This window comes from Malania oleifera, chromosome 1, assembly GCF_029873635.1.
Source record: "Malania oleifera isolate guangnan ecotype guangnan chromosome 1, ASM2987363v1, whole genome shotgun sequence".
Taxonomy (NCBI): Eukaryota; Viridiplantae; Streptophyta; class Magnoliopsida; order Santalales; family Ximeniaceae; genus Malania; species Malania oleifera.
The window spans coordinates 20,519,473-20,591,561 of NC_080417.1; the positions used below are offsets into that span (position 1 = coordinate 20,519,473).

At 36.8% G+C, this 72,089-nt stretch overlaps 1 protein-coding gene across 1 annotated transcript; it reads left to right on the forward strand.

Annotated features, from left to right (window-relative positions):
• Window positions 1-22,024: 22,024 nt before the first annotated feature.
• Window positions 22,025-41,732, forward strand: LOC131157935 (uncharacterized). Its single transcript, XM_058112405.1, has 6 exons — window positions 22,025-22,335; window positions 23,124-23,359; window positions 23,439-23,697; window positions 40,399-40,578; window positions 40,652-40,807; window positions 41,111-41,732. The coding sequence occupies exons 1-6, from the start codon at window positions 22,306-22,308 to the stop codon at window positions 41,276-41,278; spliced, it is 1,029 nt and encodes a 342-aa protein (XP_057968388.1). The 5' UTR covers window positions 22,025-22,305; the 3' UTR covers window positions 41,279-41,732.
• The last annotated feature ends 30,357 nt before the right edge of the window (window positions 41,733-72,089 follow it).

The window sequence follows — 72,089 nt, forward strand, 5'->3', positions numbered from 1 at the left end:
AAAGGAAATTTTGTCCCAATGAAAATGTTTTAAAATGTAGAGTTTCCTAATTTGGAAATGAAATGAATGATCATGACTTGATTTTAATGCATATCATTTTTAGTGTCATGCGTATTTTAAATTGTGTCTTAATTACATATGTTTTTGAAAAGATCATATCTTGTTCTAAGTGTTAACGAAATTTGGGTACCATAAGAGGTATGGAGAAACCGAGAGAGAGGAGAACACCACTCAAAATGAGTCAAGCTTAAAAGATTAAGAAGGAGTAAAATGAAAAGGTATATTTCATTCACCTTCTACTTCATTGAATAATTCATGCAATGATTCATGTTGTATATATTGTGTTAATTTTTTTTTAATGAATTATATAATGAATCTAGTATTGAAAGCATGCCATCTTATGAGCATCGTCTCAAAGTAATTTTATTAATACTCATAAGAATTTTGGATATATTATAAAGAGGGGTAATATTTTTTTGTAATGATTGGTTAATTGTCAATGCTTAAAAGTCAAATCTTAGTATGCTCTGTTGTTATACTAAGAATATTAGAAAAGCAAGCCAATATAAGATTTTAGTGATAAATCCAATCTATTCGCTTAACGTACATATCATTGAGATTGGTTAAAGTATGAATATATTGGCTATAGTATGCTTAAATGAATCCACTTCAAATGGACAAGGATGGTTATTATTAGTTGAATGATTCTTATTGCTATATATGCTTAAGTATAGATATTTTAAATATAGCATATTTTTTGTCCATCACACAGTTTGAGTTTAGGAAAATTAATCGTTTACTATGAATTGGATAACCCTATACGAAGCTTAAAAGATTAATCATATTCAAATCCCTATATTAGAAATTATTGATTAAATCTAATCTAAGCATATAAAGCCAAATAAAAATAACTGAACATTTAGTATCTTTTGCTAAGGGATTAAGTACAAAAAAGGTGAAAAATAGGCTTAAAATTCAAAATTTATAAAGCCCAGTCAACCAGACCATATAGTCCAATTGACTAGATCCTCCTAGGGCTAGGTATAACACAGCCCCCAGTCGACTGGACCAAATGCTCTGATCGACCGGAGCTCTCTGTGTGCTCTATTAAGCCTACCCGGTTGCTCCCTAGCCAACCGGACCAAAAACCCGATGTTTTTATGTGCATGCCAGTCGACCAGACCCATTTCCCCAACTGACGGACCTTTGTAAAATGGTCCATTTTTCCCTAGAATTCAAAACCAAAGTTAATTTATAGAAAATTTAGAGCCTTGGCTAAGTCTTTTGAGCATAAAAGATGAATATTGAAAGCATAAGATCATAATGATTAGGTTGTATAATTGAGGGGGAGCAGCATTGTAAAATTCATCCAATAAATACTTTATTGTATTGTGCTTATTTTAGAAATATCTTATTGTTTGTGTTTATATTGGATGATTTGTGAAAGCTGAATGCTACTATCCATTCCTTGCTGATTGTTTAAGTTCGTTTAATGGATAGTTAATTATAATTATTGCACTAAACTCCTTCTATCCATTCTGCGCTTAAAGTTTAATCATATTTGATGAATGAATTATACTGTTATTGACTATACTGAGTTGCATGCTTGAAATGGAACGTCGTCTACATGGCTGATGTAGATTTGTGCATTATTGCATGCTGGTAGTTGACTAGGTCATTGGATGATGAATTAAGTAATCATATATGGACATTTATGCTAGCTAGTTGACTGGAATCATGACTTCATAAGACTTATCTTAAATTCTAAATATTTTCACAAGTTTTATGTAGTATCTGAATAGTGACCATGTTGAACTTTATGCTTTGATCTTAAATGGCCACTTATTCTATTTCATGCACATTGTCATTATTAAATATCTATAGCTTATGCATGTTAAAGAAATCATTTGCATGCTAATTTAATGGTAAGTATAAGTTGTTGCATGCTAAATGATCATTATTTGAATTTTTTTGCATGCTGATTGATTTTAGGAATATCTTTATAGAAAATGCATATAAATATAATTAAATAGGTTGGTACATGTTGAATTCTAAATGCTATATGCTAAATTGAAAACATGTACAGTGTTAAAATACTTTGAATTTTCCTAGAATGATCAAAATCATACACACATTCTATGCTTTTAGGAAAATCTAGTTAATGGACACCATTTGGTCCAAATCTAGGATTTTGAACTTCATTCAGGACCCAAATGGTTAATCATGTTGTTTTAAAATCAATATCACTTGCCATGATTAAAGTCTATGTAACTATGAGAAATAACATGACATCGGGGAAGCTTTTATTTGTCACACACTCATTGAGTCTTTTGAGTTGCGTTATCTTCTTGAACCCCAATTGCACAGTTATTGCATACTATTTGTGTATAGCTCTGATGGCTATCATATGTTAAATGAAATGCAATATGTCATGCTTGTGTGCTAAATGTTTAATATTTGATGCATGCTAAAATTTTTCATAAGGATGGATGTATGATGAATGCATGGATTGATAAATTAATTTCATCCTTGTCTAAAAATGCAAGTATGTGTGCATGCAAATATACAGGGGAGCATAAGCCCCATCCTTAGAGAAAAAGGATTAAAACCATATGCCCTTCGGACTCATATTATCATTGTTTTTGTTTTTGAGTCCTAAAGCTTTTCTGGATTCCTTGAACATCATATCCTGTTTTTTATGGAATCATATTTTGATATGGAATGTTCTTGGATTTATGAACACACTACACACGACTTATTATTAGTTTTATAATGAGTGTGTGTTCTATAGAAAAGACATTACGTGTTGGATAAAATGCCAAATCAATATCCAGTAAATTTTTTTAAAGACTTAAATTGATGCTTATACTGTTGTAATGAATTTTTCACAATCAATGTCAGTATAAGTAGTTTATTGCATCTAGCATTCAAATCAAAAGGAGCAGAGTTTGAAACTAAATCTATATCTTCTTGTGCTCACCCTACTCTAGGCTTAGGTTAGAAGCTTATTGTGGCTTGTATGTTTAAATATGATGATTTTCTTGAAAAATATTAATGAAAATATATTGCTTAGCCACAATGTCTTTGGATTTACCATATGATCCTACTTGAAATCATCTGAATCATTTTGGATCTGTATGGTTAATTTTTCTGGTTATATTTTGTTATGTGCTTAAATGTTCACCAGAAAAATGTAGGCTTGCCTAATGTTAAGTTTCTTTTTCAGCAAACTTTGGTAAAAGTCCCTAGTATTTATTAATGATTTCAAAAGGGGACATAATTTTTTAAAATGAAAATTCTTATGGCAAGAAATGATTTTATAAAAGATATAACTTGACTCTTGCTTGTAAGCATAAAAGCACTCATGACATGTACTATTTGGTATCAAGAATTCACTTTCTGTCATGGAGTTTCAAATATTAAGGGCTCCAATTGTTTTAAAACGATCCTCTTATGAAAGGGGAGCTTCTTTTTTTTTAGCCCTTTTGCTGATTACAAAAGGGGGAGAAGGTTTAGGAGAAAAATTCTAATTCATAACTATGTTCTCCTGTCTTTTGTTATTCCCAAATAGGAAAACGATAATGATAATTGAGTATCTTTTCTAAAGTAAGCTTCAACGTAAACTACACATTAAACCAAATTTTACTTAAATTTCTCAACTTGAAAAATTTCTGAAGTCGTCATATTTGAATATGAATTGTGTTGAATATCGTTTTAATTTATGCATATTGTTAGGGGGAGCCTTTTTAGGTGAACCCAATTTTGCTCCTGTGTTTATCATCATCAAAAAAGGGGAGATTGTTGACTTTTTGTTGACTTTTTGAATCTGATCCCTGTTTCGATGTTGACAAAGCACAAGTTACTTATGTGTGTATTTAGTGATTGAACATGTTATAATTCAACACACAGTTAAGGGGATTGGAAATGGAAACCATATTAGACTCAAAGAATACATCATTTGGCGCATTCCATGGAGAGCAAAAGATCAAAAGAAGAAGAAGAAGAAGAAGAAGAAGAAGAAGAAGGAGAAGAAGACAAATATTTTCATTTGTGTAATAATGCATGTAACTGCATTATATGGATTGAATGCTCAAATGACCATAGATTGACCTTAGGGGACCAAACCTTTCAAAGACAAACCTTTTTCATAAAATCCAAAATCTTACAAAAGGTTTTAAAATATTTTAAGGTAAAAAATAGGGCTTAAACTTAGTTTTTAACTAGGCCTGGTCGACGGACATATTCATGTTACAACATCGTTGGAAAAAAGTAAAATGTTTGACTAAGCCTCGGCCGACCGACCCTAAAATAAACACAGCGTCCACGGTCGACGGACCAAAGAAATTGACTTTTCCACCTTTCTCGCCCAACCGTCCTTTTAGTTTAAAATCAGCCTTAGCTGACCGGCCTTCAAGGCTCGGCCGACTGGCCATTTAGCCAGTCGACCAAATCCATGAAGAAAGAGAAATTGCCTTCTGCTCGGCTGACTGGCCCTTTGCTCGGCCAACGAAACCCTTTAGAAATTCAAATATCCTATGTGAGGTCAACCGACCGATGCCTTGGTCCGATTGATTAAACCTCTCAAATTTCTATAATTACCTGCGGTAAAACGTAATTAATTTTTTATTTAACAAATTTCAAAATACCGAGTGTATCCCCAACGGTCATAATTTTTAGAAATTCTATAAATACCCCTTCATAAGTTTTAATTAGTAACTTTGATTAGCATTAAAATTCTCTCAAATATTTTTTAATCAAAGTTCCCCCAAACAACTTTTTATTGCAAAATCTCTTCTTTGGGGCACAATTTTGACTCTCTTTCCTTCTGTTCATTTGAAAAACTTTTGAAAGAGAGCATTTGTATTTTAGGGCATTTATTTTTGCATCCATGCTTCTATAGATAAATTTTTATGTTGCAAAAATCATTTGAAAAACCAAAGCCCTAGGTTCTCCTACTTCATATTGAAAAATATTTTTTGGAGATAATTTCTTATTAGGGTAAAATCTTTGTAGCACTTATTATATATATATTATTTTTCAAAGATTGAAAATACTATTTTGAAAATAACACCCTTACTCTCTGAGCTTACTTCATATCATTAGAGAGTACAATGTAAAGCTTTCATGTTGTACATCTCTGCTTTCTGAGAAGCATTTATTTTGTACAATATATTTTATTATTAGAACGGTTGGGTTCATCCCGTTAATTGAACTGGAGAGTCTTTTCCCCGTAAGGGAGACCGATTGGGTTCAACCTATAAATTGAACTGGGGAGTCTCCGCCCCCGTAAGGGAGACCAGTTGAACTCAGCTTGGTAATTGAATTGAGCTTTGGCACCGCCCGTAAAGTGTGGCTAGGTTATACCTCCGTTTAGTAAGAGTAGCTAGGGTTTACCTTGCCCTGTAAGGAAAGGTTGTAAACAACTTCTGCTCTGCCTGTTTAAGTGAGCAGGAATAGTGGAATTCTTGGGGGGTATGCCCAAGGTGGGGATGTAGGCTGGTTTGGCTGAACCTCGATAACAAATCGTCTCTCTCTCTCTCTCTCTCTCTCTCCCTATCTCATTTAATTTTCGCACTTTAAATTCAGTTTGTGTACGCTTGTTCATTTATAGTTATAATCATTTGCATGCACACATTTAAATTTAAATGAGATATGTCAGACATTTATGTTTGTATTTATTGCTCAACCATTATACATACACACTTTAAAATCTAAATGGGATATGATGTGTTTGTTGTATGCAAATATCTAATTGGTAGAGAATGCCATATGTGTTTTAAATATTTACATACTTGAATTATTGGGGGAATTGAGACTGCTTAGAAAGACCCTAGGTTGCGAATTTTTCTCTGAGATCTTAAATTGGCCTAGAAAGTTTTAAATTTCCAATTCACCCCCCTCTTGGGACCACACCAATTACATCACTTTTTGAGTCTGATCCCTATTTCAATTACCACAAACCACAACATCTCATTAGTTTGCTTAGTGTATGAACATGTTCATCCTTTCGAAAGCACAAATGATGAGGCAAAATGAAAGTCGTAAAAGCACTTAGACGATCGTATCTCGGCGTATTCCGTGGAATTGCAAAAGAGTAAAGCATAAAGATTTTGTTTATTTTTTAGTTGCAATTGTAATTAGGGTTTAATTGTGCATGCATGATCATGATTTAAATTGAAGCTAAACGACGACCTTATATTGACCTTAGGGAACTCCAAGTAACATTAAAAACCTATTATTAAAATTGTTAAACTTTTACAGAAGGTTTGAAGAGGTTTTGAACTTAAAAGAAATTAAGCAAAAATCATTTTTATTAACGACCCAGTCGACTGGCCTAATAGGCCCAGTCGATCGGAGTGTGCACAAGGCTAGATTTGCTAAAGCCCAGCCGATCGATCTCTTTATAAAGGCCCACCCGACCGGCCACGTTAAAATGTATAAGCCCAGTCGACTGGATCTTGAGCCCAGTAGATCGTTTCTGGTGAAATTAGAAATTGCCTTAGTGCCAGTCAACCCAACCTTGTCCTTGTTGACCGGACCTCTCAGGATTTTGAATTTTTGGGCATATAACGACTATAAAATTTAAATTAAATTATTTTAATAATGCCCAACGGTCATATAATAGTCATAAATTATTTTGGCCTATAAATACCAACCCCATTCACTTGGAGAAGGTTGGAGAATCCCTTTGATAATTTATTTAATCATTATTTGATTCTCCCTTATTTTTATACCCCTTTATGCATTAAATTCTCATTTTCTCCTACTCTTCTTGAAAATCATTTTTGACAAAATCTTTTTGGGGGTTTATTTTGAAAAGGCTTAAGCATATATTCAAGTTTATATAGATTGCTTGATAGCCTTTTATGTCTTTCAAAGATCATATTTCTCCCCAACTTTTATTTAGAAAATATCTTTGGAGAAATTTCTTTTGAGTTTTTGTTAAAGGCTTGATCTTCTCTCAAATATATTGCTTGAAAGAATTTTATTTTTTATGATCTTTTGAAAGACAAAATTTCTCCCATACTCTTCAATGTGCAAAGTATTTTTGGAGAAATTTTTTTTGAGTTATTCAAGTAAGGCTTGAGCATATATTTCATATTCAAATATATGTATTGTTTGACAGCCTTCCTGCAATGTCATAAGGTCAATCATATTGAAAAAGAAAACCCTTGTTTCTCCTTTTCTTTTATTTGGTATATTTCGGATAAAATCTTTTGGGTTATACAAGATAACTTTGAGCATACATTCATTAATATATATTGGCTTGAAAGGCTTCTTGAGAAAGGCTAAAGCATTGATTTACATTCATATACTTTGCACGAAAGTCTTATTGAATTTGATTTTTAAAAGTTCATTCTTGAACAAAATCATTTTCCATACTCTCATTGTTTTACTGGAAAAATATTTTTGAGATGTAAATCCAATACTCTACTAAGCTTCATTTTAATATCATATAAAAGTGCATTTAGATTTTAAATGTGTACAAACCAGCTTTTAAGAAGCATTTTCTTTGTACGAAAAATGTATTTCGAAATAGCCCTTCCCAGTTTGGGTTGTGAACTGTGGACCAAGTGAGGGTACATCACTTGGAGAGGGTGGTTCCGCCCTATTGAAAGAGTGGTTGCAGTGTAATCCGCACTAAGCAAGGGTATATCGCTCAGAGAGGTAGCTATGCCTAAAAGTAGCGAACCAAGCGTGGGGTATCACTTGAAAAGGAGGGCTCCATCCTGTAAGAAGTGTGTAAAGGGGGGCTCCATCCTGTAAGGAGTGTAAATGGTTTGGCTTCGCCCAATTAAGGGAACTAGTTAGTTAAATCCTTGGGGGTTTTGCTCAAGGCGATGACGTAGACAGGATTGGCTAAACCTCCTTAAAAACTTGTGTCATTCTCTCTCTCTCTCTCTCTCTCTCTCTCTCTCTCTCTCTCTCTCTCTCTCTTATTTGATTTATATTTCCACAAGTGTATGTTTGCATTTATGGTTATAATTATTTTACATACATGCATTATATTCTGATTGGGATATGTTTCGGTGAATCAGTTAAATTAATCCGCAAAAGTTTTTAAAACTCAATTCATCCCCCCTCTTGGGATCACGCCATTCCCCTTAAGGTTGAAAAATTTCAAGCATTGTGTAGAGATAGAAAAAGTAGAATGTATAAAGATGTTATGCCTAGATGTTAGCATTTGATGGAATTCTACTTATATGATGCTAGACACAACTTAAAGATATAAAAATAGCTTTTGATTGGTTCTTTGTATATTACAAGTAATACCTTTTTTGATGAAATTAGAGGGATTAATTGTCTTCTAAATGAATGAGAAAGTAGTGATGACTTGGAATTGTGTTTAATGAGTATGAAAATGAAGGAAAAATACAACAAGTACTTGGGAAACATTGAGAAAATAAATATGTTGATTTTTTTTGCATCTATTCTTGACTCTCAACGTAAGTTGGAATTTATGCAATATGCTCTTTCTACGATGTATGAAGGTGAAAAAGGTTTATTGATGGGGGGAAATGTTAAGGATACCATATTTGAATTGTTTTGTGACTATAAGAAGTTGTCACAATCTAAACATGAAGAATCAAGCAGAAGTGAAACTTCTAGCTCCACTGGTGAACGGGAAGCACAACAAAATTTCAAAGTTTTGTATCAAAAATTCAAGACTCTCATTGGAGGTGGAGATAACAAATCAAACTTGGATAGGTATTTGGGAGAGGATTGTTAAAAAGAAGTGGAGGGCTTTGATATATTGGAGTGGTGGAAGTTAAATAGTCTGAGGTTTCCCATCTTTTCATATATGAATCGTGACATCTTAGCAGTACTCATGTACATAGTTGTTTCAAAGTTTGCTTTGAGCACTGGGGGGCATGTTCTTTATGCCTTTAGGAGTTCTTTGACTCCTATAATTGTGCAAGCTTTTATATGTATGCAAGATTGGATCTGGGGCTCATCTAGTCCAATTAAGGTTGAAGAAAACTTAGATGAGCTTAGAAATCTAAAAAAGGTAATATATATATATATATATATATATATATTATATTGTACAAAGTTTTCATTTGTTCATTGAATGATTAGTTATTATTACTAACAAGTCCTTCTATACAATTTTTTAAAGTTGTCAAAGGTTGCATTGGAGTCCACAATTAGTGAATAAGCCAATCAAAGAAAGATAAAAGGTTAGTTTCACATTAAGATTATGCTCAAGTAAGAGTTTTGTCATGGAGATTACATGGTATCAATTATTATTATTGACAATATATAATTTATTATTTTGGCTTCTTGTTGAAAACTTGGAATTTTAATGGTTTTTTATTTTCAAATATTTACAATACAGGAGCTGAGGAGTGAGGGTTTGTGAGATAAGAAGCCATGAAGTGGTAGTTGATGTTTGAAGCCATTTCAATTTTTCTTCCAATTTTTGTTTTAATTTTGCACAAACAATTTAGATTTCATGTTGTTTTTTGTTTTAATTTTGAAAAAATAATTTAAATTTCGTGTTTGGTTTGTGATATAATGGTAAGGACTTTGAACTCTCGAGAGTTGAGCATAGTATATATGGACGTTAGACCCTCAAGAATCAAGCACATTATGGACTCTAGGCTCTTGAGAGTCGAGCATAGTATAGACTCTGGACCCTCAAATTTTATGGATTTATGCTGACAATGCTTGAAATAGGAATATGGATTTATTATAAAATTTATATTTATATGCTCAAAGTCAAGCATACAACAAACTAGCAACTCAACAATTTTTTTCAAAGTGAATTTAAGTGTTTGAAGACTTATATGCTAAGGAGAATTTGAATATGAGTGAATTTTGTTTGATTTTTTTAAAATGTTAAAGACTTACATGAGTTGCATCTTGGTATCTTGCAGTTTTTACCATGTATTAATAATTGATTGATATAATAAAAGTAACAATAAATTTTATGAAAAGATAACATGGATGCAATCGAAATGATTCCTAAAAATCAATAAGTTGGATTTTGAAAGCACATAAAGCATTTTCCCCCCCATAATTAATTGTAATTTGGTTCGGCTAAATTCCGTTAACTAAATTAACCGAAAATTTGGTTCAGTCAGGCAAGGATTGGGTAAGAAGGCTAATTCGGTTAGTTCGGTTATGACATATAGTTAATAGATTTTTTTTTTTTTATTAATCTGGTTAATTGACCAAATTGGCCGAACCAGCCGATTGTACACCCCTATACATGAGTGACCACTAACTTGACCCAAAATTTTAAGCCTATAAAGTCTTAGGCCAAACCAACGTATATAAGCATCCATCTTCCACTTTATTTTTCTAATATGGAATAAAATCACAAGTGGAAAAGTGGAATTCTCAACAATCTTCCCTTCATTTATGAGTTCTAACTGCTTTCTCTTTAATGGAAGTCATTACTTGTCATGCAACCAACTAGGAGTGATTACTTAACCATGGGAAATCACACAAAACCATCGGAGTTCACTTGTTATCACTCCTTGTCACATGTCTACATTTGTAAAAACATATGCATGAACACTTGAATTCAATTTGAACTCCTCCCCAGCCTTGAATATTAGAAGTCATTTTCCTCATGAGAGCAAGCTTAATTCTCCAACAGTTGCTCAAGTGCGTCTTATTTCCATGTCTTACATGCCTCACATTGCATTTCACATGCCTCCAAACTAATCCTACCTATCACATTTTGACCTTATTTGAATTTATCTACCAAAACAATATGATCATTATAGGTATGGCCACACACTTGGAGGTTTAAAAATTGGAGGTTTGCGGGTGAGCACCCTCTTTGCCCTTGGATCCATTCTCGAGCCCTTACATCTATGTGATTAGGAGAAATTATTAAAGGCAATGCTTTTGAATCATAGAGAATTGAGAGGGTTCCATTATATACGTAGGATTACATGCAAACATAAATAATTATTACAAGTGGATGTAGGAGTCAAGGGTGGATCCAATGACTGAGGAGGATGGTCATTTGCAAACTTCTAGTTTTTCATTAATGTTAATATATTTTCATTAATTTTTAACTTTCAAAAAATTACTTTAATTAAATTTTTTTAGTATTATATATTTACTCTCTTAACTAATATTTGAGAGTATGAATTTATCTTAGGGGATGTATGTTTGCACTGAAGTAGTTTTTAATTAAAAGACAATCCACTAGTTCCCACAACACTCATTTTATTGTTGAAAGACATTCAAGGGCATTTCCTCCAATAATTAAGATTGCCTTATCCAATCCCATTAGCTCACCTCGTCGATCCTCTCCATCAGACCCATATTCTGACCACCACCATTGGCGATCACTACTTCGCTCGTTGCCATCCACAACAACCATAGCGACCGACCACCCATTATCTCTACCACAGTTTTGAATAACCATCATTAGATCTGGAACAGACAAGATCATTGTAGCTACTCATTGTCTCCACTAGCACTATGTCTATGTGTGGAGGAGAAGAATTGATCATTGATGAAAGAAAGAGAGATCAAATAGTGCAAGGTCTAAAATTTCTCTTCTTATCTAGAATAGGAGGATACATGATGGCCATCATTTTGATCCCACTTCACCATTGCTCGCCTTTACCCCCTCCTATGAAAAGAAATGAATTTTTTTTTAACTAATTCAATAAGCTGTAATTTTAGGAGATGATTGATGCACTAAATTTTGTGCAAATATAAGAAATCAATTTCTTATTTATTTATTTATTAGCATTGGGAGAGTCCATGAGTAGACCTAATATAAACAAGTGAGCACCAACTTGACCTAAAAGTTTAAGTCTACTGAGTCTATTGTGTTTTTGTGGCTCATAAACTTGATGGATTGCATAAATAGGGAAGAAGACATAGTAGAAAATCACATAGGCTGAGTAGCAGCAGGGAAACTATCGACTGTTTGGCTGAAACAATTGACGGTTTGACTCCAAAATTCAGACAATTTACATTTTTTTCTAAAACAATTGACGGTTTGGCCCAATCAGTCGATGGTTTAGCTCGGGAACCCAGCGCAAGTTTTCAAAATTTGAATGTTAACGTTAAGTTGATTGGGTGTTTGGAGGAAAACCTCCAAAGTGTTTATAAATATACCATTCTGGGTATATTTTGAGAGAGGAAGATCATTGTATATTGTATTGTATTGTGTTCTTTGACATTTACATAGTGAAAACCTTTGTCGATTGCTCTCGTGGATGTAGGCACTGCCAAACCATGTAAATCTGCGCGTTGTTGTTCTTGCTTTCAAATATATTGCATGTGTGTGTTCCATATTTGTTTTTCATTAGTTGCTGCATTTAATTTCCACTATGCAATTCTGAGTTCATTCACAACAATTGGTATTAGAGCATTTTTGTTATGGCATCAGGCACTTCATCTGCAAAATTTGATGTTGTCAAATTTTATGGAACCGAAAACTTTGATTTGTGGCAGAGGAGAGTGAAAGGTTTGCTTGTACAGTAAGGGATGGTGAAGGCCTTGTATGGTGTTCAATTAGAAGGTATGAATGAGGTTAATTAGAAAGAATTAGAGACCAAGGTTGTTGCTACAATATGATTATGTTTGGCTGACGAAATGCTTTATTATGTCATGGAGGAAAATTCTACTATGGTTGTTTGGAAAAGCTTGAAAGTCGGTACATGTCCAAATCCCTTACTAACAAATTATTTCTTAAGCAACATCTTTATTAGCTTAAGATTGTGGATGTTCAAACTTGAATCAACACATTTAATCAAATCATAAGTGATTTAATATGAGTTGATGTGAAATTTGAAGAGGATGATAAGGCGTTGGTGCTACTGAATTCCTTACCAGCGACTCACACATATGAGAACTTAATTACTACTCTTACATGAGGGAAAGAAACCCTAAACTTAGAAGAGGTGACAAGTGCCTTGTTGGGGTTTCATGAAAGGATGAAAGTTTGCGATGAAAATTCACACGGAGAAGAACTTGTGGTGAAAGGTAACTATGACCGTGGGAGAGGAAAATTCAGAAATGGATTGTTTACCTTATAGGTCACACTCGGTTTTGATAATGGCAAATACTTAGGTCTTTGATGGCTTTCAAGTGTTTGAGCAGGCTTAGATGAGCATCTCAAGGAATGACACTTGAAGCAAGACATGAAGACCCTAAAGACTCTTATTCATATTGTAAATTCAATTAATGTAATATGGGTATGTATTAATTAACTGCATATCATGCATATAGGATATATGGTAAGCTCAATAAGACCCTAGCATGACTCTAGGTCCCAACACTTATGCACATATTTCATACAAAATATAGGAGTGTTAAAAATGCACTTAATTGAATATTTTTAGGGAATTTGAGAGAGCTCGGGCGACCAAACCCCAGGAGTTCAAAACTCCTCAGGTGCCCGAACTATTGAGAAGTCAACAGCTGACTTAAGCTCTCTGGTGACCGAACAAATTTGTGCATACCATCCATGGGCGCTCGAACCACCTAAAGAGGACATTTCACCAACTCGAGCTACAGAGCGATTCAATTCAAATTAAGCTCTGGGCGATCAAACACATGAGTTCGGGCTACCGAACCTTTGACCGGGCACCCGAAAAATTGAAGAAATGTTTCTGACTTTGTTTCAGGCCACTGAACTGTAACTCAGGCTGCTGAACCAATTTAAAGACCTTTTATTATTGTGTCTGTTCGGGCGACCGAACCACAGTTCAGCCACCCAAACCTCATCGGGTTAAAATTATTTTAATTGTGGTAAATACGGGTTATTTTGGGTTAATTACATTTAAACACTTTGGAACTGTTATAAGAATTCCCAACAAGTCCCAAACGGTTATAATTTTACCCTTGCCTATAAATATAGGCTCATTTGTGAGGATTAGTAATTAATTAGCAATTTCATTAGCCAAAAATCTTCTCTTTTGAAAATACTCTCTTTATCCAAATACTCTCAAATTTCCATTCCCTTGATACATTTTGAGATTGCGAGAGCATATTTAGTGTGATTGTGATTACTAGGTTTTGCTAAAACTCCCATTTGCTTATTTGTTTGTGATATTATTTTTAGGGAGTTTGGCATAGTTTTATCCCACTGATTTCACATTATAAATCATTGTTGGGATAGACTAGCAAGCTTTGGGGTCTTTGTATAATTGTTGCAAGGCTTCCATAGCTTTGATTATTGTTGTGCAAAAATATTTTCAACAAGTAAAATGTTTTCAAACTAGTAGTGTGCTTATTTCATTGAAGAAAATCTTCTTGAACTAGTTTGAATATTTGATTCATATCTTTGGAATATTGATTTGCTATTGAAATGTGCTTTGCTTATATTCCAAGATATTGCTTATATTGAACACTTTTGAGCATTTCATTGATAATACCATATTGAGTGTTGTTAGCACAACCATTTGCATCACTGAGCTTACACTATATTCATATTATTGATGTATATGTGATTGCGCGTATTGGGTACATATATGTTTTACATGAAAGCATAATCACTGTACCAGTTGATTGAGAAAATATTGTTGTATTCCAAGTGTGGCCTGAGGGGGCGGTAATCTAGCTCGATAAGGATTGTGTAAAGGTTGAGGTCAGCCCTGTGCTAATTGACTTGGTTGTTTAGGTGTTGCTCCACCCATTTAAGTGAGCATTATGGTAATCCTTGTGCTTGTTAGTCAAGGCGGGGATGTATGCAATTTGCCGAACCTCGATAATACTTCTGGGTGTCACTTCTTTTTATTGCTTTCTAGTGCATGTTTAGTTGATTAAATTGATCTATTTAATTTTTAATATATATTGCAATTGATTTATTTTACTTGCACTATATTGACTTTAGGGTTGTGAAAATACTGCTGTTAGGATACTAACCTAGGGTATTAATTTTAAAAATACCAATTCACCCCCCCTCTTGGGATCATGATAAAGTTAACATGGATTGAGTCAAAAATCCCAAACTCAATATAAGAAGAAAAAGGATTCCCAGTGTTATAACAAAAAAGGGCACATCAAACCGAAGTGTTCGAATTGGAAGAAAGGAAATGCTGAAAAACATGAAGGGACTTCAAAATCAGCATTTAAGAATAAAATTCAGCTTGCAGTGATGGTGATGTACTTTTAGTTTTGTTGGGGTTGGATCACCTCACGGACTCATGGATCCTAGACTCGACGTGTTCTTACCATATAACTCCAAATAAGGAGTGGTTTAGCACTTATAGGTTGGTAAATTCATGTTCAATTCTTATGGGCAATGATGTCTCTTGTAAAATCATTGGCATTGGAAGTGTTAGAATTAAAATGTTTGATGGTGCTGTAAGAACCTTGAGCAGTGTGAGACACATACCCGACCAAAGGAAGAGTCTCATTTCACTTGACACTTTGGATTATAATGGATTCAATTACAAGTCTGAAAGTGGGATTATGAAGGTGTGCAAAGGTAATCTGACGGTGATGAAAGGGAAAAAGTTAGATGGAAATATTTATACACTGTAGGGAACTACTGTTGTAGGTGAAACTACAGTCGTAGATTTTGAATTTGATGAAACCGTTTTGTGTTATATGCAGTTTGGGCATATGGCTGAACATAGTATGAAAGAACTTCACAAAAGGAAGCTCTTGAAAGGTATGAAAACATGTAACCTAAATTTTTGCAAGTTTTATATTCTTAGGGAACAAAATAGGGCACAATTCAAATCAACTATTCACAAGACGGAAGGTATTCTTGATTATATACATTATGATGTTTGGGGGTCGGTTAGAGTAGCATCAAGAAGCGGACATGTTTACTTTGTGAGTTTTGTAGACGACTACTCACGGAAAGTCTATGTATACTTAATACGACACAATTTTGACACGTTTGCCAAGTTTAAGCTGTGGAAAACTGAAGTGACAAACCAAATGAGGAGGATAATTAAATGCCTCAAGTCAGACAATGGGAACGAGTACGCTGATTCTAGGTTCATGGAGTTTTGTGAGTAGCAGGGCATTAAGAAACATTTCACTGTTCACTAGACACCTCAGCAAAATGGTGTAACTGAAAGGATGAACCGAACTGTAGCTAAAAGAGCTCAGTGTCTTAGAATTAATGTAGGGCTACCAAAGAACTTCTGCGCTGAGGCAGTTAGTATGACTTGTTTTTTGGTAAACCGATCACCAAAGGCATCACTAGAAAGGAAAGTGACAGAAGAGGTATGGATGGGAAATGCAATAGACTATTTCGGATTGAAAGTATTCGGTTGTCTAGCCTATGTTCACATGTCTAGTAAGGAGAGATTGAAGTTTGACACAAAGTTTATATGCTACATCTTCTTGGGATATCAAAAGGGTGTGAAGGGCTTTAAGTAGTGGGATTTAATAGCAAACAAGGTCATGATCAGTACGGATGTAGTTTTAGATAAGAAATCTATGGTGAAGCGTACTCAAGAATTTGATGAAGAGAAACAGGAGACAGAAAACTAGAGCAGAGATGAACATGTTGTGTAGGTGGAGTTAGAAACTCAGGGCAATGATAATGATCTTGGTCCTCCAGTTGCAAGGAGTTCTAACTCGGGAAACCAGCAACTCGACAATATTACTATAAGGAGATCCAGACGCAGTATTAGACCACCGCAAAAGTATGGGTTTGAAGAGTTAATATATTATGCTTTCATTACAAGTTGCAATGATCCAACTACTTTTCAAGAGGTAGTGCACGACAAGGAGAAAAGTAGGTGGATGGATGCATTGATTGAGGAAATAGAATCGTTGCATAAAAATAAAACTTGGGAGTTGGTGAAGCTTCCAAATGGGAAGAGGAGAATAGGTTGCAAATGGGTATATAGGAAGAAGAAAGTAATTTCAGAAAAGGAATGACAGAAATTCAAGGCACTATTATTAGCAAAGGGGTACTTATAGAAAAAGGGAATAGATTATGATGACATCTTTTCACCTTTAGTTCGACACACTTCCATTAGGGTAGTGTTGGGGTTAGTAGCTCATTATGATCTACATTTGGAACAAATGGATGTGAAGAGGATATTTCTCCATGGTAACTTGGAGGAACATATTTATATGGTACAGTCAGAGGGATTCAGTGAACTAGGGCAAGAACACTTAATTTGCAAGTTGAAGAAGTCTCTTTACGGGCTTAAATAGTCTCCAAGGTAATGATACAAAAGATTTAATTCCTATATTATCAGGATAGGCTATAGAAGATGTAAGTATGATTGCTTCATGTATGTGAATAAACTTGATGATGGTTCTCTTATTTTCTCATGGTTGTATGTCGATGACATGTTAATAGCTGCGAATGATTTAATTGAGGTAAATCAGTTAAAGAATATGTTGCATAAAAAGTTTGACATGAAGGATTATGGTTAAGCCAAAAAGATACTTGAGATGGAGATTCACCAAGATAGAACTGGATAGAGGTTGTGGTTATCTCAAGGCAGTTATGTGGAGAGGGTGTTGGAAAGGTTCGGCATGGTTGATGCTAAATTGGTATGTACACCTCTAACGAGTCACTTTAAATTGTCTACTATTGAATGCCCAAGTATGGATGATGATATTAGGTGTGTACAATATCATACTTGGCATATGCAGTGAATGTGGTGAGTAAGTTTCTCTCTAATCCGGATAGACAGCACATGGAAGTTGTCAAATGGATTTTCAGATACTTACGAGGTACTTCTATTTATGACATCATGTTCGACAAGCAATGGGATAGTCCATCAATTGTTAGGGGGGGGGGTTTGATGCTGATTATGCAAGGGATATGGATAACAGAAGGTCTACAACGGATTATGTCTTTACCCTTGTGGGAGAACCTATATATTGGAGGTCCATGGTATAATCCTTGGTGGCATTGTCTACAACGAAATCTAAATACATGGCAATTGTCAAAGCTGCAAAGGAAGTCTTATGGCTTATGATTTGGTCAAAGAGTTGGGTATACAATAAAGTGAAGTTGTGCTACGTTGTGACAGTCAAACAGTATCTACTTTGCGAAGAATCAAGTGTATAAAACTAGAACCAAGCATATTGATGTAAGGTTCCATAGGATTTGGGAATTGTTTACTTCAAGTGAACTTGTACTGGATAAGGTTCAAATATCTTGAAAATGCAGTAGACATTTTGACAAAATCGGTTACTATTGAAAAGTTCAAGTATTACTTGGACTTATTTCATGTCTCCAAGGGATAGAAGGGAGACAGACCCAATCTAACATTCCAAGGTCAAGGTGGAGTAACAAATTATGTTTTTAGGTTCTCCTAAGGGGCATATTCTCGCTAAGGTAGAGATTTTTGTGTTTTTGTGGATCATATACTTGATGGATTGCATAAACAAGGAAGAAGACATAGTGGAAAATCACATGGGCTGAGCAGTAGCAGGGACACTGTCGACTGTTTGGCTGGAACAATCAACGGTTTGATTCCAAAATTCAAACAATTTACATTTTGTCTGAAACAGTTGATGGTTTGGCTCGGGAACCCAGTGCAGATTTTCAAATTTTGAATGTGAACATTAAGTTTTTTTGGGTGTTTGGAGGGAAACCTCCAAAGTGTTTATAAATATACCATTCTGGGTATATTCTGAGAGAAGAGATTATTGTATATTGTATTGTATTGTGTTTTTTGACATTTACATTGTGAAAACCTTTGTCAATTGCTCCTGTGGATGTAGGCATTGTTGAACCACGTAAGTCTATGCATTGTTGTTCTTGCTTTGAGATATGTTGCGCGTGCGCGTGTGTTTCATATTTGTTCTTCATTAGTTGTTGTGTTTAATTTCCACTGTGTAATTCCGAGTTCATTCACAACAAAGTCTTTGGTCCAACCATGTACATAGACATCCATATTCTATATTTTTCTAATATGGAATAAACTCACAAGTGGAAAAGTGGAATTCTCAACAATTTCCCCTTTACTTATGAGTACCACTTGCTCTCTCTTTAATGGAAGTCATTACTTGTCATGCAAACAATTAGGAGCCATTACTTAACCATGGGAAATGACACAAAACCATCATAGTTCACTTATCATCACTCATTTTCACATTTCTACATTTGTAAAAACATATGCATGAACACTTGAATCCAATTTGAATTCTTCCCATTGAATATTAGAAAATATTTTCCTTATGAGAGCAAGCTTAATTCTCCAACAGTTGCTCAAGTGGAGTTCTTATGTGCCTTACATGCCTTAGATTGTATTTCACGTGCCTCTAAATCAACCCTACCTTTTACGTTTTGACCCTATTTTGATTCATCGATCTACTAGAACTATATGATGGTCCTCCAACAATTAGCACATCAAGAGAATTAACTTCACACCTTGACTTCACCAATGTCCCTCTCCAAAAGTTATGAACCTTTGACTTTGATACCACTTGTTAGCGTCTGGAGAGTCCATAGGTGGGACTTGATATATAGGGATGATCACCAATTTGATTCAAAAGTTTAAGCCTATTGAGTCTTAAGTCCAACAATGTATATAAGCACTCAACTTCTATTTTATTTTTTCAATGTGAGACAAATCAACAAGTGAAGTTCTGAACATGATTTAATAAATTTGAATTGAAGCAAGTTTAAAGATAGCCAAAATGCTCCAATAGACTTGATTTTATATAGTTTTGAATGAATCAAAATACAAAATTATATTGTACTTCATTCAAATCCATTTAAGAACATCCTTCTCTATAAAAATAATTTTTTTCATTATTTTTGACAAAAACTAATGGTGTTATAACTTTTTATTATTTTATAAATCACAAAGTGATTCTTTGTCAAACTCTAGTAGATTTATGTAATTTTTTCAAAAGTATTTTAATTAGAATAAAAAGAGAGTGTCACTTTAACAGGGTTCTACCATCTAAATGCACATGGGATGTTATTTTTGAAGGAACATATGAAAAACGTTATTCAAGTTATTTTTCTCTTGAGATAATATTCAATTAATTTTTAAAAGAATGTCAAATATAATTGACAAAAATATTATCATTTTATTAGTTTATTTTGACTAGATTACCCTTGTATGGTACCTTAAATATATAAGATCATACTAGACAAAAATATAATCCTTTTTACAGTTGGTTTATATGCGCACTTCCGTAGATATACTCTAAACACAACATTTACTTTTAACAATTAACCTATACATACTTTTTAAAGTTATGTTAAAATAAAAGATCCACCATAGATAAAGTCTAATAGTTGACAAATATGGGCTGACTCTTTAAATTTTTTGCATGCAAAAATACTTTCATATTATCTATTTTATAAGATCATGTTATTGTTATTATTATGGCAAAAAGACACAAACCTTCCATGAAGTTTTGTAAAAAGACAATGACCTCCTTTAAGGTTTCAAAAATTTCACAAATCTCTCTTAAGATTTCAAGAATTTGAGAGACCTTCTTTTAGATTTGGCAAAAAGATTCAAATCATTTTTTATATTTTACAAAAAGACATGTTTTTTAAGAAAATGCTTATATCTTTTTGGTAAATCACAGGAGGTTGTAATATTTTTGAAACTTCAAGAGAGGTCTCTATCTTTTTATAAACCCTCAAGGAGTTGAATGTATTATTATTATTATTATTGCCTCATGATAAAATGAATTTCTATCCTACAATATAACCATGAATCGTTAAACAAAAAAGAAATAAAAGAAAGATTAACTGAGCAAAAGAAACCCAAATTTGAAGAAGATTATGATCTTACCAAGATAATCAAAAGATACAGTAAAAAAGAATCATTAGATAATATAAAAAATAATCAACCCACTATTCAAGATCTACAAAGAAAAGTAAACAATGCAAAGGAAGAAATTAATAAAATTAAAATCAAAATGCATAAATTACAAATGAAAGTTAATATGATAATTCATTTATCCAATTCCTATTTTATTTTCAAATAAAACTATGAATGTATTGTATATGAATGTGAAATATAATATTAAATAAAATTACATTTTTAAGAAAATAATTATATATAGTTATCGTACCTCAAATAATAGCTATTTGTCTATACACCTTTTTCTTCATTGACACGCATATGCACACATTTATATTATGAATTAAAAGTACTTGATAATTAATTATATTATAATATTAAATGCAATTAGATAATCTTAGAAAACATATATTTTAGACTTTAAATTTGAATTTTGTGAATTTATAAGAAACTCATTACAAATTTATATTATGTTTTGTCCACGTCACGTATATCCAAATTTAAAGTAAATTTCATACTTCCAAACACATGATTAGGTAATTTAGTCATTTTATGAACGATATAATCTTTATATATTATCCCAAAATCAATTACATATTTAAAGCATTATTTCAAAATTTTAATTTTGAGATAAATTATATACTGGACTACAGGTTAGAAATATTATTTTACATTTTTTTGTGAAGAAAATACAACATATATCTAAATTAATGTAGTAAATGACAGTATGATCTTGATTGTTGGCACTCTAATTTACAACAAAATTTATTACAACTACATAAACTTAAAAGAATGGAATAGAGTGATGCATGTTAAATGTACCAATAATGGTGTTCAATTATTTGAAATAGGATTTTCGAAAAATTGGTTAATAGATGGAATTCAAATAAAAATAACATCATAATTACAATTATCTAATAGCGTATTCATAAATATATTATTATCCATAAAAACATTAAATTTTGAGTACTATGTGAAAAAAATTTATTCCATCGCCATTGATTCCCAAACTAGGGAAATAAATTAATATGTTTAAATCATTCTATAATTTATTAATATTATTTATGTAAAAAAAAGTTAAATATAATTTACAATTCTTATTATATAATAAAGCGTAATAATTGTTCTATTTACAGCTAGCTGGGACTAATTCAATTAATTAGCCGGCCCAAAAAAATAATTTATCTTTTCTATTTATTTATTTAATCCCTTCATTAAGTTGAACAAAAGTCAAAGTCGTAAAGTTGAAGCATTCCCTTATCCTCACGCGCCGTTTGGCTTGGGTTACTGCATACAAGATTGTGGCCATTAATGTGCGAGGACGTGGATGCGCGCGTGGCAGTATTATATTCAATTAAACAAACGAGGAAATCCGAAATAGACCAACTGGGGCTGTATTTTTTTTTTTTCTTTTTTAAGGTTTAAATTCGGTGTAGGTGTTGGGATTTCGAGACCCATTTGCTCTTCGGGTTTTGATACTACTTTTCTCCCTCTCTTTCCTCTTTGAAGCAGTCGCCAGCTGAGCTTACAAGGGGGGCAATGCGATGAACGGCTCAATCTTTGAGCTCTGCGGCGGAGGAAGAAACCCTTTTGCTTCCTTCCATTTTCTGAAATAACAATGGTGGAGTTTATCTGTTTCATCAACAAGGTGCTCTGGTTTGCTGTTTTTTGTTTTTTTAATCTATACTTTCTTTAGCTCTGCCCCCTTTTAGTTTCACCTTTTGGTGGAAATGCAGTAATGGCTTGTTCTTTGATACCTTTTTTGTGTCTCATTTGGAAATTTTTAGCGATTGATTTTATGGGTATGGGATACATTCAATTCAAGTGCTATTGAAAACTATTTCCTTTTCGCCCCGTTTTCTTTTCTTTTTTTTTTTCCTGGATTTTTATCATCGGTTCTGAGGATGATATATGGCCATGGAAGCTGTATCTTGTTGGGTTTGAAAAAGAATGCCTTATCAAACAAAAGAAAGAAGATAGAATAAAGTTATAAAGGGGAAGAACGGTGTTAGATATTCCTCTGTTCGCGTTCTGATCTTGGTTCTTAACTTCAACAAATATTTTCTATTCTTAGTTTCTGGTCGATTATTTATTTATTTATTTATTTTTTATATTACAGAAAACTCACATTGCATTTATTTGTTGTTTATATGATTATTTATTTTTTTTTATTTTGGTTGTTCAGCTATACTCGAAAGAATCTTCATGCTTTATACTTTGTTGTTGTTCTTGTTCTTTTTTTCAGTACTACTAAATTTTTTCCTTTTCTGCGGAAAAATGGTTACTATCTTCTCCTTAATTGCCCTAGCTCAAACCAGACTGAAGTTCAGTCTCCTTATTGTATGTGTATAATTCTTCATAGCACTTCGTTTATAATTCTACACAGCTGGTATATTATTTTGTTTATATATTGGTTCCTTTCTTTTTGAATCACAGGAGACCCTCATCATAAAACCTCCTAGGAAATCCCCATTGTTATTGAGGACGGTAGTTCTTTTGTTTGCAATGGTTTGTGGGGTTTATATATGCTCAATCTGTCTAAGGCAGATAAACACCCACACCACTAAAATGCTAAACATCCAAGTCTTTGCGAGGCCTTTTTGTCATGGTCATGGCATCGAAGAGTCAGAAATTCCCTTCGTGCATTACCCGGAACCTATAACTTTTCAGAGGTAATTGAGAATCATAGCTTTTTGAGTTTGAATATGGTTACATTCAGATTTCTCAAGTTTATGTTTGGTGTATGACCAGGGCAGAATGTGCATGTAATCCTGTACGATACTTTGCCATCCTGTCAATGCAGAGATCAGGTAGTGGATGGTTTGAAACACTACTAAATAGTCATGTCAATGTAAGCTCCAATGGGGAGATATTCTCTGTCAAAGACAGAAGAAATAACATTTCGATGATTGTGAAGACTCTAGATATGGTATACAATTTGGACTGGTTTAGTAGTGCTTCCAAGAACCAATGTTCAGCTGCAGTTGGCTTCAAGTGGATGCTTAATCAGGTAACATCTGTAATTTTGGGCTATAAACACTAGTTTCTGTTAAATGTCTACTTTAGCATGGATTTCTTTGTTGACATTATTATTTGACAATCACCTACGGAATTCATTATTATACTCCACCTTGATAATTACTATGCATAGGCGAATGGAATTTCTTTCAGTTGTTGGTGCAAATGTTAGAACAGCTGTAGGTCTTCTCCATGCCCCTTGATTTTGTCACTAATTTGTAGTTTTTACCCGACCAAAGATGTGTGTTTCTTTTATAATTTAATGAGTTCATGGCCCACAAAAATCTTTTTGATATGAAGGTTACTACGTCTCAAGCTATTCAAAACTAAGTTATCCACCATCCAATGTCCCAAAATGTAACTTCTGCACGCTGTCAATGTATATGTATCCTATGAATGTAAATTTTCCAGTTGTAGCTCAACTACTGTCATGTTCAAATTATTAGAACGCATAGTTCTGAACTGAATGTCAGAAAACCTTGTATTTGATCTCTCTTATTGCTTTTCTTCCATATTGTCAAGATAATCTTTATGCTAGCTCCTTAATTTAGATATTGAGCTCCATTGATGAATGTGAAATAAATGGGTCTTTCTTTTTACAAGCATACCAAATGTTAGGACTACTTGGCCATTATTTAAATATCATTTTTAATGATCAAATTGGATGATTGTATTGCACAATTAAATCGGTACACTAGAAAAGCCCCATTTTGTAGTTATTTATTGATATTTGAGACTTAGTACATGTTTGGCCAAAACAAAATTTCTATTTTTGAGTTGTTTACCCCATGTACACTCCTTGTGTATTTGGTGTTCATTTTGATATCAATAACTTTATTACTTATAAAAAAAAAAAAATTTTCTTGCTTGATTATCCTCAAAATGAATTGAAAGATTGAATATTGTAGATGTTAGATAAAGTCAATCAACTTTGGCCAAATGTGTGGCAATTTTGTTGCCTAAATTTAGTGCTGTCTCAACTAAGAGGATTATTAACAATTGGCAATAGAGAAGTAAATGAACTCAAGTTAAAAAACAAAGGGCACTTACTTTTCAAATCAAAAGATGAAAAAGATAAACTCAAGTACAAGTAAGTTTTGACTTAACTTAGGTCAACTTGCAAATTTAAATACAAATATTGAACTCATTCTCAAATAAAACAAGGAAAGAGTGATGGCTACGTGGGTTAAGTTATGAGACTGCAACTATTTTCTGTACTACATATAGTGTTTTTGAGTCTCAATGTGTGGATCCTTTGCATTGAGGCATCTCCTTTCAATTTACAATTTCTTGAGGCAGTTATCTGCCTTTCGAACATATTCTTTTTGTATCATTAGGTGAACCCTTCATGTGCTTGCCACAAGGTCTTTACCATCTTGTCATTTCACTAATCATTGCCCCGTGTCACACTGACCGAATATCACACTACTATGTGAAGGGCTGTAGAGCACTTGTTACAACACAAAAGCTTAACTAGTTAGTCAAAAATAAACTGTGATCTCATTATGTGAACACATTCACAAGCATCAAATGCAGAACTGAAGTAAGCAATAAGCAAACATGATGTAGACATGAGACTACGACTACCAAAGCTATGTAATTCATCTTGGTGCACTTCTGTATGCAACATGTGTTTGGCAAGGGAATCTAGTAGGCTAAACATGTTTATGCTAACTAGTGAGTTTTACATAATTGATGAATATCCAACCTCTCCTAAAGAGCTTTTTATACAATTCCTATTGTAGCACAAGAAAACATCATAATGTTTGAGGAACCATACTCATTGCCACGTGTCACACTGAGAAAATGTCACACTATGTGAAGGGCTGTAAAGCACTAGTTACAACACAAAAGCTTAACTAGTTAGTAAAAAATAAACCATGATCTCATTATGTGAACACATTCACAAGCATCAAATGCATAACATGAAGTAAGCAATGAGCAAACATGATGTAGACACAAGACTGTGAATACCAAAGCTATGTAATTCATCTTGGTGCAACATGTGTTTGGCAAGGGAATCTAGTAGGCTAAATATGTTTATGCTAACTAATGAGTTTTACATAATTGATGAACATCCAAGCTCTCCTAATGAGCTTTTTATGCAATTCCTACTGTAGCACAAGAAAACAGCATAATGCTTGAGGTGCCATACTCATTGCCACATGTCACACCAACCAAATATCACACTATCTGAAGGGCTGTAGAGCACTAGTTACAACACAAAAGCTTAACTAGTTAGTAAAAAATAAATCGTGATCTCATTATGTAAACCCATTCACATGCATCAAATGCAGAACATGAAGTAAGCAATAAGCAAACATGATAAAGACACGAGACTGCGAATACCAAAGCTATGTAATTCATCTTGGTGCACTTCTATATGCAACATGTTTTTGGCAATGGAATCTAGTAGGCTAAACACTTTTAGTGAATTTTGCATAATTGATGAACATCCAAGCTCTCCTAAAGAGCTTTTTATGCAATTCCTACAGTAGCACTAGAAAACATCATAATCCTTGAGGAGGCCATACCCCCCCACCTCCTCTTCTATAAGGCATCACTCAACTTAAAGAATAAACCCTATATTACTATTTGTATAATGGTTGCCCACCCAATGAGCACAAGATAAGCGGTCATGTGCAAGCATAAGGACCTGACAAGCTTGGCTCATGGCATTCTCCCCTATTATGTGGTTGATGTCCTTCTCGACTTTGACACTAAGTACTTTTGAATTTGCTCCTCAAACAAATGCATGTGTTATGTTAACATCCTCATCTTCGAGGTCTTTCACTTCATTAAAAACTTTTGCTATTATTGCCTTGATGTCTAAGCTCTTTCTTTGCAAGGACCTCTTCAACTTCTCTTTGTTGGGTTACTTGGTCTTCAATGGTGCTCTTGTTAGCTGACTTCATTGTTTTGAATGGTTTATGACAACTTATGTGAAATGCAAGGTGCACTTTCATATAACTTAGAGGATCAACCTTGTAAGAAGCCTTCTTGGCTTGAACCAAGATAGGAGCTTATCCTTCATATTTGCGAAGTAGTCTTTTTTTCGAGCCTATAGCAACTAGGTCTATTTTGGATGAAACTTAACTCATTTTCCCATGTTGAACCATAACAGTCTTTTCCCTTGACCTGCCCTCTTCTTTATCTGCTTGGTGGCTTTCTCCAAGTAGGCTTGGGCAATCTTTGTATTTTGTTTCCATTCTTTGCTGAAGATTTATGCTCTCAAACTCTTTCCTCTATGCGACTCATCCATTGTGTGAGATAAGAATGATTGGTAGATTGTAACTAGTTCAAGGTGACTCTTTTTGGTGTTGAGCTCTTTTGTGCATTAAAATAAAATTGAGACATGTTGAGTAGCTACACCTAATTCTTGTGGTTGTTGATGGAATGGCGCAAATACTCCTCTAGCGGCTTGTTCAATCGTTTCATTTGGCAATTGATGGGTTATGGTTTGAATAGATATCAAATTATGAATACAAAATTTTGAGATGTTCTTACTAGTAGTTTTCTGTCAATCTTGTGTTGCAGTCGCTAATGATGTCTTAGGGAGCATTAACTTCCCAGCATGTTTGAAAAGTAGCTGCGCTGTCTCCTTGTTGGTATAGAAGTGACATACTTTAAAACCTTTTTATAACCACAAGTATAGATTCCAAGTCCTTGATTATAGGCATGTTAGTTTTAAAGTCAAGCGAGACATCTCTTTTGGTCTCGTGGCATAGAAAGGGTTTTCAACAACCCTGCGGTCTTATTTTGCTTAGCCTTGGCTTGTTGGTAATTGGCAAGTGAGATGAGTACTTGTATACTCACCCACCTCATTTTGTATATGTGACTAGTGGTACTTTTGATTTAATAATGCCAAAGTTTGGTGTCATCCTGTGTGGCCTGCCCACATGGTATCATGACAATTGTTGTAACAAAGGCTTCTTAAGGTCACTGGCTTAAGGAAATAGCATGGTTTGCCCTCTTCCACCAACTTCATTGTGGTTTGGGTGATTGGATCTTTGACAAGAATGCACTCTCGTATTTTTGTGGAAATGTTATTTACTTTCAAGTGTCTTACCATTTGGAGGATTGAAAACTCTGCCTTCTTGCTTGTGACTTGATTCATTTGCCTCTCTTGTGTTGGAAGAAGAAATAAAAATTTGTTAGAATTCCTGTGAGTTTGCTTGGGGTGATAATTTAGGTTGTGTAAAGAAATGGTCAACAATTGAGTTATATTCACCACAAACTTCGACCCAAGAATGCAATGATAGATAATGACTCTTTGCTAATATCTCAATCTATAGAGGTTTGTACTTTCGTTATTATTTACTAAGCTTACGCTTCTCATATGCAACAAGATGATCCTCTTGTTGCAAGAAACCACTAGGGAGAGTTGGATGCATCTATTTTTCAAAGGGTTTCATAATATCCAAAATATCTAATATTGGATCCTTTATTATGGCTTCCTTTAAGTTGTCAAAGGCAGTTTCGTGTTCAGTTCCATAGGTGACATTTTTTTTTAGAAACTTGCTTAAGGGGTTAGTCCTCCTCAAGTACTCCTTAATGAACTTGTGGTCGTAGTTGGCTAGACCAACAAAGTAGCAATACTCGTTAATTTGGGATCTTCCAATCTTAGATGACCCTCACATTCTCCATATCCATCTAGATATGGATCATACGACCAACAAACTTGATAGTGATATGCACAAAGGAGCATTTCTCCTTCTTCATGCATAAACTATTCTTATTTAGCCTATTTAACAAAGGAGAATTTCTCCTTCTTCACGTATAGGCTATTCTTATTTAGCGTATTGAACACCTCCCTTAGATTCTATTGATATTTGATACTCTCGAGTAAAGAATCTCATCGAGATATGCCATGATAGACTTCTAGAGGAAGTCATAAAATACTTAATTCATCAGCATGCAAGCTTATAGAAAGTCACTAGTGCATTTTTCAACTTGAAGGACATCACCAAAAATTTATAAGCCATATATTGTGTCATGCAAATAGTCTTCAGTAGTTTATCTCATCACCTTTGCAATCCTTACCTAGTTGTAGCCTAACCATAAGTTAAGACTGGTGAAGTATTTGGCATGACTTATTTGATCAAACATATAAGCAATTAGATTCAGATACTTTTTGCATATAGTAACTTTGTTTAGCGCATGGTAATGCACACATAACCACGTGCTTTCATCTTGTTTCTTTTAAAACAACACAGGTGTTCTGAATAGTGCTTTGTAAGGTATATAACTTGTTTCTCATCATAGTTTTGCTAATCTAGAGGGGCCATCTAGTATGTCCCTTTAATAGGGGCTACATCTTAGTAACAACTCGATCTCATGCTGCACATTTTGTCAAGGAGGCAAGTTGTTTGATAGATTATCCATTGTTATGACTTAACATTCATTCAACACATCTTGGATGGCACTAGGCATCAACTCTTGTCCTACATCTTCATCCAATACCAACAAAGTGATATATGTTAGTTCACTCCTTAAATCCTTCTTGAGCTGCATGGTAGAGAGGAACTTTTCATCATCTCTTATTTTTGCTAGAGCTTGAACCATGCAAGTGCGATCATCCATAAACAAAAGGATTAGTGATAGCATTGGAATCATCTAGTCTCTTGCAAGAATTTTATCCGTAGTATCACTTGTAAATCATATGGGAACAACAATGAAATCTGCATGCCCCTCCTACGAACTGAGCTTCACAAGCACACGCTTGGCTATACCAATGCAATGATGTAGAGTTTACCGATTTTATGTGTCTTGAGTGTTTATCTAGCCCCAAGTTGAGTTTTTGTGATTCACCTTGTAAAACAAAGTTGTGGGTAGCCCCGGTATCTATCATAGCACATTTGCTCTTCGTGGATCTAGAAACATTAAACCCTTAGCTTGTGCAACCTTGGGTTCTTTTGTGTGCCTCTCCAATGTGTTGAGTAGTTGTATTGGAGCCATCCTCAGGGTTTCCTTCTCATCCTCCTTTTGATTAATGACTTGAGGGGTAGCAGGCAACTTGATGAGGGCTTCAATATAAGAAACCCTTAATCTTGCACTTACCTCTGAATATTTTAGAGGCTTAGACGAAGATGACTTCTTTGAAGTTGATTCCTTTGGTTTGCTCATTTTGAAAGACTTTCTATTGTTTCCACCTAATGAACCACTCCCCTTAACAATAGTCTTTTTGGTAGGCAAGCCTTGAAGTCTTTATTGATGAAATTCATCCCTTGCCATATTTCGAAGAAATAGAACAATTTTTCTTTCTTCACATCTTAGACGTCCAACATCAAAGTAGGAAATGACTTCACATATTCTCTTACTATTGTGGTGTGCTTAATATTTCTTAAGTTGCATTGAGCATTGTTCTAGTTAGGATCGGCACTACCGGTTCTTCTAAAACCAATTGGTGTTAGAAGAGGCGCAACCAATTCCTTTAAATGGCAGTGCAGAGCCCCGCACTAAGCATCGGGTGGACATGAGGGGCTGCACTAGTTCCAAGCAGGGGTGCCGCGGGCTTGGCCCGCCAAGCCAATGCGATCCTTGGGCTCCTACCCTATTGCGGATAGGGTTGACTGTTGGTCCCCATAAAGCCAACAATCTCCCCCCCAACAGCTACCTTAGGGCGCTCGAACCTGCGACCTTGCTCTGATACCAAATGTGAATTTCGGTGTTATCCCAAGAGGGGGGGAGGTGAGTTGGGTATTTTAAAAACTTAAGACCTTCAAGTTCTAATTTTGAAATCAATTTCAAACTTGCACGCTACTTACAATTACCTCAATTTTTTCTTTTAATCTACCAAATGAGTGATTGTATCAATCAACCTAATTTACCCAATTACTTTGATGACCTATATTCACAATATTCACACAAATAAGATTACGCAGAAATTAAATAAAGGTAAGGGTAAGAGAGATGTAAACTCAATTTTTACGAGGTTCGGCCTACCCCAGCCTACGTCCTTGCCTTGAGCAACCCACTCAAGGATTCCCCTAAAAATCCGCTCCTTCAATTGAGATGGAGCTTCCCTTACAATTTGTTGCTTACAAGAGGCGTAGCTTCCTCCGCAACCCCGGTTCACAACCCGAACCATGAATACAATATAAAGATTACAATTTTTGTAAAACTCAAAATGCTTCTAACCAAGCTAGTGAGTACAATAAAATTCCTAGGATATAATCATATGATAAAAGATGAAACTCAATATGTATGTAAGATATGATTTTTATATGGAGATTGATGCTTCACAAATCTACCCTTTAATCAATATCTCGCAAAAAATTAATTTTTATAAATAAATGCTTTGAAAATCTTAGAGTTTGATTTCAAATCACTTTATGCAAGAATAACAAATAAGATCTTTAAAAAAATAGTCTTGGAGAATATGCAAATCTAAGTTCTTGCTATCAAATAACTTATAAGATTAAATCCTTGACTAAAAAATATGACTTTGAATATCGCAAAGATTTAAACAATATTTTAGAATACTATTCCTCAAGAATATGTATCTAGAAGCTCTTAGGATTTGCAATCAGATAGTTCGTGCAATAACCAAATACCAAATCTTTGAATGAAAATATAGTCTTGAATATCTCAAAGATTTTAGTTGTAGAGAATCTTTTCTCAAGTATTTTATTCAATCAATGAATATAAAATACACAACAATATTTTTGCTCCCAAGAAAATATTAAATATAATGAATGTGGGAAACAAGACAATAGGATTTGAATGCTCAAACTACTCAAACCTCAATACCAACAACAGTTGCACAATGTGTGCGTGAATGCCTTTTGATCACTGTAACAAATGCCCAAAATTGGATGTAAAATCTTTGGAGTGCAGGCACAAGTTCAGCAATATGTTCAAGGCTCTCAGAATGTAGGCAAAAAGTTCAAGGCTCTCAGTAATATGCAAAAAGTGAGGCTCTAGGGTTTACAGATTAGGTTTATAAGTGTTCTCGATAGTTGATTAAATCCTGGCCATTGGATCATTTTAAAATAAAGGTTTTTGTCTATATTTGCGCTAATAACGTCGTTCTGCACCACGACCTTCGTTGACGAATGGGTACGTTCGTCGACGAGGCCGTGAGTTTGTCGACGAGAGCATTGTCTAAATTTTTTTTGGCTCTCGGCATTTTTTCATCGACGAGAAGAAACTGTTCATCGCCGAGTGTCCTTCATGGGTTCGTCGACGAGGCCGTGGGGTTTGTCGACGAGGCCTTTAAAATTTGCCTAAAAAAATTCATTCAACTTAACTAATGTAATTGAATCTTTCATGAAATGCATGAGTCCTAAGGTCTGTCTAGGGTATATTTGAGTTTCGAATTATATCATATGACATATGTAAATACATTCAATTCTAAATACCCATTCTCATTGAAGATCTTGAACATGAAACTTGCTTCTTCATCCTTTTATTCTTCTAGTTCCATGGATTGAGCCAAGTGATATGTATTTTAGATTCCTCGTGGCTTCCATATCAAGCTTACCATTCGTGCATTCTAAATCATGATCCTGTTCACAAACTCAATTGCACAGGTCAAATACCAAGTGATTTGTCATTATCAAAACAGGATTGGACTCATAGAGTCAACAGTTCTCAACATTCTTAGGAAAGAATTGGGCACTGAGCTTTCTTCCTAAGTCTTCCAAAGTATAAATTGTATACCTACCATTTTGGATTTCATTGTGTTTTGGGATGCTATCATAGTTTAGAATCTCAACTCATGTACATTGTAGCCATGGATATTTTCACTTCCTATAAGCCAGCCCTAACTGCGCAAAGTGTTGTTCCATATTAAATGAGAAGTTCTCAACTCCTTAGCATCATGGACACCATTGAATGCTCTTGGTTTCAATACCCTTTGTTAGGACCGGAGGAGCCCATGGGTGGGCTTGATACACATGGGTGAATACCAACTTGACCCAAAAGCTTAAGCCTATTGGGTCTTGGGCCCAGCTATGTATATAAGCACCCATCATCCACTCAAATTTTCCAATGTGGGACAAACTCTCATCAAAGTATGGGACCTAACAGTCAACCCTATCTGCAATAGGGCAGGGGCCCAAGTGGAATTCTCAACAATCTCCCCCTCATTTGTGAGTTCCAATTGCTCCCCCTTGAATGAAAACCGTCTCCTTTATGATAGTAAGCCCAATTCCTTAACAGTTGCCCAAGTGGGCCTTACCACTAGCGCCTTGCATGCCTTGGATTGCATTTTATGTGCCTCCGAACCAATCCTACCTCCCACGTCTTGATCCTATTTGGATCCATCCCTAGGCTAGATGATCCTTATTGGCTTCGATCACACACTTGGTCTTCCAACTATTAGCACGTCAGGAGAATTAACTTCACGTCTTGATTTTTATGATGTCGCTCACCTAGAGTTACGAACCGTCGACTCTGATACCACTTGTTGACACATAGCGATTTTAATCTTCCGATCAAAAAAATAAATCACACAAAGAACATTCACAGAAAAATAGAGACGAGAGATTTTATGTGGTTTGGCAAGGTTGCCTACGTCCACGGAGCATGCATCTGGAGAAAAATTCACTATGAAACGATGGCAGTACAAGATCTGATTAGTCTCTCCTCGATCCCAGATCCCCTGTACACCTCTTCACCTTCAAGTTGAAGAAAAGTTCTTCCTAGAGAGAACCCCTCTGTAGCTCTCTTTGCACAAAATGACAAGTAATCCCTATATTTTCCCATGACTTACAAACATATATATGACACCACACGACCGTTGGATTTAGAGACAATCCAACGGCTGTGATAAAAACCACAATAAATAAATAAAAATAAACATATTTTTTAACAATCTCCACCTTGGCTTTTAATCACAGTCAAACACAACATTCCATCCCCACGCTCTGGGATGCTCTGTCAACAATCAACAAGAGACTACATTAACTAAGTCCAATTAGCGCTTGAACTTAGCTAATGTAACAGGTTTCGTGAGTATATTTGCAGCATTTCCATTTGTGTGGATCTTCAATAACTGAAACTTACCACTTTCAACCCAACCTCTAATTGCATGGTACCGCACATCAATATGCTTCGTGCGAGAGTGGTAGACCTGATTCCTTGCCAAGTGGATCGCACTCTGACTATCACAGAATACGTGTAACCTATCCTGCATAACACCAAGTTCCTGAATCAGTCCAGTTAACCACAAAGTCTCCTTACCTGCCTTTGCCAAAGCTATGTATTCAGCTTCTATAGTAGACAAGGTTGTAGTAGGTTGCAACATAGCCTTCCAACTAATGGAATCACCAGCCATGGTAAAAATGAAGCCAAAAGTAGACCTCCTCTTATCCAAATCACTTGCATAATCGGAGTCCACATAACCTGAACATTACAATCATCAGTACTTTCAAACAGGATACCATAATCAGAAGTGCCACGCAAATATCTGAAAATCCATTTCACCGCATTCCAATGCATTCTACCTGGATTAGCCATATGTTTGCTTACCAAACTAACTACATATGACAAGTCTGGTCTACTACATACCATAGCATACATCAAACTCCCTACTGCACTAGCATATGGCACACTAGCCATATCCAACTTATTCTCATAAGTAAAAGGACATAGTTTAGCAGACAACTGAAAATGAGCAGCTAGAGGTGTACTTACCGATTTAGCCTTACCCATGTTAAACCTTTCCAACACCTTCTTAATATATTTACCCTATGACAACCACGACTTCTTTTGTTGTCTGTCCCTCTTGATTTCCATGCCAAGAATCTTTTTAGCTGCACAAAGATCTTTCATCTCAATCTCATCCTGTAACCTGACTTTCAACACATTCAACCCATCAGTATTGTTAAAGGTAATCAACATGTCATCCACATGTAGCATAAGGATCACATATACACCACTGTTAAGCAATCTGAAGTAAACACAACTGTCATAACTGCTTCTAACATACCCAATCCTTAACATATAAGAATCAAACCTCTTATACCATTGCCTAAGGGATTGCTTTAAACCATAAAGAGACCTATTCAACTTACGTACCAGGTGCTCTTTACCTTGTGTTCCAAAAACCCCTCTGGTTGCTCTATAAAGATATCTTCCTCCAACTTACGATGAAGGAAAGCTGTCTTTACATCCATCTGTTCCAGATCTAAATTATGCATAGCAACCAATGCTAACAAGGATCTAATAAAAGCATGCTTAACAACAGGAGAAAAAATTTCATTATAATCTATACCTTCTTCCTGTTTGTTTCCTTTTGCTTCTAACCTGGCTTTATATTTTATCCCTTCTGATTTTGAAGTAGGTTCTTTCTTTCTGAAAACCCACTTACAATCAATCAGCTTCCTGTCCTTGGGCTTCTGAACCAACACCCAAGTGCCATTCTTATGAAGAGACTCCATTTCCTCAACCATGGCTTCAAGCCAATTATCTCGTTCAGAACTCTGAACTGCTTCTTGAAAATCAGAATGATCTCCACTACTAGTAATCAAAGAAAATGCAACTAAGTCCTCAAACCCATACTTTTCCGAAGGTTTAACATTCCTCTTTTCTCTGCCAATGGCTGGCCCTGTAGGCTCATGTCTATCACCTGTTTGAGGAATTTCCTGAGGAACTGTAGCCTATCTTACTGTATCTTGTGCAACAGAATCAACAACTGTTGTCTGAGTATTACCCATACCTGAATTCTGAATACTGTCCAGCTCCACCCGAATAGGTACTCCCGCCGAATCAGACTTCACCTTCTTATCAGCATTCTCTTTCAACATGACTTCCTCATCGAAGACCACATTCCTGCTAATGATCACCATCTGTGCTATAGGGTCCCACAACTGGTATCCCTTCACGCCTTCTTGGAAACCAAGAAATACGCACGGTTTGGACTTAAAGTCCAACTTTGATCTGTGCTATTCCTGCACATGCACATACGATGGACGACCAAATATTCTCAACACAGAGTAATCTACTGGTTTACCTGTCCATACCTCCTCAGGAACCTTTGTGTTAATAGCTGCAGAAGGAGACCTGTTTAAGAGGTAGCATGCCATACTTATTGCTTCTGCCTAGAATGACCTAGGTAGATTAGCCTGAATCCTCATACACCTTGCCCTCTCTAGTAATGTTCTGTTCATCCTTTCAGCCACCTCATTCTGCTGTGGCCCATGTGGAACTGTATAGTGCCTAGTGATCCCTTCTTCCTTACAAAAGTCAATGAACTGGCTATTTTTGTACTCCAGTCCATTGTTAGATCTCAGAAACTTTATCTGTTTCCCTGTTTGCTTCTCTACCTGAGATTTCCATTCCTTGAACTTACTGAATACGTCACTCTCGTGTTTCAGAAAATACACCCAGACTTTTCTGAAAAAGTCATCAATAAATGAGATAAAATAAATAGCACCACTGTGAGACTGTACCTTACCTGGACCCCATACATCTGAATGAATGTACTCTAGCACCTCCTTGCTCGTATGCTTTCTTGTTCTGAAACTCACCCTGTGCTGTTTACCAAACAAACAGTATTTACAGAACTTAAGCTTGCAATAAGAATTACCTCCTAGTAAGTTTCGCCTGTGCAGCTCCTACAAACCACGCTCACTCATGTGACCCAGTCTCATATGCCACAGAGTAGTATCATCTGTATTTGTATCTGAAGAGTACAAGCTGCAACTCCACCTGTCACTATGCTACCCACCAGAGTGTACAAATTGTTCCTTAGATGACCCTTCATTACTACCAGTGAATCTCTAACCACTTTTAGTACACCATCCTTAATTGAAAAAGAGAAACTATTACTGTCCAAAGAGTCCAAGGAAATCAAATTCTTTTTCAGATCTGGAACATGCCTCACATCCCTGATGGTTCTAACCACACCATCAAACATCCTGATTCTGACCGTTCCAATACCAAGAATACCACAAGAAGCATCATTACCCATCAACACTGTCCCTCCAGAGATTGGTTCATAGGAGTCAAACCAGTCCCTGTATGGACATGTATGATATGAGCACACTGAATCCAAAGTCCAGGTATCAGCTAAGTAATTGGAACCTGTAGTAACAGCCAAAAAATTCCCATAAAAAACTGATGAACTACTCTCCACTACAGTAGCCTATTTAGTATTCTTCCTGTTCTTTTCCTCTAAATCTTTTTTCCTCCTTAGACAGTCCTTCATATGCCCTTCTTTCCCACAATAAAAACAATCACTCCTCCAGTTCCCACTCTTAACCCTGGACTTGGATTGAGATTTCCCTCGATTCCAATTACCCCTGCTAGAAGTCTTGCCCCACTGTTGGCTAGACTCACCCTTAGCCATCAACCCTTCTCCATGTCTTGGATGATTTGGTTTATAAAAATTTTCACTCTCCAGAATGGCAATAGTCACTTCATCAACTGTAAGAGTCTCCTTACCTAGCAGTAGTGTGGTTTTCAAAGTATCAAGTGAACTGGGAAGAGAATACAACAGAATTAGTGCTTTATCTTCCTCCTCAATTTTTACCTCACTACTTAGCAACTGCGTGATTATCTTATTGAAATAATTGAGGTGGTCTCTGACTTCTGTGCCCTCAGTCATCCTCAACTGATACAACTGTTTCTTCAAATACAGTCTATTAATTAGGGACTTGGACATATAAATATTCTCCAATTTTTTCCAAAGCTTAGTTGGTGATGTTTCATTCAACACACTGTATTTATTTTTTGGAGCTAAAATTAAGCGAATGGTACTTACCACTTTCATTTCCAGCTCCTCCCGCTGATCATTTGACATGGTCTCTGGCTTCTTATCTTTCCCATACAGTGCCTTAATCAGTCCCTGTTGGACCAACACATCTTTCACAATGCTCTGCTACAGATTGAAATTTTTTTTCCCATTAAAGGGCTCCACCTCGAACTTGGCCGTCAAAGTACTCGCCATTAAATTTTTTTTTTTTTTCTTTTTGATTTTGTTTCTTCTCTCCTTTGATGTCAGCAGTGACGTCAGCACCTGTTAGGATGATGTCAGCAACGGCGCCTGAGTCAACTTCTGCATTAGCGTGACGTCAGTGCTCCATGGGGAGGATCTGTGCCTCGACTCGCACTCCGACCCGATTTTTAATCTGGGTCTATCACCCAATTTTGGCACTGTTCATCATGTTCTTCATCCGCGAAAAATTTTTTTTTTCTTCCGAATTTTTTTTTCACGCCTTCAATTGAAAAATGATCTACCTTCAATTGAAATATTTCGGAGTAATTTTCCGGCACCTGATCTGAATCTTCGTGTACCTCAATCCAATTTGAACAAACCGCTCTGATCTTGAGCACTCTCGCAGAAAAACTTCATATTCAAAAAATTTCTTTCGATCTGATATGATCTATTAGATCTCCACCCAATCGAAACTGTGCTCTGATACCACTTGTTAGGACCAGAGGAGCTCATGGGTGGGCTTGATACACATGGGTGAACACCAACTTGACCCAAAAGCTTAAGCCTATTGGGTCTTGGGCTCAACCATGTATATAATGACCCATCATCCACTCAGATTTTTCAATGTGGAACAAACTTACAAGTGAAATTCTCAACACCCTTCTTTTACCATAATTTACCATAGAACTGTCATTTCAAAATGTGTGAACCAAAAGGTTCACCTTGGAAAAAATCTCACTTATTTTATGTCCAAAAGCTTTCACAATACCATGGAAATTGTCGGATATTGCTTTTGATATCCTTCCAATACACCAACATGGCTCATAAGTTGGGTTTCCTCTGTTGCCACATCATTGAAAATCTAGATATGCAACTCTAGTGCTTTGAGTCTCTCCATGTAGGGCACAGCTTGGTTCTACCACCAATGCTTCACTCAATCACACATCCTGAAGCCTTTTCGATTGCCTTTGATACAACTGAAAGCTGTACATATGCTAGATACATGTGTGTGATGCATCCTAACGCAATGCCTGGTTGTTTCCAGATAATACCAAGGCATTCATCTGTATTTTTCACTCAAAATGACTCCAAAAATCATGTTGTTGAAACGCTTCTTAATCTATTTTAACCTACATTCAACTAGATGAGATCCTAATTAAAGTTCCTGCTGATAGATGCTTATTGTATGTTCTTTTTACTTTGTTTTTGATTTCCCTAGTTTCCATGTATGAGCTAATGTGTGGTGTTGCCGACACTGTTGGGCCACCTTGTGATAAGAATGTACTTAGAACTTTGTGGCACCAATTTTTGTTTTTCAGTTTCAGGATCTATGCAATTGGTGTTGAGAACAGGGTTAGCTGGATCAAACTGTTGAGATATGGAAGAAAATACTATTTGCCTCATGCAGATCAATATTAGGAGTGTTAAAACAAACCGCATGGTCCATCACTAGATTGGCACATATTCTGTTTATAATTCAAAGTAGAGTGCTTACTATGCCATATACCTATATAAACTTATAGTTTTTATGGCATTTAGTACAATGTGTAGCCTTGTCCAGTTTCCTGGGATATTGGACTTTACAAAGAAAAAAAAGACTCAAATAGAATCCATCCCCGGGAAAGAAGAAAAAATTAAAGAAGCAATGGTTAGAAGTATTCAATGATTTCTCATGTTAGTCTGTTGAAGCTTATTTGTAACTGAGAATACTTAATTTTGAGAATATTTAAACATGTGCATGTTTATGGAACACAATGGGATATTTGTTGAATTAATATATTGCACATTGCTTTAGTTAAACATGCTTAGTATTGCATGGTATGGTGGTGGTTCCTTCTGAAAATGATTTGGAGAGAAAATGCTTTAACCTTTAGGACAGTTGATTTGAATATTTGAGACTCTCCAGGGGTTGGTGGATCATTAAGGCCATGTATGTTCTAATGAATAAAAAATCAGAAATGCCTGCTGGAATTGTTGGTTGGCAAATCTAAAATTATGCTTGATCTTTGTCATTATCAAAGTTGGATTGGCAAGACCATTTTTATGAAAACTATTCCTTGCAACTAATATATGTCATTTATTGTCATCTTTGAATCACAGAATTGGTCTTACAATGTCACCTTTTTTTTTTTCCCTATCCTATGAAATCATTTTCCAGATTTCCCTTTCAACTTTCTCGAATGCAGCTTTAGTGTTCTCTACCAAGTGCAATTATTGTGTGGTTTCTGTTAATCAATGTTATGTGGAGATGGAATGGTGGAAGCCGTAATGTTAGTGTTCAAGAATCAAGAATGTTCGGTCTCCAGTATTACTTGTGAGGCTGAAAACTGAGTTTTCAATACTTGAATCCTTCACATGGAATGGTATTTTGTTACTATGATACATTTAATTATAATCCATATATTGTTGCCCATTTCTGTTCTTTTTTATCTAACTTTTTTTATTTGTTTTTTTAAAGCTTTTATTTTGTCATTGCAGCCTGGTTTTTCTAGTTATGGACATCAGATCTAAAGCCTCGTGTTAATTTAACTAGTTAGAAGAAGAATACTGAAACTATTTGTTAAGTGAAGTTGATCTCAATAGTTTGAAAGCTGTGTTGGAAACAGTTGACATTAAATCATCTGTCATAGAGTTGTGCATAGTTTTAGCCTATTTGGCCATGAGAATTGAAATTGATTGTACAATCAAGCATTTTCAGAAGAAGAAAATTCTGATTTATAATCCCTTGTTTGTATTACTTCATTTTTTTGGTAATTGTTTTGTTGGGAACTGTTAAAAGAGTTGCATTTTTTGTCCTCACTAATGCAGGGTTTGATGGAGCACCATGAAGAGATAGTGGAATATTTCAACACTAGGGGCGTCTCTGTAGTGTTTCTGTTTCGGAAAAATATACTTCGTCGAATGGTTTCAGTGCTTGCAAATTCCTACGACCGGTATGCTAAGCTATTGAATGGGACGCACAAGTCTCATGTTCATTCATCAGAAGAGGTCTCTCTCTCTCTCTCTCTCTCTCTCTCTCTTCCAAAATGGTTTTTAACTTTTAGCTGGTTCCTTCTTGTAGGCTGATACTCTTTCTAAATACAAGCCTACAATCAATTCAACATCACTGGTGGCTGATCTCAAAGAGGTGGAGGTGACCATTGACAAGGTTATAGAATTCTTCAATAGAACCCGGCATATCATTGTCTATTATGAAGATCTTGTAAAAAACCGCAGTGTAAGTATCATGAAAAGTTAGTTTGAATTTCTTGAGTCAAGTCTCAAAAATATTGAATTTTTGAGGGCAACTGAATCATTTTCAAAACCCTATAAGCCATGTCCTATCTTATTCTGTGCTATATTTTTGGTGATATGCTTACTGTTGAAGTTCTACAAACATCTTTAGTGTCACATTTCATTGCTTAACATCTGCCATCTACGTAATGTTGGTGCTCTAATAATAGGCGCATAAAATCCCTTTGTAGCTATTTTATCAATACCTCAACTCACTGGCTGCTGGTTTTTCTATGCTTGGTAACAGAAACTGATTGATGTTCAAGACTTTCTGAGGCTGCCACTGATGGACCTTTCGAGTCGACAGGTTAAAATACATAGAGGGCCTTTGTTGGAACATATTACGAACTGGGATGATGTGAACCAGACACTCAAGGGAACTGCGTACGAGGATTTCCTCTCTGCTGACTATTGACACTTTTCAGCTAACTCATGGACGGTGTAGATACCAACTTCACCTAATTCTTTTAACAGAAGCTAACAGGACTGGGCCCTGTTTGGAAGTTTTGGGTATGGTGTTGGCCTGCCTCTCCCTCACACATCTGAATTGCCCACTTCCTTGAGTGCCACAATACATGTTTCTTTTCTTCAAATTTTTTTTTTTTTTTTTCCCTACTGAACTCAGATGTCATGTATATCGGTAGATTTTGTGAATGTATCAAAGCAAATGTCAATGCAACTGACAACGGACCTTTTTGGCTCATTGATCAGCTATTGTTGATCTGCGCAACGAGTGATTTATTCAATGCAAATACCTTTGTATTTTCACGTTCAACAAAGTCTCGCAACCATGCCTAGAACGACCTTTTGTACATTTCATTTGGAAGCAGACGCAGAACATAAAAGTCAAATTCAGCATTGTCTTGTTATGATTCTTCTTTTCTTGTTTTCAGTGTTTTTTTTTTAACCATTTTAACTCTAGTTTTCTGTCAGCGGAAAAATTAAATCCTATATTTTGGAGAGACTTGAATTTGGATAAGATCAAATATAAAATTATATTAAAATTTGTACAAAATCTCTCAAATTTAATCTCAAAGTTTGAAATCGTTCCCAAACGTAATGTATGTGTTGTGACTAGCATTTTTATTTAAAAAAAATAGTTATTCTCAGTTTGGGAGAGATCTCAAATTCAAATTTTTATGGATATAGACAAAATATAACATTAAATTATATTAAATTTTGTTCAAGCCTAGATAAATTCAAATTCAAGCTTAAAATACATCTTTAAACAAATCCATTATTGTTCATTTAGCATCTTCTATTTATTTATTTATAGAATTTTTTCCACGAGAAAGGTTTGGCTATAAATTGACCAACTCACTCTGAATTGGAGCACCTTTTATTTTTGTTATTTATGGTGTGACTCTTATACTTTATGAGTTTATAAATAAAGGGAGGAAAAACATATGGATGTGTTTTTAGTGTAAAGTAGCAGAAGGGACTCGTCGACAAGTGCCCTGTCCTTGTCGATGAGTAGATCCCAAGAGCAAGAAAAACTTAGAGTTTCTGAGATACCGAGAGCAGATTTAAAGGATTGTCGACGAGTGTCCAGACTAGTCGACGAGTGTTTCTGGGCTGCGAACAATTTTTTGAATTTTGAATTTGAATGTTGGGGTGGTTGGGTAATTGGAAGGAAACCTTTGAGAGACTATTATATATGTCATTCTGGGCATGTATTGACAGTGAGTGTGATCATTTGTGAAGTGTATTGTGTACTTTGATATTTCCTTAGTGAAATTCTTGTGTCATTACGTCCATGAATGTAGGCTTTGTCGAACCACATAAATCTTATTGTTGTGCTTGTTGTTTCTTATTTTCTGGTTGAGTTTAATTTGCTTGTTGCGTTCTTATTCCGCTATGCATCCTATGTCCGATCCTTATTTACAACAAATTAGTAATAGAGCGATTGTTGTCATGGCATCGGGATCATCTTCTAGAAGATTTGACATTATCAAATTCGATGGAATTGGAAATTTTGGTTTGTGGTAGAGGAGAGTCAAGGTTATTCTTGTGCAATAAGGAATGACTAAGGCTTTACTAGATGTTTAGCTGGAAGGAATGGGTGAGGCAACATGGGGAGATTTGAAAGCAAAGGTCGTTTCTAAAATATGCTCGTGTTTGGCCGACGAAATTCTCTATTGTGTGATGGAGGAGGCTTCTACAACAGCTATATGGCAAAAGTTAGAAAGCTCGTACATGTCCAAATCACTCAATAATAGACTTTTTCTTAATCAGCGTCTTTATTGGATTAAGATGGTTGAAGGATCAAATTTAGATCAACATATTAATGCCTTTAATCAAATCATAAGTGATTTGATGAGAGATGTTAAGTTTGATGAAGATAATAAGACATTGATCTAAACTCCTTGCCGTCAACTTATACCTAAGGAAATTTGGTTACCACTCTTAGGTGGGGAAAAAAGACTCTTGATTTAGAAGAGGCAACAAGTGCCATGCTGAATTTTCATCAAATGTTGAAAATATGTGACGAAGGAAAAGGACTTGTGGTGAAAGGTAATAATAAGCGTGGGAAAGGAAAGTTTAAAAGTGGGTCAAGTAAGAAATCCCATAATTAATCCAAGAAGAAAAAGGAACTTTGGTGTTATAAATGTGGTAAAAAGGGGCATTTTAGATTGGAATGTTCGAATTAAAAGAAGGGAAATGTTGAAATTTCAAAGTCAAAGAATGTGGTTTAAGAAGGAGGTTCAGTTTGCAGCGATGGTGATGTTCTTTTAGTTTCATCGGGATCGGATAATCTTATGGACTCTTGGATACTTGATTCGGCATGTTCTTACCACATGACTCCAAACAAGAAGTGGTTCAGCACTTACATATTAGTGAATTTAGGTTCAGTTCTTATGAGTAATGATGTTTCTTGTAAGGTTATTGGCATAGGAAGTGTTAAGATAAAAATGTTTGATGGTGCTGTGAGAACCTTAAGCAGTGTAGACATATACTCTAGTTGAGGAAGAGTTTGACATCACTTGACACTTTGGATTGTAATGGTTTCAATTACAAGTCTAAAGGTGGAGTTATGAAAGTATGGAAAGGAAATCGGATGGTGATGAAATGAAAAAAATTAGATGGGAATATCTACACATTGCAGGGAACTGCTGTTGTAGGTGAACCTGCAGTCGTAGATGCTGAATCTGATGAGACCGTCTTGTGGCATATGCATCTTAAGCATATGGGGGAACATGGTATAAAAGAATTACACAAGAAGAAACTCCTGAAAGGTCTAAAATCATGTCAGCTAGACTTTTGCAAGATTTGTGTTCTTAGAAAACAAAACAGGGCAAAATTCAAGTCAGTTGTTCACAAGACAAAAGGTATTCTTAATTGTGTGCATTATGATGTTTGGGGCTCGATTAAAGTTGCATCAAAGGGTGGATGTGTATTTTGTGAGTTTTATTGATGATTACTCATAGAAAGTCTGGGTATACTTCATGCAGCATAAGTCTGATATGTTTTCCAGGTTTAAGATTTGGAATGCTGAAGTGGAAAACTAGACGGGGAGGAGAATCAAATGCTTGAGGTTAGATAATGGGACTGAGTACGCTAATTTTTGGTTTATGGAGTTTTGTGAGTAGTGAGGCATAAAGAGACACTTTACCATTCGCCAGACACCTCAGCAAAATAGTGTGGCAGAAAGGATGAACTGGTACGCTAATTTTTGGTTTATGGAGTTTTGTGAGTAGTGGGGCATAAAGACACACTTTACCATTCGCCAGACACCTCAGTAAAATGGTGTGGCAGAAAGGATGAACCGGACTCTGACTGAGAGAACTCGGTGTCTCAGGCATAATGCAAGGCTACCGAAGAACTTCTAGGCCAAGATAGATAGTATGACTTGCTTTTTGATAAACCAATCACTAAGGGGGTCACTAGAGGGTAAAGTGGCAGAAGAGGTATGGACGGGAAATGCAGTAGACTACTCCGGATTAAAAGTATTTGGGTGTTCAGCTTATGTTCACATGTCTAGTGAGGAGAGGTTTAAGCTTGACTCGAAGTTTCACGGTTGCATTGTTTTGGGATATCTGAAAGGTGTAAAGGGGTACAAGCTGTGGGACCTAGTGAAAAACAAGGTGGTGATAAGCAAAGATGTAGTTTTTGATGAGAAGGCTATGGTGAAACGTACTCAAGATAGTGATGAATAGAAACAGGAGCAAGAAAACTAGGGCAGTGATAAAAATGTTGTGCAAGTGGAGTTGGAAGCTCAGGGCAACGGAAATGATCATGGTCCTAGGGTTGCAAGGATCTCTAGTTTAGGAAACCAGCAAGTTGACGATCTTTCTATATGGAGATCTAGACACACTATTAGTCCTTCGCTAAGGTATGAGTTTGAAGAGTTAGTGTCTTATGCTTTTCTTACTAGTTGTAATGATCCAACTACATTTCAAAAGGTAGTGCACAGCCAAGAGAACAGTAGGTGGATGAGAGCAATGATTGAGGAGATGGAATCACTATATAAAAATCAAACTTGGGATTTGGTGGAGCTTCCAGATGGAAAGAGACCGGTAGGTTGCAAATGGGTATATAGGAAGAAGGAGGGAATTTCAAAAAGGAAGGAGAAAAATTCAAGGCAAGATTAGTGGCAAAAAGATACTCACAGAAGAAGCAGATAGACTATGATGAGATCTTTTAACTTGTGGTCCGACATACTTTTATTAGAATTGTGTTGGGGTTGGTAGCTTATTATGATCGCAATTTGGAACAAATGGATGTGAAGACGACATTTCTTCACGGTGACTTGGAGGAACATATTTATATGGTACAACTAGAGGGATTCAGTGAACCATGGAAAAAGACTTTGTTTTTAAGTTGAAGAAATCTCTTTATGGGTTGAAAAAGTATCCAAGGCAATGGTATAAAAGATTTGATTCCTACATGATCAAGATTGGTTACAAAAGGTGTGAGTATGGCTGTTGCGTATATGTGAACAAATTTAATGATGGTTCTCTTATTTTCTTATTATTGTATGTTATGACATGTTGATAGTTGCAAAATATTTAACTGAAGTGAATCAGTTAAAGGAACTGTTGCATAAGAAATTTGACACGAAGGATCTTGGTTCAGTTAAGAAAATACTTGGGATGGAGATTCGCTGAGGCATAATTGCAGGGAGGTAATGGTTATGTCAGGGCAGTTATGTACAGAAGGTGTTGCAGAGGTTTAGCATGGCTGATGCAAAATCGGTGTGTACACCTCTAGCGAGTCATTTTAAGATGTCTACTACAGATTGCTCAAGTTTGGATGAGGAAATCCGGGACATGTCAAAGGTCCCCTATGCTAGTACAGTGGGGAGTTTAATGTATGCCATGGTGTGTACAAGGCCAGATTTGGAACATGCCGTGAGTATGGTGAGTAAGTTTCTCTCTAATCCAAGAAGAAAGCATTGGGAAATTGTCAAATGGATATTCAGATACTTACGGGGTACATCCGGATATGACATTATGTTCGGCAAGCAACAGGGTTGTCCTTCAGTTATGGGGCTTGTTGATGCTGATTATGTAGGAGATATAAATGATAGAAGGTCTAAACGGGTTATGTCTTTACCCTTGTAGGAGGACCTATATGTTGGAGATCCATGGTTCAATTTCTGGTCGCGTTGTCCATGACTGAAGCATAATATATGGCAGTTGCTGAAATTGCAAAAGAAGCCTTACCAGTTTAGTCGAAGAGCTAAGATTATAGCAAGATGAAGTGGTGCTGCATTGTGACAGTCAGAGTGCCATTTATTTGGCGAAGAATCAAGTATAGCATACTAGAACTAAACATATTGATGTGATGTTTCACATGATTCGAGAGTTAATTACTTCAGGTGAACTTATATTGGAGAAGGTTCACACTTCTGAAAATGCAGTGGATATGTTGACGAAATTAATTACTTCTGAAAATTTCAAGCATTACTTGGACGTACTCTATATCTCCAAGTGATAAAAGGGAGATATACCCAACTAAACATTCCAAGTTCAAGGTGGAGCAATTAGATATGTTTTTCGAGTTCTCTTAAGGGGCGTATAATCGCCCAGGTGGAGATTGTTATTTGTGGTGTGGCTCAAATACTTTATGAGTTTATAAACAAAGGGAGGAAAAACATATGGATGTGTTCTTGGTGCGGAGCAGTAGAAGGGACTCGTCGACTAATGTCCTGTCCTCATTGACGAGTAGATCCCAAGAGTAAGAAAAACTTAGAGTTTCTGAGATACTGAGAGCAGATTTGAAGGATCACCGACTAGTGACCAGACTAGTCGACGAGTGTCCTTCTTTGTCTCGTCGACGAATTCCCTGTTCTCGTTGACGAATGTTTTTGGGCTACGAGCAATTTTTTGAATTTTAAATTTGAACGTTGGGGTGGTTGGGTAATTGGAGGGAAACCTCTAAGAGACTATTATATATGTCATTCTGGATGTGTATTGATAGTAAGTGTGATCATTTGTGAAGTGTATTGTGTACTTTGATATTTTCTTAGTGAAATTCTTGTGTCATTGCTTCTGTGGATGTAGGTTTTACCGAACCGCGTAAATTTTGTTATTGTGCTTGTTGTACGTTTCTTATTTTCTTGTTGAGTTTAATTTACTTGTTCTTAGTTCGTTGTGCATCCTATATCCGATCCTTATTTACAATAATTTTGTTTTTGTTTTTGTTTTTGCTTGTTTGTTTTGTTTTGTGTTTGTGAGGACAACGCTTTGAAAGTTCAGATTAAAGCTTAAGGTTATGTAATGGGGATTGGAAAATTTAAGTGGGGTGGCTTATGTAACGATCTGAAGAATAATGGTATTTAAATATTAAAGAGCGAAGGAAATGAAAACAGAACATTGCACTTTGAATATAATAACTCGGAAGATTTTTGCACTGGGTCTTGTCGACGAACACAGGGAGTTCGTCAACGAGTGCATAAGTAGGTCTCGTCGACGAGAAAATACCGAGAGAGGTTTTTGGGGCAGTTTGAAATTTATCGATGAGGGAGGAAGTTTGTCGACGAAATTCCTTAAAGACTCATCGACGAGATGACGTGTCTCGTCGACAAATCTGAGGCTATAAATTGCCAAAACCCGAATTTTGAAGCAGAATTTTGGTGCAAAGGACTCTTTCTCTCTCTAAAAATGCCTCTCCCTCCTCTCTTCGATTTTAGCCTCGTTTCTCACCGGATCGAAAATCTGAGGCCACCACGACGCTCCTAGCGAAGTTCTCTACAAGTCTGCTGGAACTGATCGTGGGAGAAGTTGGTTTGGAATTCATCCCCAAATCCAGGATAAGGTATTTTATTTAGATTATGCTTTCCTTGTAGTTATAAGAAATGTTGTAGGTAATAAAATACTGATGTTTTGTTTTGGGGGATGTTGTTTTCAAGGTGTTAAGTGGAGAACTCTGCGGGTATAGGGCTAGAGTACAGTAGGAACTTTTTAGAGATAAGGTAAGAGAAATATGCTATGCTAGGAGATTCATTTATGTTATCAGAAATTTTATACATTTATATATATGCATGTATACCAGTTATATTACAGATAATGAATTTTTAAAGTATATGTGGCCGGAGTAGATATTACCTGATATGAAATTTTGTACAGTTTTCAGTACAACAAGCTATATAGATATAGTTAGATATTTTACAGATTTTTATATAGATAGAATATGTATACATATACAGTTTTACTCAGATGATTACACATACAGATATTAAATAGTATACAGATAGAACATTATATATGGTGTATATAGAAAGCTATGTTTTCCTAAATGCCATAACACTCAGAAAGTATAGATAGATTATACAGATTGAAAGTACAGACAGAGTATATAGTTATAGCATCAAGATGCTATAGATATTACATAATTTACAGTACAAAGTTATAGTGTTATGGTTATTTTGGAAACATAATGAAAACAGTATAAAGAGTATATATATATATATATATATATATATATATATATATATGATATCAGATCCCTGTGAAAAGATTACAGACAGATACAGTACAGATACAGAATACAGAGCACGGTACCGTTGCTAATACAGATAGAGTACAACCACATATTTCAGATAGTGTGTGGGTACCGTCAACTGTGCTAAGATAGTATGCAGCTCCCCAATTTGCTGGGTTGAGGGGGCCGATTAGACGAGGTAGCAGTCAGTCTTACGCCTAGGAGAGTATGTAGTTTGACCGGGTTGAGGTAGTGTAGAGTATAGTTACTTACCTGGAGGGCCAACCAGGTTTAGTCCCGCCTACGGGCCACACAACCCTATCATGAGGGGTCAAATCATGACATACAGAGTTCCAGGGATAAAACACAATTATGTATATGTATACAATTTTACAACTTTTATTGTATATAGTATGATATTAGCAGTATGAATGATAGAAAGTTTAGATGATTCATATATTTTAAGCTACTATACACGTGATATATGTGTTTTATAGATTTACCAGATCATGCAGTTTTACATACTATTATTATAGTTTTACGACTCGGTCGCCACACACTAGTAATATCATATTTCCATTTACTAAGCGTTGTCTCACCCTATTAATTTTACCATTTTTCAGGTGAGCCAGTTAGGCTAACAGATTAGGCTCACAGATAGAGTGATTTCTTGATAGCCCTGGTTTTAGGGTGAACTTGTGACTAAGTTTTGAATTTTTGGAATAGGTGATATTGGAGGGAGTTGTTTTTTATGACTATGATCTAAATGTATTGAACTCTGGTATTGTATAGTATGTATGGATGTATGGTTTATGTTTCCGTTGCGTAGGTATGAATATTATATACAGGATTACCCCGATACCTGCTCAGGTCCGAGTTTCATAGTAGAGGGTATCAAAACAGTTAATATATATATAATATGAAGAAAGGAAAAAAAAAAATGATATAAATTTTGAGGTCATTACAGCTTACCCATTCATCAAGAGCTTTTTATAAATAAAAGTGCAAAAACAAAATGTTATCCTATTCATAATATAGAGTTGGATCTTAAATTTACGTGCATAGCATTTATTCTGAAAGAAACAATTTCAGCAGTTTCATTTGCTTTTGATGGGTGCCATCACTGCCATGCAACCTATGAACCTTCCAGCAAAGAGAGTGGTGGGCTTGGCTTTGATATAAAACGCATAACTTGTGGGGTAATAATAAATTTAGGTTCAATCCCACAAGCAAGGCCTTCCTCCTGCAGTCCAAACTGAAAATCTTACACGACGGCCCATTGCGGAATCAGAGCCTTCAAGGAAATGAGATCACTGAGCGCTCATGTGGTATTAAGGTAGCCTTTTCTTCAAGGAAAATGGTTCATGTCACCCATGTGGAAGGTTGAAGTTCGAAGATGAAGGACATCATACTTTGGGCAGTTCTTTGGGACAACTGTAAAGCTGTCATCTAGAAAAATTATATTGAGGATCTCTTCCTCCATGTCTCCGTATTTCTATTTTTTAAATGTTAGACATATAGACATATGATAAATTGGTCTTAGATTCTTTAATATAAACATGAAAAGAGGAAGATCCATTTTCAATATATATATATATATAAAATTTAGAAAGTAGGCACGCGGACATGTGAAGGGTGAGGTTCTCTGAATAATTTCTCGTTATCTTGTGCCAGAAAAAAAATGAAGGAAAATGTCAACTCTATTTATAGAAAAAAAATTAGGACTTCAGTAGGACTTGGCAGGAGTAGTGTGCTCTTCTTCTCATATATTTTTTGACCCATAAAATCACTTCAAACAATGAAATCTATTGAATTACATGTAGGCCCTATCCTGTGGGATCTATACGAAATCCACTGTTTAGAGTGATTTCATTAGACGAAAGAGCCTGACCTAATATTTTTCCCATCTCTCAATTCAAGGCTTGTTATTAGTTTTCTGAAGTAAAAGAAAATTATAAATAAGTAAATACTACCACCATTATTGTGACAAAACATACTAAATGGATGGATATGCATCATATTGGTTAAATCAAAATGGACAGGTCATTAATTAATAACCCATTTACATAAAATAAATATTCACTTATTTATTAACATTTAAATATGTTGGTTATATTTATGTACTTAACATATGTGTGTCCATATATATTTACGTATAACCAAGTATGTGCTAGTTTATATAAACACATGTTAATTGTATACATTCGAAATGAACTATTGAGTACACAAATTGTTTCAAAAAGATGTACATATATAAATTGAACTATGTATAATTATGTAATTAATACTATATAAATCAATTGACTATTGATAATCATTAATATGGAGATGTTTTGTTTATTTCAAAAGCTCAATTGGCAATACATATAACATGTCATCTGTCAAGGGTGTAGTATCACCAAATTGTCACTTGGCAAGAAGGTAAGTTGTTGAACATGCATTGCTCAACAAGTTGAACATGTCTTATACTAGATATGGATGGGAAGACTTATTTTTCAGTGTTCCCAACTAGTTTGTAAGGTTTTGTACTAGATAATCCAGTTGGCTTGACTAATCCTGTTTTGATGTGTTAGTAATTCTCTCTCTCTCTCTCTCTCTCTCTCTCTCTCTCTCTCTCTCTCTCTCTCTCTCTCTCTCTCTCTTTCCTTTTTTTTTTTTTTTTTTCAGAACATAGTACGAAAAACAAAAAAGAAGAAAGAAATTACTAATTGAAAAATTTCTTTGAGTTACCAATACTTAAACCAAGTATGTACAATTCAGTGCTTGCAAATTGTTTGAAATTACAAATTTCTTAAATTGCTACAACTACTGCAACATCCAAAAGTATTTCAAAACCTTGAGTGAAACACACTGCAGCACTCTAAAGATTAATGTCTTTTAAGATTATGTCGACACATGCATATGGATATGTATCGAATAGGCCCCGCCTCCTTTGTTATATATGCAAAGGTGTCTAATAGCAATACTTTTCATGTTAAGATTGTGCGCTACATAATTAACAAAGGATCTTATTCAAAATATCATGCATCGTTTTAGCTACATTAATGTCTAATTATTACATTACATGAATATATTAACTCATAAGTAAATTAAGCATTGGTATTATATATGTGTACATAGTAGAGGAGCTAAGAGGCGATGTATCAAGCATGTTTTGAATGTATTAAAGAAGAAGTGCACATAACTAAGTGTTTCACTTAAATAAGACCATTATAGGGAACTTCATGGTGATCCATCAATATAGAAAAGATAATAGTGCGACTGATTTTATCATTAGAGAAGGAGAAATGAGAAACAATGTCATCTACGAATAACAACATTTTTTACCACATTCCTAGAAAGGTATCCTTTGGATGGATATATTGGGTCTCACTTCCTTTCGTCATTAGTTCAACCTCTCGATTTTTATTTAGTAGGTTTAGATTTTTTGAATTTTTGAATTTATTTTATTTTATTATTTTTATTTTTGATAGACTTGTTTAGATTTGTTTCTTATTTATCTTTATTTGGATTTGAGGACCTGTTTTGGTTAGTTGTTGGTGTTGTTTTTGGGAGGCCTTTAATTTCTTTATCTGTAATCTCCTAATGCTTGTCTTGTAATCATAGTATTCTTCCGCCAAAAGTGAGGGCATATCAATAAAGTTTGCACTTTTTAAAAAAAAAAAAAAAAAAACCATTATCATGAATGATTAGTGAAATTGAAAATTTTGCCTTTTGTCTATTGGGAGGCTTTTTTTTTTTTTTGTCAAAATTTAAAGTTCACACTTGGCTTACACTATACAACGTGAGGCATACCATCTTATATTCTCTATCCCTTTCCACTCCTCCCAAATTTCGAACATGATACCTACAACATAAAAGTCTCCTTTGCTCTGAAATGTCCTTTTAATCGACCCCTTGAGTATGAGGAAATATTAAGTACACTGGGTGTATAAATTGAAAATAATATAGGAGACCTGTCTCTTTCTATGTTGTTTGTCTGCCTATTTTATATATGCTAAACATGTGGCAAATAGATCTTACATTAATTAATATCACACTTATAAAGAATAAGAGCCATTTACTTATGTTTAGCATCCATAAAATAGACATATGGACACATTGAAGGATAGGTCTCCTGCATAATTTGTAGTGTACATCAGGACCAATATGATTTCATCATGGGTATGTATTTTAACTAAACTAGACAGTTATAATTAATTTTTTTTACAAATAGTGAAATCATATTAGTTTTGGTGTATTACAAAAAAAATTTACAATAGACCTGCCTCTTCACATGTCTGCAAGTCTATTTTTTAGATGTTAAATATGTGATAGATGAGTATTACATTTATTAATATCATATATATATATATATATATATATATATATATATATATATATAGACCTATTTGCCACATGCTTAATATTAAGAGAACAATTACACGAACAATATGAAGGGTCAAGTTCCCTACGTAATTTATCATGCATTATACACGGTGTACCTAATAATTTCTCCCTGAGTGAGAATGCAAGAGGAGCATCTTGTTAGAAATATAATATAAGGAAAAATATTTACTAATTAAATTAATTTTAAATAAAAATAAAAAATACTTATGAGAAGCTAAGACGTGGAAGGAACATTGTCCTTCAAGTTGATTTTGCGCTTATGTAGAACAATTCTCGGTACATATAGTCACTGCGCGCACGACTTCATGAATTACTTAGCTGACTTGGCTTTGTATGCACTCAACTTTAGGAGATGTAGTGTCATTTAATTACTCAATAAAATATAAATCTTGAAAGAGAGTAAAATATAGAGTTGTTTTGAAGAAGAAAAAATATATCTTGAAATGAAGTCAGATCATAGTTAATATAGACAAAATTAAGTATAACTTCCAACGTCGTAAATAGAAAACATTAAAGTAGTAGTTAATATTTTAAAAATGTTAAAACTAAAATATTAATTTTAATGCACACTTAATCAAAATAAAAAACGACAACTATTATATAATATTTATTAAATAGATATTTTTAATTTGAAACATCCAACATTAATATCAACAATCCCCCACACATTGGTAGTGTGGGTTGCGGGAGTGCCTCTCATGAGGTTAGGTGTTCAAATCCTCCCGGGTTCGTTTCCACTCCTGGACTCCTGAATTTACCCTCCCTTTGGAGTTGTGGGGTCAACTTCAAGAGACGTAAGATTAGTCACGTGGACCGTAAAACAGACACGTGGATACTTGGTGCGTAATCCAAAAAAAAAAACAATCCCCCACATGGTTCAAATTTAAAAAAAAAAAAAATGAAGAAAGATAAAAAGCAGTGTTGGGTAATGATGAGATCTAATGCATTGAGTGACAATACCTTTTGGTTTGAATTGCACTTAGAGAAAATATGTTATGAGTTACACTAACTTGATAAATATTAAATTCTTGAACCAAATTCTAACATATCACTCACATAACATCTCTAGACACAAAACTCTTGCACGTTTGCCGGTATGAATAGACCATGCACTATGATGGGTGGAGGGGACTCACTCAACCACTGGTTGTGATTGAAACTTAGGGAGTAGTGCACTCAATTGAAAAACAATTAATTTCAATCTGAAAAAATATATAGAGGAATTCAAAACAAAATCTCTCATTGGTTATTCACCCTCACATCACCACATTTTACATTACACACACACACACACACACACACATCTATTTATAGAAAATCATAGAATAGTATAATCAACAATGGTGGGAATTAATCTTTAATGGAGGTGGGCTGGTGGGTATAGTAGGTTGCCTGTCGACTCTAGAAAAATCAACAGCGGTGGGTTGTCGGCCATCTCTAGTCATGTTTAATTTCCAACATCCCCCCTTAAACTTGACTCTCCTGGTTTTGTCATTTCGAGCATTGTCTTCAGTCTTGCAAAAATATCATTCCTGAGTGACTTTGTAAAAATGTTGCATTTTGATAATATGTTCTGCAAGATATCAACTCCACTTCTTTCTTCCTATAGCCCTTGGCGACAAGTCTTGATTTGTATCTCTGGATTTCTCCTTGAGCGTTCTTCTTAGTTTTGTAGACCCATTTTACACCAATAGTTTTGTGGCCCTTAGGGAGATTCGTCAGCTCCCGAGTCTTGTTTTTCTTGATGGATTGAATCTTTTCATCCATCGTTTTTCTCCATTTATTTTCTTTATTAGCATTCTCAAAGCAAATTGGGTCGCTAGTCAACAATATACAGTATAAAGTAACATATTCTTCTATAGGTTATGTAGTTTCATACAGATCAGATAGATTACGAGCTTCTTTAGGCCTTATGTATGAGATTTCATGCTCAATTGGTGATAGAAATTCATTCCTCTGTGGTGAACCATGTAGAGGTGTCTGAAGCTCGAGAACTTGTGACTCGATAACCACTTCTCTTGTCTATGTGGGTTCTTCTCCTTCAAGTGTCAATTCCACATGTTTGGAAGATTCAGCCTGGACCTATTTTCAGGATTCATTTTCTTCAAAAATGACATCTTTACTGTGAATGACTTTCTTGTTGATGGGATTGTAAAGTCGATATCCCATGGTGTTGTCACCATATCCAACAAGGATACACTTTTCTCCTTTATCTTCCAACTTTGTCCTTGCTTCTGGGATCTTGGCGTTGGCTATGGAGCCAAACACTCTAAGATGACTCACACTGGGCCTGTGAGTACTCCAAGCTTCATGTAGTGTCTTTGTATTAAGACTCTTCGTAGGACACCTATTAAGAAGATAAACTGCACATGATACTGCTTCTGCCCAAAAATTCTTGGGCACATTCTTATCCTTTAACACACTTCTAACTATGTTAAGGATCATGTGGTTCTTCCTTTTAGCTACACCGTTCAACTAAGGAGTGTAGGTTGGTGTGAACTTTTTCTGAATCCTTTGCTGTATAAGGAATTCCAAGAAAGCTTCGTCCTTGTACTCTCCTCCTTTGTCTGATTGGAGTGACTTGATGCGATAGCCACTCTGTTTCTCCACAAAAGCTTTGAACTCTTTGAACTTGTCAAACACCTTTGACTTCCTTTTTAGGAAGTAGACCCAAATCTTCCTGCTGTAGTCGTTGATGAAGGTGAGGAAGTATCGATTCTGTCCATTTGAAAATGATCTCAATGGACCACACACGTCTATGTGAATTAGTTGGAGCAGCATTGTAAATCTCCAGTCAGCTTGCTTTCCAAAGTTGTTTCTGTGTTGCTTGCTCAGAACATTGCTTTCACATATCGTATTTGGGTGGTGGATGTTGGGTAAGCCTTTCACCATCTTCTTACTTCCCAACTTTTTCAAACTTTCAAAATTCAGATGTCCATACTTGAGATGCCATAACCAGTATTTGTCTTTGATGATAGCGCTTAAACACCTTAGCGTATCATTTTGAATAGCGAGTGGAAACATTCGATTCTTTGCCATTTGTACTCGAGTAACCAGCTTTCCTCGAGCATCTGTTATCACCATCTGCTTATTACGTAGGCTAATTCGGTAGCCTTTCTTGACAAGTTGTCCGAGACTCAAAATGTTAGTCTTCATATCTGGAACGTAATATACGTTGGAGATGTAAGCATGATCTCCATCCTTCCTCTTGATTAGGACATTCCCTTTCCTTGAATTGGGACTTTAGAGAGATCACCAAATGATATCTCTCCTTGAAACTTTCTCATCATTCATTAAATAGGTTCTTTCTTCCAGTCATGTGATTGTTGGCTCTAGAGTCAAGGTAGCAAAAATCTTGGTCCTGGTGGATTGAACTGTGTGCCATCAACATCAATGATTCTCCTTCGACTGTCTTCTTTTCTTCAACATTAGCATTTTCATTTACTTCGTGATTTTGGATATTACCTCTACACTCATTATTGTAGTGTCCATACTTGTGGCAGTTGTAGGATTGAACGTTTATTTTGTCTACGTTCGGACGATTATTGTATCCCCCTCTTCTTCCTTGTCCTCTACCTCATGGGACATAGTTCTGTTGATTGCGTCCATCTCTAGTGGGACCTCTTCCACCTTTGTCGCCTTCTTTGAAGTCAAAATTTTCATAATATCTTCCACGAGATCCTCGGCCTCATCCTCTTACTTACTGTGACGTCCCCCCTTTATTGTATCTATCTGTAGTGAGGGACAACTTCGTTTGGAGGTCTTGCTCCAATGCATTATCATCACTCCTTTTGTTGGCTTTCTGCTCATAGGCTTGTAGTGAGCCCACAAGTTCTTCTATGGACATGGTTTCGAAATCTTTTGTTTCTTCCATGGTCACAACTATATAATCATATTTTGGATCCAAAGATCCCAAAATTTTCTCACAAATTCACTCATCATTGATAGTCTCTCCATTTTTTCTCAGTTGATTTGATACTACCAAAACTCGTGTATAGTAATCAGCAATAGATTTGAAAACTAAGGTGTAGCCCCAAGAGGGGGGGGGGGTGAATTGGATTTAAAAATTTTCTTTTAATTCTTTTCAAGAATCCTTAACTTTTTTTTTTCTTATTTTAATGAATTATTTACTTCTTGTTGATTTATTCAAATAATAAATACTTAAAAACAAAATTTAATGCACAACCAACAAAGTACTTAACCAATCAATCAACCAATCAATTTTCCAATCATCCACAGTATTCAAACTAAGATAGAAGATTCAGCTTGTGTTTGTTTGCAGTCTTGTAGTTAATGAATTTTCTTTCTTAAAATGAGGTGCAATATTAAATCCAATACTCTTTCAAAAAACTTAGACGTTAAATAAACTTTCAGTTTAAAGAGTCTTTGAGTGTTTCACCAATCAATGTACTCCATTACAGTTTCCGCAAAGAATGGATCAACCAATGTACTTCCTTTCAGTTTCTGCAATCCCAAAAACAAATTAATCTTAAGTTTACTTAATATCAAATTCACGTAGTGTTTATGATTAAGGAATTTAAAACATCCACGCAATTCGTATATGCTGTAAGTAAAGAGAGTAAGGGAAAGAGAGAGTGAGACCATGATTTTTACGAGGTTTGGCTTATACTCAGCCTACATCCTTGCCTTTGGCAAACCACCAAAGGATTCACTAAAACCAATTCCTTTTCCGGGAAGAACAATACCATTTACACACTCCTTCAGTAGGCTAGAGCCTGCCTCTCCAAGTGATATCCCCTCACTCAGTCACTCCTTCAAATAGGCTAGAGCAACACCTCTCTAAGTGATATCCCCTCACTTAGCCAATGATCCAACAATCCTGAAATCGTCACAATCTACAAGAGATATAAAAAATAGATGTGTACAAAGAGTGCTCTCAGATAGAGCTAATTAGTACAATTAAAAACTAATATTCTTCAATTCAAAATATCAATATGAAATACAATTTAAGCTTAAAAGAGATTTCACCAAGTTTCCCTTCTAGATGAGAATCAACAATTTAGAAACACAGAGAAGGATTGATCAGTTGCTTCCAAAAAATCTCAGCAATTCAGATGTGCAAAGATAAGAGCATGAGAACTTTTAAGAGTATGAGAGTTTTAGCTTTGAGAATTGATTTTCAATTGCTTGGTATAATTTAATTTTCAAAACCATGTATTTATAGAGTGAGTTTCCTTGTCTCCCAAGTTGCTTGGAGTATCCCCCAAGTTTTTTATAATATTCAGACTTAAAAAACTATTTTTCAGAATTTTCTTGTTAAAGTTCAAAATTTAAATTTCCGTAGGGTTAGTTTGCTGGAAAGGCGTCTGGGTGGGTGTTTATACAAGGTCAGTTGTGTAAGAACCTGAATCGTGATAGGTGGGTTTAATTTAATAAAAGAAGGGTAAAATTGGAATTTGAGCAAGTTTTGTCGATGAAGCTAGATTTTGTCGAAGAAGGCTTTGTTATGCTCATAGAAGAAGTTAAGAGGCTTGTCGATGAGGAGAAGCCAAGAGATTTTGAGAAACTAGGGATCTCAGGCTCGTTGACGAGGTCACCGTTTCATCGACGAACTTACTATATGGTCTCGTCAACGAGGTCGCCATTCGTTGACAAGGGTAGCCGGGTCAAAGGTGATATAAAAGATATTTTTGGATTTCTTAGTTGCTAAGTTAGCAATTTTTCTCTCTCTCTCTCTCTCTCTCTCTCTAGAACTTGAAGGGCACTCTCTCTTTCTCGAGATTTCTTTCTCGCTCGTTGTTGGAATCATAAATCCGACGTTACCATGAGGATCACTGAAGGATTCTCAACAAAACCTACGGATCAGAATCTTGTTTCGAAGATTTTCGGGTTTCGGCTTAAAATCAAGGTAAGGCTTGATTTTCTTTTCTAATCCGGTAGTTTGGTAGAGGATGGAGTTGTGAGCATATTCTGCACTATGTTTGTAGATTTTGAGAACTTGGCTCAATGTTTAGGAGCCGTAGAGTTCGAGATTGGTCTATTGGGGGAAAGATAAGGGGAATTGTGTTTACATCGGTTATTTTTGAAATCAGACTTGGTAAAACTGTGGTTCACGGTCCTGTGTGTATTTTGGCTACTTATTTGGGGGGATCTAATGGGGAAAACTATGGGTTTTCATGATTATAGTTATGGGAAAAAGGGGGCGACGAGCTGTATCTTTGGTTTTGTTGGAAACCAAACGTATATGTTGATTTATACTATGTTATAGGGATGGTCGTGCGTTGACTTGCTGTATGTGTTTGGAAAACCATGATTTCAGATTACCAAATAGGTGTGGTTTGTTTGGTTATATGGGCATGCATGTGTGTGTGATTGGTTTAAATGCTAGTAGGAACGTGGTTCCAAATTTGTTCCAGGTACTGAGTGTGTCTGACTCTATATCCGACGGTGTATGAAATCACTGGCCATAGATTAGCAGAGTGTTCAACTTTATATCCGAGGGCGTGAGCCTATTCTGGCAGATCAGGCCGAAGGGTGTGGATCCACCAGTTTAGCGCTGGTAAGATGCCATGGGATTCGAGGACTAGCCATGTGCCAATGGTGCCGTGTTACGTGGGTTGACTATGGGCCAACGCCATGTGTCATGGGTTGGCTTCAGGCCGATGGGTGTGACAACACCGGGATTGCTGATCATGTGTGTGTGTGCGTGTATGCATCGTTGTATTGTGAGTACTGGAACTGCATTTAATTGTATATGTGTTGTGTCATGATAACACTCAAATGACACACATCAATATAATCTGCGTTCTTCCTTACCGAGATGTGTCTCACCTCTGCTGTATGTACATTTTTATAGGTCCCTCAAGTAATCGAAACTAGCATCCTAGAGTTAGGAGCGTAGTGGCTGGTGTACTGCGGATAGCACTTAGGTAAGTGTTAGGACTTTTGTTTTGTGGGTTGCCGTTTTGGGGTATGTTCGCACCTAGATCTACGGTTTTGTATGTATGAAGCCTGGACTCCGTTTTCTCTTGTATAGACTTTGGTATGGTATAGTACATGTATAGAATGACATTTTCCGCTCTGTATATGATTTGTGAATGGATGCGTATAGGGTGCCTGGTAACCCCACGAGGTCGGACCCTTATTCATTATGCTATATCATTGTTATTTGTATGATACATGGACAGGTTAGGTTACTAATTCACCCCTGGGTCCCATTTTTGGGTCAAGGGCATGACAGCTTGGTATCAGAGCTAACCAGGTTACTACGTCTTGTAGGCTTGGTTAGGTGTGGCTATGCGTACATATTAGAGTATGTGAGGAAGGAAATGGGTAGAGTAGGTTGAGAGTTTTTCCGTTGCTAGATCAGGATTTATCGGTGGTATTCTGTGTTTTTCTTGGAATGACGATTTCAATAAAAGTAGGGCAGACCATTGATGACTTTCATGTCGGTGTGATAGGATAGACCTGGACCTGACAGGTGGTAGTTAACATGATTATGTGTGTTAATTATTGTGTTAACTGTCTATGATATAGGAGTCCTAACCGATTCCTATTCTGTTTCAGAATGGAGCCCAAGGATAATAACTTGGGAAGTGGTTCTCAGGAGACTGCCAACGATGAGTCTCCGTCAGTGCCTCGGGGTTTGACGAGGCAGGTTATATGGGAAATTAGGTAGAGTGTCAGGGGAAGCGAAACACTCTCCTACTGCTGCGAGGTGTACCATCGATAGGTTCACACGTATGCACCCTCCGATGTTTGTAGGTGGACCCGACCCGATTATAGTGGAGGACTGGGTCGAGAAGACCGAGAGGATTCTAGAAGTCCTCCACTATATAGATAAGCAGAGAGTACTATACGCTACCTTTCAGTTGTCTAGGGAGGCGGGGCGTTGGTGGATTGCCGTGAATTTGCTGGAGAAGCAAAGAGCCGGTGTTTCGGAGATGTCTTGGAGCCGTTTCAAGGACGTGTTCTTTGAGAGATACTTCTCGGCCTCCACTCATAATGCAAAGGCGGATGAGTTTTCTGCTCTGTCGCAGGGAGATATGACGGTGCAGGGGTATGCTGCTCGGTATATAGAGTTGTCTCGCTTTGTGCCATGTCTGATTTCGAGCGAGTACGAGAAGACTCGGAGGTTCGAGAAGAGTTTGAGGAAGGATATCTGCAGGTTGGTGGGTATGCTTCAAATTTTCGAGTTTTTGGTTTTGGTAGACAAGGCCACGATGATCGAGAATGGGATCCAAGAGGATAAGGTGGATCAGGAAACGAAGAAGAGGATAGCACCTTTTGGTTCTTATTCGGGATGTCGTCAGGGATTGTGGAAGAAGAGAAACAAGGGCTTGGGTTACTGTCAGAATACCAAACACCAGATTACTCAAGCAAGTCAGATGCAGGATGGTTGTACCAAGTGCCTCATATGGCACGAGGGCGAGTGTCGGTCATTTGGGGGTAACTGCTACAACTGTGGTCGGTTTAGCCACATGGCTCGCTACTGTCATGCACCAAAGAGAGATATGTCTGCATTTAGTGTGAACCGGGGGAGTAATCAGATACCTCGGGGAACCATTCAGACGAATACAGCTCCAGCCAGAGTATACTCTCTTACTCCAGTGGATGCTGAACATGCAGGGAACGTAGTGATAGGTACCTTATTATTACTTTCAAATAAAGCTTATATTTTGTTTGATTTGGGTACAACCCATTCATTTATATCTGTGAGTTTTGTGGGAGGGTATGGGGTTGAGACCCAACTTATGAACGAGGTATTGTCTATTGCTACACCATCTAGGAGTATATAATTCTGTAGTAGGATGTTAGCAAACTGCCTAGTGATAATGAATGCTATGGTATACGACATGTTGGGGTTCGATGTCATTTTGATGATGGATTGGTTGTTCTCCAGTTATGCTGTGATCGACTGTCGTAGGAAGGTAGTAGTATTTAGACCTCTTGGGGAGTAAGAGTATGAATTTGTGGGATCGTGTGTGCATTTGATGCCACAAATTCTATTAGTATGGCAGGCGAGGAGGCTACTCTTGGACGGATGTCAGGGGTACCTAGCTTGTGTAAAGGAACCACTGCGGGATGAGTTGAGACTCGAGGATATTCGGGTAGTCAGCGAGTTCCCGGATGTGTTTCCAGATGATTTATCTGGTTTACTTTCAGATCGTGAGGTGGAGTTTGCAATAGAGTTGCTTCCTAGAAAGGCACCGATCTCTAAAGCTCTATACCAGATGGCTCCAGTAGAACTTCGAGAGTTGAAGGGGTAGTTACAGGAATTACTGGACAGGGGTTTCATTCGACCTAGTGTTTCGCCCTGGGGAGCTTCAGTACTGTTTGTGAAGAAGAAGGATGGGTCAATGTGAATGTGCATTGATTACAGTGAGATTAATAAGATGATTGTGAAGAATCGTCATCCTTTGCCTCGTACTAATGATCACTTTGACCAGTTGTAGGGGACGCGGGTCTTTTCGAAGATCGACTTGCGATTAGGATATCATCAGGTGACAGTAAGATCTGAGGATGTAGCGAATACTGCTTTCCAAACCAGATATGGTCACTACGGGTTTTTGGTCATGCCTTTTGGGTTGACGAATGCTCCAACGGTGTTCATGGATCTGATGAACAGGGTTTTCCATGAGTACCTAGATCAGTTTGTGGTGGTATTCATTGATGACATTCTGGTATACTCTAGGAGTTCAAAAGAGCATGAGGACCATTTGAGGATAGTGTTACAGATTTTGCGAGAAAGGAAGCTATATGCTAAGCTGAAGAAGTTTGAGTTCTCGTTTAATTAGGTTGCGTTCTTAGGCCATGTGGTGTCTAAGGGCGGCATCTCAGTTGACCCTAGCAAGATTGAAGCGGTGGTCAATTGGGTAAGACTGAAGAGTGTGCAGGAGGTTTGGAGTTTTCAAGGACTGGAGGGTTACTATCGTTAGTTCGTTAAGGGTTTCTCTAAATTGTCTAGGCCTCTAACACGTTTGACCAGGAAAGGGGTGAAATTTGAGTGGACCAGTGATTGTGAGCAGTGCTTTTTGGAGTTGAAGCACCAACTAGTTACTGCTCCAGTGTTGATCATTCCTTCAGGGGATGGCGAGTTTGTGATCTATAGTGACGCGTCCCTGAAGGGTTTGGGATGTGTGCCTATGCAACAGGGTAAGGTCCTATGCTTCTTGGAAACTTAAGGAGTATGAGAAGAATTACCCTACGCATAGTTAGCTTCTGTTGTTTATGCCCTGAAGATCTGGTGACATTACTTGTACGGTGTTCAATGTGAGATTTTCACTGACTACAAAAGCCTAAGTACTTTTTCACGCAGAAGGAGCTGAATATGAGGCAGAGGCGGTGGCTAGAGTTGATCAAGGACTATGATTGCACAATCAGTTATCACTCGGGGAAGGCTAATGTGGTAGCAGTTTCGTTGAGTCGAAAGTCAGAGCATGCAGCAGTATTTGCAGTTGTAGCTCAGCATCATGACAGACGGGATCTGGAAAGCCTTGGCGTGGAGTTGGTGTTTGGGGATCATCAGGCTTTCATTGCTAGCTTGGTAATCCAGCGGACCTTGTTTGAGCGTATTAAAACCGCCCAGGCGAGTGATGCAGAGTTAGCTGAGATTGTGGAGAAAGTGCAGTAGGGTTTGGCTGCGGATTTAACATCTCTAATAGAGGTGTGTTGTGATTTGGGACAAGGATTTGTGTTCCAAACTACGATGAGATTAGAAGGAAGATTCTAGAAAAAGGGCATCGTTCTTTGTATATGGTACATCTAGGTAGTACGAAGATGTATCGAGATTTGCGCGAGTCCTTCTGGTGGAGTGGTATGAAGAGGGAGATTGCTCGGTTCATGGAGTAGTGTCTGACATGTCAACAGGTGAAAGTTGAACATCAGAGGCCGGCGGGGCCGTTACAGCCTTTGCCTATTCCGATGTGGAAATGGGAGCACATTTCCATGGACTTTGTTACCGGATTGCCGCTAGCGCTTCACGGGCAGAATGCTATTTGGGTAATTGTGGACAAGTTGACAAAATCTGCTCACTTTGTACTGATGAAGGTTAGCTACCCTTTGAGTAGGCTAGTGGACCTGTATATGCATAAGATAGTGAGAATGCACGGAGTACCAGTGTCCATTATTTCAGATCGAGATTTGAGATTTACTTCTCAATTCTGGATGAGCTTGCAAGAAGCATTGGGGACAAAGCTTACTTTCAGTAAAACGTTCCACCCCCAGACTGATGGACAGTCAGAGAGGACGATACAGATCTTGAAGGATATGTTACGGACTTGCGTGTTAGACTTTGATGGTAGTTGGTTATAGTTTATGCCACTAGTAGAATTTGCCTATAAAATTGGCTTCTAGGCTAGTATCGGGATGACACCGTTTGAGGCTTTGTATGGTCGGAGGTGTCGATCTATTTTGTGTTGGGATGAGGTTGGTGAACGTCAGGTGTTAGGATCTGAACTTGTGCAGCAGGCATCTGAGAAGATGGGTTTGATCCGAGAGAGGATTAAATCAGCTCAGAGTCGGTAAAAGAGTTACGCAGATGTTCGCCTCCGTGAGTTGGAGTTTGAGGTGGGGGGTAAAATATTTCTGCGTATCACTCCAATGAAAGGGATGATGAGATTTGGAAGGAAAGACAAGTTAAGCCTGAGGTACATTGAACCATTTGAGGTTCTTGAGAAGTGGGTCCTGTAGCCTACATGATTGCACTACCCCCAGCACTCTCGAGGGTCCACAATGTGTTTCACGTATCCATGTTGAGGAGGTATATGTTGGATCCATCACATGTTATCAGTTATGATGATTTGGAGATTGGGGATACTTTAGCGTATGAGGAGATACCTATTCAAGTTTTGGACCATAAAGTTCAGAAACTTCGTACCAAAGATATATTGTTGGTGAAGGTATTGTGGCGAAACCATGAGGTTAAGGAAGCTTCTTGGGATCTAGAAACGGAAATACGCCGGAAGTATCCATAGTTATTTTGAGTACTTGTACATCATCATACATAGGGTTGGGATAGGTGGTTAGTCATCAGGACTGTGTATATTGTGAACTCCTGAGACAGTTTATGTTGTAACCACGGTATTCCTTCGCCATAAGTGAGGGTATGTATGTATGTGTTATGTTGGGGCTGCGCTGTAGTAGTCGCCAGTGGTTCTCTAGAGTTGAGTATGTGTGGGTGTCTAATTATATGTATGAGTTCGTGAATGAGAGATTGCAAATTTTGAGGAGAAAATTTTTATAAGGAGGGGAGGTTGTAAAAACCCGAATCGTGATAGGTGGGTTTAATTTAATAAAATAAGGATAAAATTGGAATTTGAGCAGGCTTCGTCGACGAAGCCAGATTTCGTCAACGAAGGCTTTGTTATGCTCGTCGACGAAGTTAAAAGGCTTGTTGATGAGGAGAAGCCAAGAGATTTTGGAAACTGAGGATCTTAGGCTCATCGACGAGGTCATCGTCTCGTTGACGAACTTACTCTATGGTCTCATTGACGAGGTCACCATTTGTCGATGAGGGCAGCTGGGTCAAAGGTGCTAGAAAAGATATTTTTGGGTTTCTTAGTTGCTAAGTTAGCAAATTTTCTCTCCCTCTCTCTCTAGAACTCGAAGGGCACTCTCTCTCTCTAGATTTCTTCATTGTTCATCGCTGGAACTATAGATCCGACGTTACCATGAGGATCACAGAAGGATTCTCCTCAAAACCTACGGATCGGAATCCTACTTCAGAGATTTTCGGGTTTCAACTTAAAATTGATGTAAGACTTGATTTTCTTTTATGATCTGGTAGTTTGGTAGAGGACAGAGTTGTGAGCATATTTTGTACTATGTTTTGTAGATATTGAGAACTCGGTTCGCTGTTTCGGAGCCGTAGAGTTCGGAATTGGTCTATTGGGGGAAAGGTATGGGAAATTGTGTTTATATTGGTTATTTTTAAAATTAGACTTGGTAGAACTATGGTTCACGATACTATGTGTGTTTTGGCTACTCATTTGGGGGGATCTAACAAGAAACACTATGAGTTTTTCATGATTACAGTTTTGGAAAAAAGAGGGTGATGGGCTGTATCCCTAGTTTTTTTTGAAACCGAACGTATATGTTGATTTATACTGTGTTATAGGGATGGCTGTGCCTTGACTTGTTTTAAACTGTATATGTTTGGAAAAACATGATTTTAGATTAACAAATGGCTGTTGTTTGTTTCGTTATATGGGCATGCATGTGTGTGTGATGGGTTGAAATGCTAGTAGGAACGTGGTTCTAAATTTGTTCCAGGTACTGAGAGTGTCCGACTCTATATCTAAGGGCGTATGAAATCGCTGGCCATAGATTGACAGAGTGTCCAGCTCTATATCCGAGGATGTGAGCCTATTTTGGAAGATTTGGCCGAAGGGTGTGGATCCACCAATTTAGTGCCGGTACGATGCCATGGGAGTCGAGGACTAGCCATGTCACGCCCCGAACTCGAAAATGGAATCCAAAAGTGAAAATGTAAACCAACCAGTCCTTGTATCATACAAAACATCCAAAGATACAGGACAATAGATGAGGGTACGACCTCGTGGGGTTCCCAGGCACCCTATATACATCCAAACATAACAGAATATACACAGCGGAAAAAGGTCATACTATATACATAGAGTACCATACCAGAGTCTACACAAGGACAAAATCAAGGTTCCATCAATAAAACGTACAACTAGGTGCCCAACACATCCCAAAATAGCAACCCACCAAATTACAGTCCTAGCACTTATTTAAGCGCTATTCGCAGTATATCAGCCACTATGCTCCCTACGCCAGGACACTAGTTCCGGTTACTCGAAGGACCTGTAAAAATGTACGTACAGTAGGGGTGAGACACCTCCCAGTAAGGAAGAACACAAGTTATATCGGTGTGTGGCATTTGAGTGTTATCATGATGCAAGATACACACAGTTAAATAAAGTCCAGTACTAATTTTACACAGTGCATACATGCACACACACGCATACGCACACCCACGATCTTCCCGGTATCACACCCCTCAGCCCAGAGCCGGTCCGCGACAATCTGGCGTTGGCCCGTAGCCAATCCGTGAAGCAGGGCGCCACCGGCACATGGTTAGTCCCAGACTCCCATGGCATCGTATCGACGCTAAGTGATGGATCTACACCCTTCGGTGATCAACCGGTATAGGCTCACGCCCTCGGATATAGAGCCGGACACTCTTACCTACGTGGTAGGCGATAAACACATGCCCTCGGATATAGAGCCGGACACTCTCAGTACGTAGAACAAATTCAGAACCCCGTTCCTACTAACAATTTAACCAATCACACACACACATGCATGTTCATATAACCAAAACAAACCACACCCATTTGGTAATCTAAAATCATGGTTTTCCAAACATATACAGTTTAAAATAAGTCAAGGCATGGCCATCCCAATAACACAGTATAAATCAATATACACGCTCGATTTTCAACAAAACCAAGGATGTAGCCCGTCGCCTCCTTTTTCCAAAAACTGTAATCATGAAAAACCCATAGTTTTCCCCATTAGATCCCCCCAAATGAGTAGCTAAAATATACACAGGACCGTGAACCACAGTTCTATTGAGTCTGATTTAAAAAATAACCGATATAAATACAGTTCCCTTTACCTTTTCCCCGAATAGAAAATCCTGAACTCTAAGGCTCTTAACCAGCGAACCGAGTTCCAAAACCTACAAATCACAGTACAGAATATACTCAAAACACTGTTCCTTACAAAACTACCAGATCATAATTGAAAACAGAGCCTTACCTCGATTTTACGCCAAAACCCAAAAATCTCCGAAATGGGATTTCTATCCGTAGAACTTGTAGAGAATCCTTCCACGATCCTTATGGTAACTTTAGATTCATGATTCTCGTGACGGACGACGAAGAAATCTTGAGAGATAGAGAGTAGGGAGAGTTTTAGAGAGAGAGAGAGAGAGAGAGAGAGAGAGAGAGAGAGAGAGAGAAGATATTTGAGTTTTCTTAGCTTGGAAATAATGAAACTTCTATTTATAGCCCTTTGACCCGGCCACTTCTCGTTGATGAATTGCATCCTCGTCGACGAGGCTCTATAGTCTTCTCATCGACGAGATGGTAACCTCGTCGATGAGCCTGAGAACACTAGTTTCTTGAGACTCCTTGGCTTCTCCTCGTGGACGAACCTCTGAACTTCATTGATGAGAGATACAAGGCCTTCATCGGCGAACTCTAGCTTTGTCGACGAAGCCCATTCAAATTCCATTTTTATCCCTCTATTATTTATTTAAACCCATTTATCATGGTTCGGGTTCTTACATCCTCCCCTCCTTACAAAAATTTCTTCCTCAAAATTTGCCATCTCTTATTCATAAACTCATATATACAACTGAATACACATACACATACATACCCTCACTTATGGCGGAAGAATACCATAGTTACATATACAACTGTCCCAGGAGTTCACAATACACACTCCCGACGACTAACCACCTATCCCAACCAAAAGTAGGATAATATACAAGTGCTCAAAACAACCGTGGATACTTCTGAGGTATTTCCATTTCCAGTTCCCAAGAAGCTTCCTCAATCTCGTGGTTTCGCCGCAATACCTTTACTAATGGTATCTCTTTAGTACAAAACTTCAGAACTTTACGGTCCAGAACCTGAATAGGTACTTCCTCATATGCTAAAGTATCCCCAATTTCCAACTCATCATAGCTGATAACATGTGATGAGTCCAGCACGTATCTCCTCAATATGGATATATGAAACACATTGTTGACCCTCGAGAGTACTGGGGGTAGTGCAATCTTGTAGGCTACCAGACCCACTCGTTCAAGTACCTTGAATGGTCCAATATACCTCGGGCTTAGTTTTTCCTTCCTTCCGAATCTCATCACCTCTTTCATTGGAGCAATATGCAGAAGTACCTTACCCCCCACCTCGAACTCTAAATCACGACGGCGAACATATGCGTAACTCTTCTTCCAACTTTGAACTGATCTAATCCTCTCCCGAATCAAACCCACCTTCTTAGATGCCTTCTGCACAAGTTCAGGTCCTAACACCTGACGTTTACCAACCTCATCCCAACACAAAGGAGATCGACACCTTCGACCATACAAAGCCTTGAACGGTGCCATCCTGAAACTAGCCTGGAAGTTGTTATAAGCGAACTCTACAAGTAGCATAAACTGTATCCAGCTACCACCGAAGTCTAACACACAAGCTCACAACATATCTTCCAATATCTGTATCGTCCTCTCCGAATGTCCATCAGTTTGGGGGTGGAACATTGTACTAAAAGTAAGCTTCATCCCAAATGCCTCCTGTAAGCTCATCCAGAATCGAGAAGTAAACCTTGGATCTCAATCTGATACAATGGACACTGGTACTCCATGCATTCTCACAATCTCATGCATATACAAATCTTCTAGCCTACTCAAAGGATAGCCAACTTTCATAGGTATGAAATGAGCATATTTCATCAATCTGTCCATGATAACCCAGATAGCATTCTACCCATGGAGTGCTGGTGGCAAAATGGTCACAAAATTAATGGAAATATGCTCCCATTTCCACACCGGAATAGGAAAAGGCTGCAATGGCCCTGCTGGCCTCTGATGTTCAGCTTTCACCTACTGACATGTTGGACATTGCTCCACGAACTGAGCAATCTACCTTTTTATACTGGACCACCAGAAGGTCTCGTACAAATCCCGATACATCTTCGTACAAATCCAGAAGGTCTCGTTCTTTGTACTACAAAGAACGATGCGCTTCCTCCAGAATCCTCTTTCTAATCTCATCATCGTTCGGAACACATAGCCTGGTCCCAAACCTCAACACATCCCTGTCAAAGATGTTAAACTCTGTAGCTAGACCCTGCTGTACCTTTTCCTCAATCTCTGCCAACTCTAGATCACTAGCCTGTGCGGCTTTTATACGCTCAAACAAGGTCGACTAGACCACCAAGCTAGCAATGAAAGCCTGATGATCACCAAATACCAAATCTATACCCGAACTCTCCAAATCCCGTATGATGTGACACTGAGTTACAACTGTAGATACAGTTGCAGGTCCTGACTTCCGACTCAATGCATCAACTACCACATTAGCCTTCCCCAGGTGATAACTGATCTTGCAATCGTAGTCCTTAATCAACTTTAGCCACCACCTTTGCCTGATGTTCAACTCCTTCTGCATGAAGAAATACTTGAGGCTTTTATGGTCAGTGAAGGTCTCACACTGCACACCATACAAATAGTGTCGCCAGATCTTCAGTGCATATACAACAGCAGCCAAATCTAGATCATGCGTAGGATAATTCTTCTCATACTCTTTCAACTACCAAGAAGCACACGCTACTACCTTACCCTGCCGCATAAGCATACATCCTAGACCTTTCAGAGACACATCGCTATAGATCACAAACCCACCATCCCTCGAAGGAATGGTTAACACTGGAGCAGTAACCAGCCAGTGCTTCAATTATTGAAAACACTGCTCGCAATCACTAGTCAAGTCAAATTGTACTCCTTTCCTGGTTAATCGATTCATAGGCCCAGATAGTTTAGAGAACCCCTCCACGAACCGACGATAATAATCTGCCAGTCTTAGAAAACTCCGAACCTCCTACATATTCTTCGGCCTCACCCAGTCAACCATAGCTTCAATCTTGGTAGGATCAACTGATATACCATCCCTAGTAATCACATGGCCTAAGAACGCAATCTGACTCAACCATAATTCACACTTCTTCAGTTTAGCATACAACTTCTTCTCTTGCAGAATCTATAACACTAACCTCAAATGGTCCTCATGCTCTTCCAAACTCCTCGAGTATACCAGAATATCATCAATGAATACCACCATGAACCGATCAAGGTACTCATGGAAAACCCTGCTCATAAGATCCATAAATACCGCCGGAGCATTCCTCAACCCAAAAGGCATGACCAAGAACTCATAGTGGCTATATCTAGCTAGAAAAGCCGTCTTTGCTACATCCTCCAATTTAACCCTCACCTGATGATATCCTGACCACAAGTCGATCTTCAAAAAGAACCACATCACTTGCAACTGGTCAAAGAGATCATCTATACGAGGTAAAGGATAGCAATTTTTCACATTTACCTTGTTAATCTGTAATCAATGCACATCCGCATCAACTCATCCTTCTTCTTCACAAACAATACTGGAGCTCCCCAGGGTGAAACACTAGGTCGAATGAAACCCCTGTCTAGTAATTCCTGTAGCTGCTCCTTCAACTCTCGAAGTTCCGCTAGAGCAATCCAGTACAGAGCTTTAGAGATCGGTGCCTTGCTAGGAAGCAACTCTATCGCAAACTCCACCTCATGATCCGGAGGTAAACTAGGTAAATCATCTGGAAACACATTCGGGAACTCGTTGACCACCCAAATATCCTCAAGTCTCAACTCATCCCACGGTGGTTCCTTCACAGAAGCTAGGTACCCCTGACATCCGTCCATGAGTAGCCTTCTCACCTGCAATGCCAATAGAATCTATGGTGTCGAACGCACACACGATCCCATGAATTTATATTCCTACTCCCCAGGAGGTCTAAACACTAGTACCATCCTACGAGAGTCGATCACAGCGTAACTGGAGAACAACGAATCCATCCTTATAATGATATCAAACCCCGACATGTCGTTTACCGCAAGATCTGCCGGTAGCAGCTTCCCCTGAATTACCATTGGGTAGTCTTTCAAAATCTTCCTACAAAATGATACACTCCCAGATGGTGTAGTAACAGATAACACCTCATTTATGACTCGAGTCTCAAACCCACACCATCCTACAAAATTCACAGCTACAAAAGAATGGGTTACACCCGAATCAAACAAAACAGAAGCCTTATTCAAAAGCAATAATAAGGTACCTGTCACCATATTCCTTGCATGCTTAGCATCCACTGGAGTA

Bases quoted from the DNA above. Each gene is read 5' to 3' on its own strand.
- LOC131157935 (XM_058112405.1), top strand. From the start codon at position 22,306: ATGGTGGAGTTTATCTGTTTCATCAACAAG. The intron at 22,336-23,123 runs GTGCTCTGGTTT...TTTGAATCACAG, and splicing joins TTATCTGTTTCATCAACAAG to GAGACCCTCATCATAAAACC. The intron at 23,360-23,438 runs GTAATTGAGAAT...GTGTATGACCAG, and splicing joins GAACCTATAACTTTTCAGAG to GGCAGAATGTGCATGTAATC.